Source organism: Pinus tabuliformis, chromosome 9 (genome assembly GCF_031772625.1).
Source record: "Pinus tabuliformis cultivar Carrire ecotype Pingquan chromosome 9, CPIR1, whole genome shotgun sequence".
Classification (NCBI taxonomy): domain Eukaryota; kingdom Viridiplantae; phylum Streptophyta; class Pinopsida; order Pinales; family Pinaceae; genus Pinus; species Pinus tabuliformis.
This window is the reverse complement of record NC_142307.1, coordinates 397,365,783-397,437,871: the sequence shown is the minus strand read 5'-3', so window position 1 is coordinate 397,437,871 and position 72,089 is coordinate 397,365,783.

Genomic DNA, 72,089 nt, shown 5'->3' with positions numbered 1-72,089 from the left:
GTCCTCATGAAAACGTTGTAATTGACATGCAAGGCTGTGAGAGAGTAGGCCGGAGAAGGGATCTCACGAAGAGGTCGACAACCATGATTAGCAACTAGATGGTCAAAGAACTGATCTAACTGATCTGCAGACATCTCATATAGGGCCTGATATCCAGGTGCAGGATGCCAAATAATTGGGCTGCGAAACCGATACCCCAACCAGAATGGTCCTGCTCGCAGAATCCGTTCCCCATAGAGACTCAATCGACTGGCAGCCAATTCAAAATTCTCAAAGTTAAAGGGTTCCCTGAGCTGGATGTTTGGGTTAGAGGTTCGGTAGCGAAACTTTGCAGCATGGAGAGCATGGTCTTTAATAGTCAGGAAATACTCCAGACCATTTCGGATCAAGTCTCCATGCGTGGGACCTAATATCTTCATGACACCTGGGATCCTCATCATACTCCTATGCTTTCTCCATAATGCTGCTGGGTCCCTAGGTTCAACCCGTACCCATAGGTCTAAACTATTTTCTTGCCTCTGGAAGATGTTGTAAGCTTTAAGCCATTTTAACTGATTCACCCCAAATGAGATAAAGGCTTGAAATTGTATATCGCCAACGAAAGGGCCAGGATTCAAATCAGTTTCCTGGTCTAAGACAAGATTGTGCAGGTAAAATTCACATAACAACCTTTGAAATTTAACTCCATAGTGCTTGCAGCAGTCTATAAAATCATTAACAGTGTTGATATGGATAGGTGCTCCCGCCCTAACAGCTTTTATTTTTAATTTCAAATAACGTTCAAACAAAAACAAAGAATAATTTTTAGCAGGGGCTCTACAAGTCAAAACATTAGTATACAAGGAACACAAGGTGTCCATCTTCTTAGCAACACTATCTAGTCGACGAGTTACCTTAGCAACCTTTTCCTGCTCCTTCTGCCATCCTTCAAAGGCCTGGCTCTCAGACTAACTGATGTTTCGAAGTTGCTGTTGGAGCTCTTCGTATCTTTCCTTGGGGACCGTCTGTTCTCGCAACTGCTCGGCCTCCTGCTGGGCTTCCTTCATCATTTTATGCAAGGTTCTGGTTTTCGGGTCTTTCTTCCACACAGCCGTAGAAGCTGGAAGTTTAACCTAGACCTTCTTATTACGTTGTTTGGAATTTTGGACCCGAATTACACCCGAGGGGGGTGCTTCTGTCTGAACCTCTTTGCTATCCGTTTCCTTTTTAATGCGAACAAAGGGTTGCTGCCGTCTTCCCACCACCAGAGCCTCTTGCTGTTCCATTGGAATGTCCATTCGTTCCTCCGGGCCAGATGGAACAACAGTTTCTATTGGAACAACACCCTGTTCCTCATTATCATTTGGAACAGTAGACTGTTCCTCAACAGTAGGTCTCCTGATGGGGTTTCGTCCATCAAAACGAACTCTAACCCTCGGGGTTCTTGCTGCCGTGGTCCTTTTCCTTTTCCTTGCAGTTTTTTGTATTCTCAGACTGGCTTTCAACATTCTAATTTGTTGCCGAAGTCTGGCTATCGTGCCCAGCATCCTCTGGTGCTTCTTCCTCAATTTTTCAATTTCCCTTGCCTCGGCAGAGGGTTTGGCCTTCAATCTTACTTCTTCTTCCTCTCCTGGAACATCTTCCGGCGACCTGGGGATAGATTGTCCCAAATTGATGTCTTCTGCTTCATTACCATAGCCAGGCAGGTTTTCTTCCCCTGCCTCTTCTTCATGTCTTTCCTCAGGTAATTCTTCTTCTGCGGGGCCATCAAGGACGCCTCCTGGACTGGATGCTTGGCCGTATCCTCCCATATTGGCCAGAACTGCTGCCAATTCCTCTTCTCCTAGAGGGTCTTGCAACAGGCTACCCATAGATTGTGAGTTTTCTTCTTCAATTCCTCCTTCTGGCTGGTTAGTTCCAGCCTCTGATTGCTCAGCATTTCCTTCGGGTAATTCACCTTCCACTTCCGAAGGTTCGTCCTCGATTTCAATTGGTTGGGCCGCAATTTTTTGAATCTTTTCCAACCTTCCCCGTATTCGAACCAATCGAGCTGACTTCCTGGGTCTTTCAGGCAGGTTGGGAGTGCCAACAGGTTCTCTAGGTTCCTCTGGTCGTTCCGGCGTATCGGAGGGTCGCTTCCGTTTCGAAACAGCATGCTTTTCTGCCGCCGACTTCTTACGTTTCTCTGATTGTTCCGGCGTGCTGGAGGACTGCTTTCGTTTTGAAACAGCATGCTTTTCTGCTGCTGGCTTCTTGTGTTTTTCTGAACGTTCCAGTGTGCTGGAGGTTCGTTCAGATTTTGGGGGTGGTAAAGCCAGTCCCTTTTTAACTGTTTCGACCAATTCCTCCCAGGTGTCTTGCTGTTGGGCAAGACTGTGGCTTATTATTAGCCGAATCAGTCCGTGGTGGCTAACAACCGTATCTGTGTGCTGAGCCTTCTTCAGGCTTCGGGCCGCATCATGTAATAACGAATTTAAAAGGGCAGGGAGATTTACAGAACATTTTCCCTTCAAAACAGCTAGAAGTTTTAAGTGACGAGCCCTTACCACATCTTTTCTCCCTTCGCAGGTGATATAGCTCTGCACTATCTTCGCCAGCTCGGTCCAGGGTTCCCCCAGTGTTGTCGGCAGAACTCCTTTCCCTTTGACTGTCAGACTTTGGCCTTCGCTTTGAAAAATTTCCATTACTTTCTGCAGTCTTTCCTTCTTCAGCTCCCATCTGGGTCCAACAGCTGGTAATCCTGAGGTTTCTGCAATAATGTCCTCCGTAACTTCTATCCGCTTTCCTCCGACTATAGAGTGGTTTTCCTGCAAATTTTGCAGGAATTCCAACGCTACAGCCTCATTCGATTCTTGCAGGTGGTTGAAGTAATTCAACCATCCTGCATTTTCCAGAATTTCGCGGGCAGCAGCGGACGCAGTCAGCTTGTGCGGTTCACTTCGGATTGTCTTCCCGCCCATAGCTTACTCTCAAAAAAAAAAAAAAAAACTTGGGAATGAAACAACAACTGTTCGCAGTATTTACCGAGCAGAGAGGATACTCGATGCTAATTTTAGGAAGGATTTTCGCAGAGCATTCAGCAAAGAGAAAGATCGTGGATGGTAGTCCGTAGAATGAGATCATCATACCGTTAAATCGTGTCATTATTTTTCCCGAATGGTGTGCAGCCACGTAACCATTGGAGTAATGAGGTCACCTCCCCCCCGCGATCTGATAGGCTGCCCCCAGCCGTCAAAGAGAGGAGCAGCAGCCAGTCGGGAGTCAAATCATAAAGTACAACAGGTAGAAATTATGCCATGTTGTAAAAGGACAATGAAGTACCGAAACCGAGGCAGAAAAATGGATCGCTTTTAAGATAAGCCAGTGTGATATAATGAGGAACCGAGGGGTTGGACGTCTGTCAACTGTACCAAGTCTCCAGTAGTCATTGTCAATTCCGTTGCCATGATTGGTGATAATGTTCATGCGATAATTATATCAGGGTGTGACATATGATACATGCAAAGGATATAAAAGACAAACAGACTTAATATCATACCTGTTGGTGTAAATATTACGACTCCAATGCCATTAACAGAGCTCTGCTGCCAATAGGTGTTCATAACCTTGGCAAAGTTGTTTATCTCACCCTCCGGAACCATTATCCTTTGTGTATCTACTGAAGAGTGCTTTGTCAAAATGCAGGCCATTATGCTGGCTTGGTGACCAGATAACCATAATGCCATTCACAAGGTAGGCACGAAACGTGGTCAGGCCGGCTCGTGATGAGACCTCCTGTTCCAAGGTTTGCTTGTTATTTTACCTTTGGACCATATCCCTGGTGTGGTGGCCGTAATGGGAATGCCACTTCGCTTCCATCCTTATGATCATGGTAGGCTGGCTCTGAATGAGACCCCCTATCCTGCATTTGACGATTTCATATCTTGTTTTTTTTTTTTTTTTTTCTTTTATTCTTCTTTTGCAGCACACTTCTCTTTTTCTTTGTTCAATTACAAATAAGGGTGGTTCCGCACTCCTTAAGAGCGGGGAATGGTGGAAGAAGTCTTACAATCCCAACAGATAGATATAAATCGTTTGCTCATATTCCTCAGTAATGATCAAGAAATTTTTTAGGGAGATCGACATGATAAAAACTACCAAACCACGGTTCAGGAATAAGATAATGACAGTGAAGACGAAAGTTAATGTCCCTCCTCTTGTCTTCTTATATATGCTGACTGTTAAAATAGTAGCGATTTATGATATGCAGGTTTCGGTATATCATGCTTTTATGTTCATTGCATAATGTCATTGCTATATCTAAAGGATTTAGGAGAGCATAATCGCAAAACGTCCAAATAGGAGCAGAAAGGTTCTGATGGTGTCTTCTCTGAGCGAAGCATGTGAATGACTCATCTTGCGGAAAAGAAATAGCGGAATTAACCAAATTCTGCATCTTGAAAAAAAAGAAATATGCGAGTGCTGTTCCTTTTCGCAAAGGAACAACAAAGCACAAAGAGTGTTGTTCCTTTTCGCAAAGGAACAGCAAAAATCCACACGTGCTGTTCCTTTTCGCAAAGGAACAGCAAAAATCCACACGTGCTGTTCCTTTTCGCAAAGGAACAGCAAAACAAAAAGTGCTGTTCCTTTTCGCAAAGGAACAACAAAGCCAAAAAAGTGCCGTTCCTTTTCGCAAAGGAACAACAAAACAAAAAGTGTTGTTCCTTTTCGCAAAGGAACAACAAAGCCAAAAAGTGCTGTTCCTTTTCGCAAAGGAACAACAAAAATTCCAAAACACAAACGTGCTGTTCCTTTTCGCAAAGGAACAGCAAAAATTCCAAAACACAAAAGTGTTGTTCCTTTTCGCAAAGGAACAACAAAGCAAAAAGTGCTGTTCCTTTTCGCAAAGGAACAGCAAAGCAAAAAGTGCTGTTCCTTTTCGCAAAGGAACAGCAAAGAAAAAAGTGCTGTTCCTTTTGAAAAGGAACAACAGAATCACACGAGTGCTGTTCCTTTTGAAAAGGAACAGCAAAATCAAACCAGTGCTGTGCAAAATAAGGTAACCAAAATACTACAAACAAAGATGAAAAGAACATATGTACAGGATGTTATGTACAAATTATGAAAAATGAATTGCTTAAGTTATAGGTGAGGAAGATTTCACTTCCTCTCCTAAGATCTCCAAATCAGTATCTTGCTGTAGCTGTTGACAAAAGGATTCCCGAGTAAGAGGTCTTCGATAGAGATGAACTCGGTGGCCATTTACTTTGAACGTATGTCCAGAACCGTCAATGGTGATCAGAGTGAGGGTCCCATTGTCGTGCACCTTCTGGATCTCATATGGTCCTAGCCAGCGAGTCTGGAGTTTCCCTGGGAAGTCTTGGAACCGAGAATCGTATAACAGAGCCCAGTCCCTTTCATGGAAGACTTTATTCTTTATAAGTGCATCATGCCACTTAGCTCGCTGCTGTTGGATTAATGCTGTGTTTTGTAATGCAGAGAGCCTAATCTCATCCAATTCGTTGATTTGTCGTAGTCGATTGATCTGTGCCTCATTCAGATCTAGGCCGACCTCTTGTGCAGTTCGTAGTGTTTGGATCTCAAATTCGATAGGAAAGATTGGTTGTTTCCCAAACACCAATTGATAAGGTGAATAGCCTGTCGTACTTCTCCATGTGGTTCTATAAGCCCACAGTGCTTCAGGTAGCTGAGCAGCCCAATCACGCATGTGTGATGCGATAGTCTTTGTTAAGATTGACTCAATTATCTTGTTACTGTTTTCTACTTGTCCATTTGCCTGCGGATGGTAGGGGGTAGTAATCTTATGTTGGATATGATAATTGTTAAATGTTGCAGCTAGTTTATTTCCAACAAATTGTGGTCCACCATCTGTAATTACTTCTCTCGGAAGTCCATAGAGTACAAACAAATGGAACAAAAATTGTATTACCGAATCTTCTGTAGCCCTAGCTAATGATTCAGCCTCAACCCATTTAGTAACATAGTCTGTTGCTACCAGGATGTATGTCCTCTGGTTTGATGGTGGATTAATGGGCCCGACGAAATCGAGAGCCCATCGTTCAAATGGCTCAATAACCACTTATGGTCTCAGAGGCATTTCATCAGCTTGACCAGGTTTTCCTGCTCGCTGGCAGCTGTCACAGGCCTGCACAAACTTTTTCGCGTCCTTAAAGATTGTAGGCCAATAGTACCCTGCTTGTAGTATTTTATGTGCTGTTCTCTTGTCGGCAAAGTGCCCCCCGCATGGTCCATTATGACAAGCCTTTAAGATGTCTAGGATCTCATCCTCTCGAATACACCTCCTGATTTGCATGTCTGCCCCTGTATGGAATAAATGGTCTCCAATCAACGAAAATCGAGTGCTTTTTTGAACAATTTGCTTTCGTTCCTGAGGGGTTAGGTGTTTTGGTAACTTACCCACTGCAAGGTAATTGGCGACGTCAGCATACCAGGGTGTTCGAATGGAAATGGCATACAGATGTTCATCAGGGAATTGATCTTCCACGACTGCTGCTTCGATTGATTTGGGTATTCTTGAGAGGAAGTCGGCTACAGGGTTCTCCTTGCCGGGTCAATCCTTAATTGTGATGTCGAACTCCTGCAACAGGATCAACCATCGAGTTACTCTAGCATTCGTGACAGGTTTGTTTGCTAGATATTTAATAGCAGAATGATCTGTATATAACACAACAGGATAACCTGTAATATAATGCCTAAATTTATTAACAGCATGAATTACAGCCAGGAATTCCTTTTCAGTAACAGTATAATTGAGTTGGGCAGAGAATAAATTTTTGCTAATATAGTAAATAGCGTATGGCTTCTTATCCTCTTCTTGTCCTAGGACTGCACCGATTGCTGTATCCGAGGCATCCGATGAGATCTGGAATGGCAAATTCCAATTTGGTCCTCGAAGGACTGGAGCTATTGACAACAACTTTTTCAATTCTTTAAAAGCCTGGTCACATTTATTTGTCCACAAAAAATCGACATTACCTATCAAAGAATATAGAGGTGCTGCAATTCGTGAATAATGTTCTATAAACCGTCTGTAATATCCAGAAAATCCAAGGAAACTACGTACCTCTGTTTGAGTAGTGGGGGTAGGGATGAGCAAAAGAATCTGAATTTTAGCAGGGTCTACCCGGATGCCAACTGCTGAAATGTAGTGCCCTAGAATGAGCCCTTCTGTCATCATCATGTAGCACTTCTCGTGGCTCAGGCAGAGTTTGGTAGCAATGCAGCGTTGTAGAACTTTTTCCAGGGTATCCAGAGCTGGATCAAATTCATCCCCATACGGTGTGAAGTCGTCCATATACACCTCAAGTCCATCGTTTATTAGATCTGCAAAAATACTGAGAATAGCCCTTTGAAATGTAGCAGGGGCGTTACATAGGCCGAAGGCTAATACTCGATAGGCAAACGTTCCCCAGGGGCACGTAAAGGTAGTTTTATCCTGGTCTTCAGGGGCAATTTGGATTTGGTTATATCCACTGAAGCCGTCCAAAAAGGAGAAAAATTTCTTCCCTGCTAACGTGTCCAATACTTGGTCTATAAATGGGAGGGGAAAGTGATCCTTTTGTGTAGCCTTGTTTAACTCCCTGTAATCCACGCAAATCCTCCATTTTCCATTTTTCTTGGGTACCACCACAAGGGGAGAGACCCATTTACTGTCAGAGATAGGGTAAATAAAGTTAACATCTAAGAGCTTCTGAAGTTCGTCTTTTACTATCTCTTTTAGGTGAGGGTTGAGTCTTCTTTGTGGCTGACGGACAGGTCTTGCATCTTTCTCTATATAGATGTGATGGGTGCATAATTGAGGATCAATCCCCTTCATGTCGGGGTAATCCCACGCAAATGCATCCTTGTATTTTTGTAACAGATTAACAAGCTTTATTTCTTGATCTGGTGTAAGATTGGCGTTAATATTCAGAGTTTTACCAGGTTCAATTTCCACTACTTTACTATTGGCAACAACAGTTACTGGTATTGTCTGATCATGTGGATCTTTTAAGGGATCTTCTTCTAGCTCACTGTCAAATGCTGCTTCTATCATAAAACACTGCATATGTGTTCTAGCTTCAATTTGACTAATAAAATTGTTAATGGCGTCGTCTTCTGTTTGATCTTTAAAGTCTAAAGCCTTCTGTATAGTTAATGGAGATCTGATGTTGTTAGCAAGATATGACACATGATAAGAGTTAGTTTTAATCATTGGCAGACTTGGCTGTGCTGGAGGATATAAAATTAAATTTTTAAAATCTGGTCCTTTAGCTATAGTCATGTTTCCCTGCCGGCAGCCAATGTAGGCATCGGTAGTAGCAAGCCAGGGTCTGCCTAGGATTAACGGATGTCCATCTAGTCGTGTTTTAGGATTAATTACCAGGAAATCTGTGGGATACTCCCAGGAATCTACAGAAACCATGACATCATTCAGAGTACCTTCTGGTCGAACTACAGATCGATCTGCCAATTCTAACAGAGTAGAGGTAGGTTCTACTGACGTGATGCCAAGCTTTTGGCAGGTGGAGGTTGTCAAAATGTTGATTGCAGCTCCCAGGTCAACTAGAGCGTTAGTCAGGGTTTGGCCATAGATTTGAACAGTTACAATTGGGTTCCCGGGATCTTCATATTTGATAGGTGTCTCTTTTCCTGATAATAGGTCGGATAAAGTACCAACTACTTGGACTCTAGGGTTAGTAGTTGTATTCCTCCTTGTTTTTTTGATGCATAATTCTTTTATGGTTTTTGCATATATAGGAATATCTTGTATGGATTGGAGGAATGGAATATTTATATACAAATTTTGTAATTCTCCCAAAATGTCAAAGTCTGGAGGTTGTATAGGTCGAGATATGACTAATCGTTCTGGGAAAGGAGGAGAGGATGTACTTGCTTGTTTATTGTTTTGCTCTTTGTTTTCATCCTTCTGTTGTGGGGGTTGTTCTATTGGTAACTGATTTTCAATATGAATTGTTTTGTCTCCCTCTGTTTCTATTATTCGTCCAGATCTTAACTGAAGATCGTTGCACTCCCTTAGGTCAGACTCAATCTCTGATGTGTCTATGATTTGGATGGATTGGACTGGCCTATTATTAGGATTGGGATTGGGTTGGGCTGGGAGTTGCGGTCTCAGATTAGACTAGGGATTTTGTTGTAAAGCTGGCAGAGTTGGTTGAGGGAGTGGGATTGATCCTGCTGGCTGATATGTCGATCTTGGCCAGCTTGTCTGCCAGGATGAGCTTTGCGAAGTGGAAGGGTTCCACTGCGGAGGATAGGAACTATTCTGCCAATATGGTGGAGGATAAGGGCAGTTTGGCCAACCAAATTGGGACATCCAAGGATTCGGAGTAGGAAACATTTGAGGTGACCAATTTGAAAACGGGGGTTGAGACTGGTTTTGCCACATGTTCTGTCGCTGAGTATTGAACTGCGGGGGTTGAAAAGAAGAGGAGGGGTCTGAAAACATACCTGATTTCCTAGGCTGCCATTGACGACGCTGGTTAATAAAATATGCTGGTTCTCACTCCTCTTCTGCTTCTTTGTATACTGCCTTCAAACCAGGAAGTGAAGGGCAGCTTTCGGTCAGGTGGTCCTTGGTGCAGATAGCACATATTTGGACTGTATCCAGCGGGCATTCCTTGTGACTGTGTTTCTTCCTGCATCGTGGGCAAAAAACTGCTAGATTCTGGTCCGCCTCGGCTTGCTTCTGTTTAGCCTGCACAATGTCAAGTTCTGTAGTTAATGTTCCCAGGATATCAGTTTTAAAATTTTGTAGCAAATTTCCAAGTTCCACCCGTGTTACTCCCTCTGTTAATGTTCTGTTATCTCTGGGGAAGCGATCATATTCCGCTGGTTTTATCCTCGTGCTGCCTCTTGAGCTCCTAATACACAGATCAATGATATCAGCAAAATTTTCCTGATAAATGTCTCCTTTCCCCATAATGTTTAACGTTTCGATCCATTGCTCTTTCATACCTCTAATTAATGCAGTTTTCAACACGTTATCAGGCAGAGGTAGCGATGCATAAGGGGATCTTTGCAAGCTATATTGGAAACGTTCCACATATTCTTCTAAGGTTTCGTTTGGTCTGGCTGACATTTGAAAGATCTCATCTTTTAGTTCTCTCGACCTACAGTAATCTTGATATTTCTTTAAAAATGATTCTTTCATTTGATCCCAATTGTTAATAACCCCACCACCTAAGCCCATAAACCATCTTAACGCAGCCCCTTTTAATGTAGAGGGGAACAATTTCAGTTTCTGGGGATCGGTGGTGTAATCGTATCCTCTACATAATACATCAAATTCAAACAAGAATGCGTCTGGATCTTCTGATGCAAGGCCATGAAATGTGGGAATATGCTGGAGAGGGATGGCTTTCATGGGTGCATTTGTTGCAGAATCTACTATCGGATATTGCAATGTGGAGGTCTGGGTGTTTGGTTGATTCTGCGCCATGGGATCGAATATATGCCAGTAATCTTCAGGAATTTCCAAGAGAGTGTTCCTTGGTTGAGGAGGGGTAGTCTTAACAGGGATTGTCTTGACACCACTCCCTTGATCAGGGATGATAATGGCCCCAACTGTCTGCGGTGAATGAATTCCTTCAACAAGGATTTTTACAGCGCTTCCCTTGTCCGGGCTATTTAAAGGCTGATTTAATTCAATAGGAGATCTAGGTTCCTCAATTTCCCCTGTTTCTCCTTCTCCTTCACAAATGTTACTTTGGGTCCCTTCGTGCAATGGTCCAGGAGTCAAATTTTCAATTTCTTGAAAATCCTGCTCCTGTGTTCGACTGTGCACCTCAGCAAAGGCTTCGGATGGTGATCCCGAGGCCTGAAGGGAACTAGTAGGCTGTTTAGAATTGACTTTCTTATAACCTACTGATGGCTGAGAGTCGGCTTTCTTATAGATTTCGTCTATGAAGGTCGTTCGTCCAAGGGTCACCGGCCCCTTAGCTTTGGATGGAGGCTTTTGATCTTTCTCTAACTTTTTCTGCTTAGTCATGCACTCCAATTAAACTGCTAAATCCTATTTAACCAACAATTCTACTAAGAGAGCGGACGGTGGAGCAGGGCTTTTACATGCTCCGTACGCAGGTTCTTACCTTCCGTTTTTAAAATCCAACTCCCTCCTAGCAGATTTGCGCACTACTCTATAAAGGACAAATGGCTATTACCCCTTCCCCGGCAACGGCGCCAAAATGTAGAGCGATAACTAGGGTCTCTCACACCACCAATTATTCCACATTATTAAGTCAATCCGGGATCGTTTTGTTCTTTCAAGGAGTAACTCAATCCGAGGCTGTTCTGTCCAAGTAATACTCGGTAGTATAGCGTTCTAATGACTTGAAAGGAAACAAACACTAAGTTGTAACTAAACCAATTCAGAAAATGAAATCACACAAGGCAGATGATCAATCAAGGGTACGGAACCAATAACCCTTCCCTTTAGAAACTGATCAAGAAAGAAAACCAAAGCATGGGCTTATAGGTCAGGGAGCTAGGCAGCATCTTGCTGGGCTCACGACAGCCTTAGGCCTGCTATCACGCGAAAGCAATAAAGGCAGATTAGCGAAAGTAAAATGGAACAGCAATTCTGAAATGGAACAGCAGTAATCAAATGGAACAACAGTAATGAAATGGAACAGCAGTAATGAAATGGAACAACAAACTATCATAAACAGGAAACGTCAATCATATAAATTGGAACAGCAACTCAAATGGAACAGCAAACTCAAATGGAACAACAAACTCCAAATGGAACAGCAAACTCCGATGTATGTACGCGTTCTATACTACTGTAGCGATCCGAGAGTAATGTATGATGTGACTATGTTTCTGAACAAAGTGATATTATCTTCAAGCCTCACAAATACTTATTTTATATGAATCCAATAATGATAACATTCATACCAATATCTTGCTGTAGAAATGGATGCAATTCGAATAGATTCAGTTTGTGTAATACAGAGACGTGAATTAAAGAACTTATTTAGATTCAGATATTAATTAAGAAGCATAGTCTATCATATAAAAGATATATCGGATTACTGAAACAAGAGAAATAAGCAAACCACACAAATCACCGTATGATACAACAGCAAGTGACCGTCGGAGCTGGGCCCTTGGCTACCAATGGTACACTGCTTAAAGTTACTTCAGATGCAGAAACGAAGTGAACACCAAGTCCTTTATATTGATTGCATTAACAAAAGTATACAAAATCAGATCTTACAAAACTTAATGATCAAAGTTGTTCTGAGTTTATAATTATAACAACAGTCGTCCCCCCACGCTCGATGGCGTGGTACCTTTATATAACAAAAATGACAGAGATGTCTAGATACAAAAGATAAGCTTAAAGCAGCGATCCCTCAGGATCGAAGATCCTGAGGGATTCGCTAATCGTTCAGTTCTCCTCTTTCCTTCTTGCGTTCTCCGTCACGGTATCCTGCGTTCTTTTCCTGGATTATTCGGCTCTAATTTTACTTGATCTTGTCCGCATCCGGTTCCCTGTCGACGGGACAACAGTTACTTTCCTTTCGCTTCTTGTTTTTACTCAATAATTCCCTATTTCCGCGTCCTTCTGCATAGAAAACATCAATTATTAGTGATTGAGCTTTGTTTGTCCATTTTCACACAATTTATCAAAACCCTTAGATTTTTTAGACTCATAATGCAGAAAAGGTTAGAAATAGTATTGAAAAACCACTAGATTGCTTGTCAAAAAGCATACCTTCCAGGTGCTCCACATATACCACAAGATATACAACTGTTTTGCCAACTTTCTTGACAAATAAAGTTGCATCATCAAGATCAAAATGTTTGAAGTTGAGTTTTAGAAGATGCTCAGTTAGTTTTTTATACCAGGCTCGTGGTGCTTGTTTGAGGCCATACAAGGACTTCACAAGTTTGCATACTTTATGTTCATGTCCTTTCACAGCAAATCCTTCAGGCTGGGACATAAAAAGATTTTCTTTTAGATCTCCATTCAAGAATGCAGTTTTTACATCCATTTGATGGACTTTCCAACCGTTCTGAGCAGCTAGTGAAAAGAGTGTCCGGATGGTGGCCCATTTTGCTGTGGGGGCAAAAGTTTCCTCATAATCGACCCCTTCCTTCTGTGCAAAACCTTTTGCCACAAGCCTAGCTTTGTGCTTGTCAAGTGAGCCGTCAGCTTTGTACTTGTTCTTGTAGACCCACTTGCAGCCAATTGGTTTGGTTCCAAATGGAGGATCAACCAGCTTCCAAGTGCCATTCTTTATGAGGGCATCATACTCCTTCTGCATCGCTTCTTTCCATTCATCATGAGAAGCAGCTTCTTTGAAGGAAGTTGGTTCAAAATCTGTAGACAAGTTCAATTCACAATCATAAGTAACATCCATATCAACAGGTGAATTAGAGTTATCAACATCACCTCCATCTTGTCGGTTTGTATTTCTGGTTCCTGTTTTTCCAATTTCATCAGGATGAACACTTTCAAGTGTCTTTTTCAACCACTTTGGGGGACCTTTATAAATTATGAGATGGTCCAGGCTTCTCTGTTGATTGAGTTGGGACTGAATCAAGATTGAGTCTCCCAATTCTATCAATTGCATCACTTAAAGGATCATCCGGTGTTGGAGTTTCATGCAAGGGAGATTGTTCTTCAGAAGAAGATTCCACATGTTGATCTAGTATAGGAATCCCCCCTTCAAGATGTGGAATCTGATTATCAAACTCTTGAAATGATTTTGTTTTTTTGAATCTATCCAAGTGATCAAGTTGCCGCTCAACAACACTGTCAGATTTGGATGATTCAAGAAAAATGACATCTCTAGATACACCAAACTTTTTATTTACTTCATCATAGAGACGGTATGCTTTAGAGGTGTTTGAATACCCCAGGAAGATACACTTACGACTTCTAGCACCAAGTTTGTTTCTATGTACCTTTGGTATTAAAGCATAACAGGTGGAACCAAAAATCCTGAGATGTTTTACCGAAGGAACATGTCCATACCACAATTCATAAGGAGTCTTGTTTCTTATAGCACTAGATGGACATCTATTCTTTATATATGCAGCACATAGAACAGCATCAGCCCAAAACATTATCTTTACATTTTTGAAGAAAAGCATGGATCGTACCATATTCAAAATTGTTCTATTCATTCTTTCTGCTACACCATTTTGTTGGGGATTATAAGGTACAATTGTTTGATGTTTGATCCCATGTTGGCGAAGATAGTTTTCAAATTCATTTGATGTATATTCTTTTCCATTATCAGTGCGAATAGACCCAATATGAGATTGTGCATCGTTTTCAATCCACTTATGAAAATTCTTGAATGTTTGAAAAGCATCAGATTTGTTCTTCAATAAATAAACCCAACACATTCTGGTGTAATCATCAATAAATGTCATGATATATTTATTTCCATTTGCAGAAGGAATAGGCATTGGACCACATAAATCTGAATGAATGAGTTCAAGCTTCCTATGTGCTCTTGAATGTGAATCATGAAAAGACTGTTTGCTATGCTTTCCTAGAATGTGAGCATCACATTGCTTATGTTTTCTAGGAATTGTAGGCAAACCAACAACACCATTTTTCTTCAACAAGCGGAGACTATCATAGTTTAAATGTCCAAATCTAGCATGCCATAATAAACTTGACGGAAGTGTACCTTCTTCATGATGAGAAATATATGAGAAATGTTGTGCATGAGCAGAGGTTCCTTGCAGTTTAAGAAGTCTTTCTTCTTCTATACCCCTCATGACAAGTGAGTGGTTAGATGCCTTTCTTACCTCAAGCTTGCCATCAAACATATGAATGGAGTGACCTTGCTGGCGGATGTGGACCAGGGACAACAAGTTTCTCTTGAGCTGTGGGAGATATAGAACATGATCCAGAGCAAAGTCTGGAAGACCAGGCAGTTTAAGCCTGATGTGCCAAGCCCTGATGGCTTGATTTTTGACTGATCTGCAAAGTATACTGCTCCATCAACATTGTCAGTGAAATCTTCAAAAAAATCTTTCCTATGAGTCATATGACAGGTTGTTCCTGAATCAAGCAACCAATCATTTTTCGAAGAAGCAAGTGAAGCATTAAACAAATCTTCATTTACTCCAATGTTACATTGTGCCTCAATATAGTGAGCGGATTCAGGTGCTTTACCTTTGTCTGTGTCATCAGTTTTACCTTTCTGCTGGTTTCTTCTCTGCTCAATTTTGTCCCATGGTAGCTTGCATGTAGAAGCATCATTTGATCCATTTCGTTTGCAGCGAATGCAATGCAGATCTGCTTTTTCTGCTTGAGAATGTCTGCCCCCCCTGCCTGTGAAGTATCTTCCTCTTCCTCTTCGTCCACCTCTTCCTCTTGTAGAATCTTGAGCAGGATGCTTTTCTTTATGAGCAAGGCAAACAGTCTCTTCAGAAGATTCAGGGGCTGTCTTCTTTCCAAAGTCTTTCTCTCTTTCAGCAAACTTTTTCACAAGAGAGTCGAAGGTTATATCTTTAAGATTTACATTTGCTTGTAATGACTCAAGATAATTGGAGTAGGTAGGATAGAGTGCTTTGAGAAAGGCAATAAGAGGGATATCCAGCTCAACCTTAGTGGATTTAATATCATGCATTATAGACTTTACTTCAGATGCAAGAGCAAGAGGATCATTATTTTTCAGTTCAAGAGTGAAGAGTTTAATCATGAGCTGAACAACTTCAAGTGCAGAATGTGAATCATAGAGTTCTTTCAGCTTTTGTAAAGCTTCAAAGGTAGTGGAATAAGATGAAATATGACGACTTACTTCTTCATTTACAGATGCCGCGATCAATGCATAGGCTTTGCTGTTCTTGTTTTCCCAAATGACAAGTTCTTTATCTGATGTAGGCTGCACAGGGTCTTTGTCTTCTTCTCCGACACACACTCCTTTCCACAACTCATTGTAGATGAGGGTGTGTTTTACAATCCGAGACCATTCAGAATAGTTCTCCTTTCCAGTGAGAACTATTCCGACCATAGAGATGATTGAATGCATTCTGTAAAAAATTACTTTTGCTAAAAAAAATCCTTACGTTACAGCCTTCAAATCCCTCTAATATTTGCTAAAAGCATCAACATTTCATTGTACATATCACTGCAATACTACTATGTTTTGAAAAATGCGCAATGGATCACTTCAATATATCACTTCATTCTATTAATATATCACTTCAATATATCAATATATTATGCAATTGAAAAAATGCGCAAGGGATCACTTCACTTCATTGTATTAATATATCACTTCAATATATCAATATATATTATGCAATACTACAAATGCTTTGGTATATAAGACATTCTGGAAACACCGCAATATTTTGAATGACATACAAACGCTTTGAATTATTTAAACTGTGTAATATCATGAAGTCAACAAACTGCTCAACGCTATACCAAAACTGCCATCATAAATATACATTGAAGTTAAAATCAACAACACAACACTATACTCTCAACTATCCCAGCAGCTTCGTGTCCACGAATGCATGAAAAAGACCCTCGGGATCCTTTCCGCTTCAAGTATAGAGCCACATGCAATATCTTATGCAGACCTCCCCAGCCTGAGGTGTGGCGACTTGGACATATTCAATATACATGCATTGGCTGTATCCATTCATTTGATTTATGTTTCTGTGTATATAACCCTCGACGATGTCGACACAGGGTCAGGTCATCACATGCAAAGCTGTTTGGTGAGGGTGTTACTGCGGTTCAACCATAGAGAGAGGAGCCGAGGCGCAGAGCGGACTTGCGAAAAGATTTGAATCGAAATGGCCAGAGCCAGGGCGGACTTGCGAAAATATTTGAATCGAAATGGCCAGAGCCAGGGAGGACTTGCGAAAAAATTTGAATCGAAATGGCCAGAGCCAGGGCGGACTTGCGAAAAGATTTGAATCGAAATGGCCAGAGCCAGGGCGGACTTGCGAAAAGAGTTGTTAAGCCAGCTCAAGGAGCTCAAGGCTGAGCTTGCCTTGCTCAGAGTTGCAAAGGTCACCGGAGGAGTGCCCAACAAACTCTCTGAAATCAAGGTCGTGAGGCTATCAATGGCTCTGATCTGAGGCTCAGGGGCATGACGAGATATGTCAACAGAGAACCAGATGAAAGAGGGGCAAAAAAAAATCTATTATGTCACCGGCGAGAGCAAGAAGGTGGTAGATGCTAATGCTATCGATGATTATGCCATAGGGAAGCTCAAGGAGTACGATACCATACGATGGGGGAATGTACCTGAGAACAACGAGCTGCAAGTCGGCGCCGTTTCCTTTGAAATCTCCTCAACGGAAGGATTTTGATTAATCTTCAGTATTTCCACAACGTCCTTAATGATCTGTTGCAGAGTCAGTGCGTCTGGTGTGGAGAGGCAGTGAATCAATGGAACGTAGGACAATTAATGACTTTTAATTGATGTGTAGAGAATTAATGACACTCAGGAAAGATGCAGCGCTCAGGGCAAAGAAGCGCTCAGGAATGAGCAGCGCTCAGGACAGAGGAGCACTCAGGACAGAGATAAGGGAGTTACAAGGAATCTGGGACCTGCGCTCTGATACCATGTCAGGCCAGGGTAACTCCAAAATGGGCAGAAGAAAACTGATTGATTATTTCATTAGATAACTATTGTTTATATACATAAAATGGACAGATCAGTTCATCTTCTTGATGACTGTTCATGTTCCTGTTTACCCAATCGTTGAAGATTAGGTTTGAACAATGCCTACCACATCAGATTGCTCATGCACTTCACCAGGGTCAGAATGATGAGTATCCCTTATTTTGTATGCAAAAACATAGAGAGGATGACAGTGATTGCAAAGAGAAAACCATATCCACAGCAACTCAATAGCATTTATCATTTTTCTGTCATCAAAATTATTGTTTTGCATCAGCTCACTCAGTTTGGAATTCCATGGGAAACTTTCATTGCCCATGAGTGCTTCAAGGGGCCTCAAATATTTTCATATCCCCAAGAGGAAGGTGAACCCTCTGGGCAACAAAAGGAGCCTAAAAATAAAACAGAGGAGGTTCCTGTGTTTGTCACATATGAGAGAGACACAAGGATGCTTTTTTCTGCTGCCAGGTGAGTACTATCTCCACTAGGGGTGGAAGGGGTCTCGTTTTCTTCACCAGACCACAGGAAAATGCTATCTTCACTAGGGGTGGAAGGGGCTTTGCCTTCTTCTCCAGCTATATAGGTTGGCCAGTAGTCAAAGAGCAGAGACAAAGGGAAGAAAAATATGCATGAGGAGATCCCTACTGAAGGGCAAGATAGAGAGTTTACTTTGATTGAGGAGGATGTCACTGACTTAGGCTCTCAAGGCTCAAGGATCAAGGGCATGATTATCAAAGAGAAGGAGGCTGAAATACAAGCCTTATCACTTAACCTTGAGAGGGCTAAATGGATCATTAACTATCTTGACCAGGAAAACAAACAATTGACAGATAAGCAAGCTATTATGGAGCTGTAGATGATTAGGGAAGATAGGCAAGAGGCAAAGAAAACAAAGATCAATATGACCTCCCTTGAGAAAGAAATTGAGAATGACCGAGAGACATGGTTGGAAAGGGTGAACATTCACCTTGATAAGTTGCTTGAGAAAGCCAACAAAGAGAAGAGAATGTTGTGCCATATGGCCTATCATTACTTAACTTAGAACAAGATTTGCAAAACAAGTGTAAAGACACTAAAAGCCAAGCTAAGAAGAATTTTGAGGAACAAGAAAGAGCATGATAAACTAAAAATCTTGGCTGAAGCTTCATTAGCTCAGCAAAGCACTTAATGAGGTTGTCTCTTACCAAATTTGAGGAAATTTTGGAATTTTTTTTTGTTATTTTTCATTTTTGAAAATAGAAACACATGAAATTCCGACTGCGCATTGAATTGGTGCATCCTATTAACAAATGGATTATAGATTTGGATTCATCATCAAAAAATAAGCAAACCCAGAAAGTTTCATCCATTTTGGAGAAGATCTTGGCTACCAAAAGGGCAAAAAATACTCAAAAAATGTCCTCTATGCCACTTTTTGGACCCACAGGAAGTAATCTTGGGAGAATTGATATTTTAAGGGGAAAATCAATTCCAAATCAGAAAATTAAAAGTGTTCCAACAACTATACAGGCAGATCTTTCCAACAAGCTATCTTGGGCCTGATTTGGATGCGTGGAAGGCCTCCAAAAGCTTCCCTAAAGCGGCACTGCGCATCGGTCTCAGGGCGTTGCGCATCAAGCAAATTTTTGTCAATTTTGCCTAAAAGTCAAATTTCACCTAGTTTCTTTAGCAGTTGACTTCTTCTTCTTGTCTTGGTAAATTTTGCATGGTAAATGATGTAATACGATGTAAATATTGATGGAAAATACTTGATTGGGTAGATACATCAAATCAAAAGTGGTTTTGAACTGAATGTATCAGTTTCCTTAGTTTTAGAGGCAAGTTGTTCCACTGCCTATTTTCTTGTTCCTAGTTTAGATGTTGTTGAAACAGCTCCTTGACTCATGGATTCGACCCCTGATGACTAGCATGATTTTTTTGATGCCTATATTATGTTTTCTCTTAGTCATTTGTAAAGGTTGGACTTTGGTAGAAGTGGTGGCACTCATTGAACATTTGTATCAGCAGTTTGGCAAGGAATAAAACCAGGTTTCACAGCTATTTTTGTGGGATTCTTGTGATAGTGAGTTTATGTATTGTTTCTTCTTTGTAATGAGTTTTTCTTATGTTTTATATGTATCCAAATCCATCTTTCTCTTCTAAAACTAAATGAATCAAGGTGAATGGACAAAATACACTGTTGTGCTTTGTCTTGGGAATGCATTTGGTTTTCAATGTTTTCAACTATTTGAAGAGGATTCATAGTTTCTTTATGCCCTCCTCAACTCCTCAGCTATCTTAATATACCATCTTAATCCATTTCTAGTACATAAACCCTTGTCTACCTCGCCCCACAGAACATGACTGTATCCCTGAGTTGATTTCTCGGACCCAATTTGCCTTCTCCAATTAATCCAGCAACCAAAACCTAAAACTCAAACCAGAAACCCTGAGCTACTATACCTAGCCTAAAATCTACATTAAATTTAGTCATCTCAAGCCCTAATTGCCAATATCCTAATTGATATTTACAAGGAGAGAGCCTCTCCCGACCTAGTATGGCTAGCTACCAGGTTAAGCATGGTTTGATGTTACCCTAGACCTGCCTTCCTTCAACCTGAGGTAGATCCAGGCCCTAACAGAGTTACTAGTCCTAGAATCCCTAGTTGGACAAATGCTCTCGAAATCCTTGGTGGGTTGAGTTACTAGTCCTTGAAGCGTTGGTTGGACAAACGCTCTCGAAACCCGAGAAATGTTGTGGGTTGACTTACTAGTCCTGGAAGCCTTTATTGGACAAACTCTCTGGAGCCTAGTGGTAGACGTGGGTTGAGTTACTAGTCCTAGGATTCAGGTTGGAACAAATGCTCTGGAGCCTTGGAAGGTTGGGATAGAGACTGATTTGATGATGGTTTTGTGATGTCTAACCGTGAGGTCGAATAACTGTTTGATGGGTTGAGGTGGATGGCCTGTGGAATCCTTGGGGGAGTTTTGATTGATGTGTTCTATGAGATCCCACATTCATGCTTAGAATATGGCATGGGGGTGAATGAATGAAGAGAGATTTGGCTTAACCGTTCTATGGTCGAGTGGAATGTGGAAGTCCCATCCCGGGTTTGGATTTTGCATCATTAATGAAAGGTGATATCTCTTAGTAATTATATGAGTATTATGATGGATTATATGTGGTGTATATGGCTATGATTTTATTTATATTTCTATCCCTATTATGCTAGTTATATGTATATTTAATGACAATAGCTATGGGTGGCTATCGTCATGTTCTTAATTGTTATTGAATGATAAATGTATCTATCACCTAATGGATGAAATGGTAGCTAATGTGATAAGGATACAATGCTTCATATCGAATCTTAGATAAGTATGAGACCCCTATGCTCAGATCTATTATTTACACATGTAGGTTGTATATTTACTAAGTGTTTGAAAAGTGCCTGTCATGGCTACTAGGAGTCCACTCAAGTTCTTGAACAAGTATTTTCTTTAGTAGTTTCATTTCCATGTTACTTTACTGATTTGAAGAGATGGATATGTTATGGCAATGTCTTGGGCTCTGAGCCTGAAAAGTGTCTTAAATCCCGGGGTCGCTGGCACAACACTGACAACTTTGGTCCATAGTCACTAGCAAGCAAGCTTGTGAGAGCGACTTTAGGTTTTTGGTCACTCCCTTGGCCATAGCATGAGAGTGACTATGGCCCAAGAGACCTAAAATAGCAGTGGGATCCAAGGATAGGCTGTTTGAGTAGTTGACTTGTCTTTTGAGGGTTCTGTTGATGATGTTGAATGTTTGTATGGTGTGTTTCTGTGGGTTCCACTTCCTTAATGTGACTTAGGAGGTCAAATCATATCATAGTGGCCTCTCATCTCACACTTACTAAGTTTTTGAAAAAATGCCTTTCATGGTTAGTAGGGGTCCAGTCAAGGTATTCAACAAGTATTTTCTTTAGTACTTTCAGTTCCATGATACTTTAATGATTTGAAGATATGGATTAGTTCTAGGCAATGTCCTAGCCTCTAAGCCTGAAAGTAGCTTAAATCTAGGGGTTGTTAGCACAACGTTGATAATTTTGGTCCATAACCATTGGAAGGAAGGCCTGTGAGAGTGACTTTAGGTTGTTGATCACTCCCTTTCCCATAGCATGAGAGTGATTATGGCCCAAGAGACCTAAAACAACAATGGGACCTAGAGACACGATGTCTGAGTGGCTGACTTGTCTTCTGAGGCTTTTGTTGATGATGTTGAATGTCTGTATGGCGTGTTTCTGTCAGTTCAACTTCCTTAATGTGACTTAGGAGGTCTAATCATATCATAGTGGCCTCTCATTGCATGTTTACCTTGGTTGGCTGGTTGCTTGGCTAGATGTGGTAGGAGGAGTTTATAGAGTGGTATCAAATCATGGTTCAACTCTTGGACTGAATGGGTTGAATGTGTGTTAGTCATGAATGCATGTAAGTTGCATGTGTGTCTCCTACACTTGCACTTCATGTTATTTTTGAATTTTCATGGTGGTATCATTGTTGTAGTGATGTCGCCATGTGGAGGTTGAAGGTGTTGTCAGCGAGTATGTCTTCATGTGTGGATGGTTGAGTATGCATTGTTATACATGTCAGTGTTCACATGTTATCAAATGCATGTGATATGGTTGTTGTTTTCATGTATGAGGTCATGGTTTGTGTAGTTGACATGGTCATGCATTGGTGACTTGACTCTAGCAAGAATGGTGTGTATATGGTTTTGTACACATGTGTTATATGTATATATGTAGTTGTTATGCATGTATGTTCTTGGTTATAGTTACACATGAATAGTAGGTCAAATATGCCTTTTGAAGTTACCATATGCAATTTAGGTCATCATGATGTTATTGGTTTCTATGATGCTAATGTGTTGGCTGAGATAGAGTAGGATATACAGATCATCATAATGGACTTGCAGTATTAGACTTTGGGGTAAGAGAAGATCATCATAGAGGTATTGTATGTTTTGCATGCATGTATGTAATTTAAGGATTGTTATATACATTAGGTTTATGTGCATGTCTTTTAATGTTATGGTTATGTACATTATAGATGATAATTGATTAAGTATATTTATATGCACATGTGTCAGGTAGAATGATGGTAACTTGTGGCTGTATATAACCTAAATTGATGATTAGGTTATATGTTGTTGATGAGCCAGATATATAGCTTATTGTTGTTATATGTTATTAACTTGATGATTAGGGTTACTTCATTGAGATCTCGATGTTGTAATTTGGATTAGTCATATGCGTGATGGGTATGTTCATTGCATTGAAGATCTTGATGTTATATATATTTTGCTAACCTAGTTTGACCTATGCAGTTGGTTATGGTTGTGATATTTAGGTATGAGATGAAATATTTGTGATATTGTGTCATACTAATCTAGATTGATCGTACATATGTGATTGTTAGGAATGAATGATAAATGATTATGAGCTTATGATGCGAACATGTTAGTCAGTTACTATTATGGATATCATGATTTATGTTGGAGTTGCTATGTTGTGAAGTTGTATCATGCTAACCTAGCTTTATATTGTAGACAAGATAGCCTCCCCTGATATACCATAAGGTATGAGTTTTCTTATGTCGTATATTTGGTGATTGGTTGTTTGATTATGATGTTTATTTGTTGTTTGAGTGTTTGGTGCCTAGTTTATTTATTTAACATGGTATGTTTGCAAGCTGGTTGAATGTTTGACGAATTTCATAATATGAGTATATGTTCCTATGATCTTGCTTTAAGATGGTTTTACTAACACATACGTGTTGAGACAGTTGATATGTACTTGAGTGTAGTAGGTGATAGTTGTAGCATTAGGTCTAATGACTAAGAGTTTACTACAGGGAAAATTTTAGGGGCTAATATTCGCAGGTGGGCTAATTTTCTATACTTTTTCCAAAAAAATGATTCATCAATTTCCATGTTTTCTAAAAATGTTTTGCCCATGTTTAATAGTGGAAATTTGTTTTACCTTAAAAATCATCAATATATTATATAGACTAATATAATATAATCCTAAATTAGATATTTTTACAAAAATATCATCAAACATTTTACAATTTGTCAATAAGAGACTAGTAAGATTTGCCAAGGTTTCTAAACTTTAAGATAAAATCCCATCCTTAAAATTTTCCCTAGTTGACTATGGATAATGACATTATTGTTTGTAAAAGTTGATCTAAAATTGATAGATATGATTGTATTGATATTTGGAACATATGGTTGACATGTGTGAGTAGTTGTAGTAAACATGCTTGGTATTAGCATGACGAGATAATAATTGATGTGTTTATATAACTAACAGTTGGGTGACGTGACAATATATAGTAGGACACAGTTGCAACAGGGTAAAGGTAAAAGAAAGGAACCGGGTAAGAATTCCTTTGGCTATGTTTGGAAACCCTAATTCCAAACAAACAAGTGCTTTGCATACATGGAGTCTCCTTAAGCTTGATTTTGTTTGACATTATGTGGATATGTGTTATATTCATGAAAATGTACTTGACAGGTTTATTTGCTAGTCTTTAGTTACAGGCAGATTTGTCAAAGGATTGGAGTCCCTTGAGAGATGGCGTGGATGTCTTCAGTTGCAAGGCAGCAAGCTTGGCATGACAAGGTAAGGTAATTGGTATATTATTATATTTATTTATGCACTGACATATGTGTTAATGGCAACATGATGCAAGGAGTTGCATGGAAAGAGAGATTTCCATGAAATCTTGAAGGCTCAGGTCGAGCTTTCCTTGGGAACCATGGGGATTGAGTCATGGTGTGTATTATTAGTTTTGCACTTTTGGTCTTTTATGAATATTTGAGCTTGATTGTGGTTTTGTTTATGTCTAGTGCAAGGCCTTGCCACTTTGTTGTGGTTCCATATTGTTATTGACTTTCATGGTCTTCTTTTTGTTTGTTTCTTGTCTTTCCTTCTATTTTTTTTATTCTTGGGAATTGTTTGGGAAAGAGGAAAGTTAATGGATCTCGAGGAGAGTTTTGTGGTTCTCAACAAGGTAATGTAGGATTCATATGAAGCTATGTGCATGAGTAAGCGAAATGAAAGGTAAGACTATGACAATCGGTTGGACTGGTTGAGTCCATTGTGGTAAATGGATGGTGGTAGTACAAACATGAGAATGGTAACCAAACATGGTAAAGTAAAGGGATCTGAGGTGTCAAATTCCTTGGCTATGTGGGGAACTATTGTTCCCAATGCTGTGCATATTGTGAACAAATAGGCCTAGACCTTATTTGATTGGGTAATTATGTTATGATCATGAATCATGCTTATTTTATGCTAATGTTTATATGTACATATGTATGCATGTATCACGTTGACTCGCGAAATAATTATTATTTTAGGATGTATGTATGTGTACATGTAACTATGTCATTGTCTAACAAGGTCATCATGAATCATTCTTGTGGAGGAATGATTGCTTACGCAAGAAAATGACATGAAGAGGTTCCTGGTCTCTGAGGAATCAAGTAGGAAGAGTAGTTATGAAAAAAATATGAGGTCACTATCATGTGAATATGAATTTAAATTGTATGATTGTTGATGAGCATCATTATTGCAGCAAGAATGTTGCAACTCCTGGGGCTACCAACTTTACATAATCAACCCGGGGTTCGTACAAACTTGGAGGTGACAGTGTTGTATACACAAGTAGATGCGATGGGTCCACTCTTTGTCACTACTAAGCTGACAATAGACCAAACCAATCTTCTATTTATTCAAAAGAAGCTTGATTACCAATGAGAAAAAAAGGGAAATTTGCACTAAATGAAATCTCGTTTACTGTAGTAAGAAAAAGGATGAAATCAAATGATTAAACACACCATTCATCTAACTAACTACTAAGAGGATTTGCTTCAAAAGAATTCTAAGTTAACATATGTGTAATCCTACTATCCTAGGCATGCAATTTGAAACATCCAAACATTCTACTGTTGTGCATGTAAATGAACAAAATAACTCTTTTTTCCCTTTTTGTCTTTTTTGTGTGAAAGTGTGAATGCTAACTTCTCTTGGTGATGTGGCAGGTGGATTAGGGATGATGGTGAATGGTCATATGGCTTGGGAGGCAAGTAGGGGTCTTCTCCTATCTTCCTAGGTGTTTTTTCCACAATTCAGCCTCAAAACAGGCCACTACAGGTCAACCTACAGGATGTCCTAATGCCTCCTACAGGATCTGGCCACGATCAAGAGGAAGGATTTGGAAGGTGGTGTAGGGCTTAGGGAAGGTGAATGGTGGGTTAAATGAGGAAAGAGAGTGGCTAGGACTCCTTCAGAGCTCAAAACAGAGTTTGCAAGATGGTTGAATTTGCTCAACAAGATTGGAGGAATATTCTTAAGGAATGATGAATTTGGTGAAGGACTTTGTGGAAAAAGTGATAACCGAGGATGGATGAGGTTAGGATGGGGTTTCTGGTCATGAAATCTCTTTGTACTACTGAAACTCTTGCACTGCATCAATCACTAACATTTATCCATAAATCGTGTTGAATAAGAAAGATTTTCAATTAACTAAAGAAACAAAATTTCATGGGTTGATGCCTATTTCATGCATGGGAAAAATTGCAAAATAATGTGAAAGCTTTGTGAGATCTAATGCAAGGTTGAAGACATCAGAAATGACAATTAAATCCTATTCTTGAAAACTAGTAAAATGTTGGCCTAAATAACAGAAAACCCTAAATTCCATGAGAAATCAGAATTCTGTCTTTTTGGGGCTGCATAAGAGTTCTTTCCTCAAACCATGGTCCCTGAAGGGAGGAGTGAGGCCAAATCCACCTACTAATAGATTTTTGATATTCCTTTATCTTTCTAATCTACTGCTAAAGCAATGCACAAATGGAAGCAAACTAATCAAATCCACAACTACTTGCAATGAAATAATGCTAAAGGCAATTCAACCATTAATCTATGAAATCAACTAAGCATACAAATATAAGAAGAGGAGCTTTTGTTGCTAGGTTTTGGCCTAACCCAATAGCTTCAGCGCTCTGAGTCAACTCAGTGCTAGATCAAGGAAATGCTCATTCTCATTATCATAATAGAAAATTACATAACAATTCCATCCACAAGTATTCAGCTCGAAACTGCCTAGTACTTTTACATCAAAAATTTGAATCCTAATGAGGTTCTAGGCCTCCTTATTTATAATACTGAAGTATCCAACAACTTCCTTAAATCTAGGGAGGCTCGTCTCCCAAAAGCGAGATGAACTAGCTCTTTAAATGTCACTGGATTCACTACCTTTTGATCTTCATGGCTCGGCTGCTTGCAACTTCGAGTTAGTGCGATTTGATGGAGTAATATTCGAATGAGTGAGGAGTAAATGAGGAGGATCCATCTCCTACAATCTCTCCTCCTTGCCTCATTCAAGTTTCTGCCCTTAATTAGCCAAAATTTCCATGATTTTCTCTCAAAAACCTGCAAACAATGCACATTAGTCCAATAGGCATAACATCTCACTTTTACTCATCTCATTAAGAAAAATCTAATAAAAATGTGTAAGGAATTATGAGAAGAGTTGACTTAAATAAGCATGGAGGTGTATTAAGGTTCATATAGTTACCCAATGATGAGGCTCATCATCACCCCCCTATTGAAAGTGTTGCTCATCCTTTGAGCAACTCAATCTATATCCATGTCCTTCATTGCTCTAGTGGCCTCCATGACATCCCATGCTTCTGTTGTAGTTTCCTCTTCCTGTGCATAGAATCCTTCCTTCCTCTCTATATCCTCCCATTACTTTCTTTATTCCTCTTCCTTCCTTCCTTCCTTCCAACATTCCTAAGAGCAATGGTGGACTAAGTCTCAAGCCAATCCAATTGACTTTGAGTCTTTGGAGAGCTTGCTTGTACATGGGTGTTCTGTTTAGTGCTTCTCTCATTCTCTGAGGAGAATGGTACTCTCTGATTTTTAGGCTGTAGGGAAAAGTGTTCCATCTCCTTTGGAAAGCTTGCATGTTGTCATCCCCTAACAACCTGAACATGTCCTCAAAGTGTGTGATTGCTTGCTCTTGGGCAGCAAGGTACCTAGGTGCAAGCTTAGGGTCATTTGCAATCAGTTGTGGGTGTTGATGACAGCCATTGGATTTGATTGCTCAACTCTTATCATGAGGGGTTATGTCTCTTCTCTTTCCATTACTTTATTCATCTCTACATCTCTTACCTCCTCATAATTCATCCATGATGCCAAGGCCATCAATTGCAAGTCCCTTAGTTTTGAATTTGGATCCTACACATTCAGATATGTCAAGGCCAAGTTCTGTAGGTAAAACTCAGACATTTTATCTCTATCCTCCAAGGTACTTTAATCACAGAGATCAATGAATTGTCTATAATCTTGGAAGCACATAGTGCCTCTCTGTGCTAAAGTCTTAATTTGGAACTGCAACCACTATTCCTTAAGATACGATGCATAAGACTTTGTTGGCATCTTGCACTGGATTGCCTCTAAGGATAAACTGGCCATAGATGCCAATTGACTTTATCTCTCTTGTAACTGTCCCCTTAGCCATGCATTCTCTACTTCCAACTAAGCTTTCATCATAGCCTCTCTGTCCCTTATGCTTCTAAGTTCTCTACCCATCTCCTTTACTTTCTCCTCCATGTGGACTATATCCTCCACACCTTTAGATTTGGCAATTTGCATCCACCTACGTGTTCTTGCCCTTTCTCTTTCAAGCTGAAATATTAAGGGGATGGAAAATTTATGTGGAATCACCCTACCCCCTTCAATGAACTTGTAGTAAGAGTCAATTTTGGGTTGAGGACTAGGTTCCCCCAGTTTTGGATCTTCCTTGTTTGTTTCTTGCTGAATGATCCCTTCTTGGTCCATTTTCTCAGTTTCCTGTAGGTTTAGCAGAGTTTCCTGTAGGATGGCCTCTACTTCCTATAGGTACTTATGTGTCTCCTATAGGATACCTTTTCCTTTGGATGAGGTAGATCTGGTGATAGGCCTCCTAGCATAAGTGATGGGAGATTTGGGAGAGGCTTATCCTAATGATCCTTCTCTTTGATTTTTCACAAGACGAGCTATCTTTTCTTGCTTCTTTGGTGAGTATTCAATGACAATAGTAACTTTGGTGGGGGTTTGAGGTTTTCCTTGCCTGATCCTTGTAATTTTTCTTGTCCTAAAGTACAATGGGGTTTTTCTCTATCTCTTCCCTTTTTCCTTGATAGTTGTACTTAGGGTAGTGAGGGCAGCTGCTACCTCTTTCTCAGTGGGTTCTCAAGATAGCCTTGGTGATTCTTCCCCCATTTTGTCTTGAACTATAGACCTCTATTCTTCCTTGCCCTTTGTTTCCTCTTTTCCATTCTCCTTCTCGTCCTTGTCTTTCTCTTCTTCTTGTCCCTCCAGTTCCTCAATCTGTTCATCAATTTCTTCTTTTGCATCTTCTTTTGTCCCTTCATCGCTTTCCTCCTCCTTTTCTTCCTCTTCTTCCTCCTCTTCTTCCTCCTTTGTTTCCTCTTCATCCCTCTCACTAGCAGTGGGGCTTTTGTCATATTCCAAAGTTTTTATTTCTCCCTCTGTCTGCATGTCTCTGAAAGTTGTCCATGTAATAGGGAGTCTTAGGTTTTGGAGGGCATTTTCTAGGATACGTTTAATTAACCCATGATGGGCTAGTTGTTGATATTTTACTTCCTACACCTTGATGCTCATATCTATCATTGATTTAAGAAGAAAGTAACGTATTATTAGTCTATTTTGAGGGGGTGTGTCTACTCCAAACCTCAGTTCTTGGAGAAGCCTGAAATGGTGTCGATATACCACACGGTATCTTCCTTCACATGATATATACTTAATGAGGTTGTAGCTAATTTGATTCCAAGGGTATGATAGGCTTTATCTTCTGACCCCATTTTTTTCTTCCATTGCCTCCTTTCCTTCCAGAAAGAATTTCTTCTTTGCAAGTTGGTTGTTACCCTTATCTTCGTTTCTCCAAGGCAACCCTAAAGGAAGTGTGGAAATTCTGCCTATGACTTCAGGGGTCATTTGTACTGAGAGGCCTTTCACCACAGCAGTGGCATGGGTCCTAGTTAGTGGTATGAGTGAGAGATCAAATTCTTTGGCCACCTCATCATTGTATCCCCTCATTTTTTCAAAGAAACCCATCAAATTGTGCCTTGTGAAGATCTCTACTATAGGAGGGTGCTGATGAATTCTCACTATGTTTGTGGGTTCCCTCTTATTAAATCCCCCTGTCATGTTTCCTCTGATGATTATGGAGGCTTATATAGGTCTAATTTCAAATTCTAATTGGTGAGGGATTTTAAATGACAACTTTGTGTATAATTCCCCTAGACTGTAATTTTCTTAATCAAATGGAAGGTTTTTTCTATATTTTTAACTTGGAAAATGTGGGAAGGTATAGCTCCTACCTCCTTGTTACTACCTGATGAAGCCAACCTTTGGTTCTTCCTTTCTAAAAATGCCCACTGCCAATATTGTAGATGACTGCTCTATATCCTGTAGGTTCTCCTATAGGATCCCATAGGTTTTCCTGTAGGATCATGTAGGTGCTCATGTGCTGAAAAACTACTCATTGTGTAGACACTGCTTCAAGATCCAAGAGCAACCTTACTTTGATGTATCCTCAAGATTGCAAATGCCTCTTATGCATGGGAATCAATGTTTTATTTCCTCATATGGGTGATTGTGTGGGGTGATATGCTAGTGAACGAAGTACAAGCACCCACTTTTGGATCGTTGGTCCCACTACCACTTCATCATTTCTCCTTACCTCATAATCATCTCTCACTTTGGTCATCAGTAACTTACCCATTTTTGGCCTCATCTCCTCTTTCTCCTGATTTGACTGTTGCCATGTGTGTAGTGAACTGATTATATTCTCCTCATTGATTGGCTGAAGGTGGCCAAGTTAACTAGCCATCTTTGCTTATAAAACCAACTCTTTCAAAAATCTACATTTTTTGTCATATATGCTAAGGAGAGAGTTTAAGAGAGATGAAATAGTTGTGGTAAGATGCCTTGATGCTGCTTGTTGGAGAGTGATGTCCTTGTTGTGTATTTGTTGCATGTGTTTTTCTTTTTCTATTGTCCTCCTTTGATGTTTTTTCTTTGATGTGCAAGTACTGGATGGTGATGTTGATGATCCTGCTACTACTGCTAAGCCCTAGAGGAGCTTCCTTGACATTGGGATCTCCATGCTGAAGATGACTGCAACCTATGAAATTTTGTTTTGTGGGATAGGCTGCTACAGGATTTCCTACAAGAAACCTATAGGATGTCCTGTAGCTACCTCTCCCCTAAATTTTTATTCATTCCTTCACTTCTAGAGCATGAGGATTGTTTTCATGGGTAGAGAAGGGGTCTAGTGATTGGTAGGTGAGAGGTATAGCCTTCAAGTGTTGTCCCCTTGTCCTCTATTCTTATCCTCTTTTATTTGTTTTTTTTTCCTGAAAACTGTAATCTTTTTGAAACTAACTTATTGGATGAATGTAAGGGTAATCATGGTGGTGATGAGGTGGCAAAGTAATTTTTTTATTATTTTGACACAAGCAGGTCACCCCCTTGCTCTAGGGTCAGTTTCCTTGGGATTCCCAAGCCATTGTAATTCCTATAGGATCATCCCGTAGGTTGTCAAGGAATTGTGTAAGTTTAGAGGGAATCCTGTAGAAAACACAGAACCCGTGCAAACTGAGCTAGATGAGTTCACAAATGGAGGGAATGATGGGATGATGAAGAATATGGAATGGAGGAATGAAAACATGAACTGTATAGGTCCTTTTTCTCCTCTCTTATTGCTCTGATCCTCCTCCTGCCGACCCACAAACAACATTTTAAAAGTTTTTCTTTTCTTTCTTTATATATAGATATAGATATATCTATATATATTTTGAAAACAACTAGTCTACTTACGAGTGGATTTCATCCTAACTACTTGCCCTGGGTGCATCAAAAGAGGTTTTCACCTAGAGATCTTTTTATCTCCTTTTTTTTTGACACCATTGGGCCACCTCAAGAGGTTTTCAACCCAACAGTGGGACTTAGGTTCCTCATGGAAGTTTTCACCTGAGTTTTCTTGTTTTTTGTTTTTGTTTTTGTTTTTATTTTTGTTTTTGTTTTTTTTTGTTTTTGTTTTTTTTGTTTTTGTTTTTGTTTTTTTTTTTTTTTTTTTTTTTTTTTTTTTTGTTTTTGTTTTTTTATTTAATTTAATTAATTTATTTTTCTTTTATTTATTTATTTTTTCAATGACTTGATGGGGTAGAAGCTGAGACTTGCTCCACTACCATTACTGTCTTGCTGATGCCATTAATGAATTCTTTCTTTGACAAGGGATTCTTATAGACCTTTAATCTGTGCCCATTAACAAGTAAAGGAATAACCTCTGCATCAATGGTTCTCATCTGCACTGAACCATTATCATGACATTTCTCTATGACATAAGGCCCTAACCATCTAGTCCTTAACTTTCCTTTAAAATCCTTGTATCTAGAATCATACAACAAAGCCCAATCACCTTCTTGAAATTGTTTGTACTTTACGTTATTGTCATGCCAGATCTTCCTTTGAACTTGAGTCACCTCTGTGTGCAAGAGGGCCTTCATTCTAAACTCATCTAACCCATTTAGCTGGAGAAATATTTCTTGTTCCGCCCGGGTGAGATCTAGATCTAGCTTTGCTGCCATTCTTAATGTGTTGTATTCAAATTCAATGGATAATAGGTTCTTCTTCCCATTGAACAATTCGTAAGGAGTGAACCTAGTGGTGGTCTTCTAGGTGGTATTGTAGGCCCAAGTAACCTCAACTAATATATCTTCCCAGTCCTTTCTATTGCTGATAATCACTTTCGTCAGAATGCCCTCCATCATTTTGTTGGTCACCTCCAATTGCCCATTAGATTGCGGGTGGTAAGGAGTGGATGTTCTATGCTTGACCTTGTGCTGGCTTAACAAATTTTCAATCATGTGAGATGTAAACTGGCTGCCTTGATCAATGACCAGTTCTCTAGGGTACCAAAACTTATAAAATACATTCTCCCTTAAGAAATCAACCACTTTCTCCTCCATTGCTACTTTTATGGCCTTAGCTTCATCCCACTTGGTTAAATAATCAGTGCACACAATGATGTATTGATTTTGCCCGGATGGAGGGTCAATGGGTCCAATGAAATCCATGCCCCACTTGTCAAATGGCTCGAAAGTCACTTGAGGTTACAGAGGAATTTCATCCCTTGGGGTAGGTTTTCCCATACTTTGGCACTAATCACACTTACTAGCATACCTCCTCACATCTTGGTGAAGAGTGGGCCAATAATAACCAGCTTGTAGCACCTTGAATGTTGTCCTCTTGGCTGCAAAGTGACCTCCACAAGGCCCATCATGATAGATCAGAAGGATGTCAAGGACTTCCTCCTCCCTGATACATATTCTCATAATTTGATTCGGGCCCAGTTTGAAGAGGTTTCCCCCAATCCAAGTGAATGTGGTGCTCTTCCTCACAATCTTACTTTTCTCTTTGGAGGACAAGTTTGGTGGAAACTGTGCATACACCAAGTATTTTTCTATGTCAGCAAACCATTGAGAGAGAACTGAAATGGCAAATAAGTGTTCATCTGGTAACTGATCATCAACCATTCCTTCCTCCCCTATAGGAAAAGTTAATCTAGATAAAAAATCTGCAACAACATTCTCCTTGCCAGGATTATCAATAATAGTTAGATCAAATTGTTGTAATAAAAGTAACCATCTAATAATCTAGGCATTCACATCAGGTTTATTCATCAAGTATTTAATTGCAACATGATCAATATGTACAAATGTTTGGTAGCCTATAATGTAATGCCCAAATTTTTTCAATGATTGCACAACAGCTAGGAGCTCCTTCTCAGTCACTATATAGTTCAGTTTGGCCTTTGATAGATTCTTACTGATGAAGTAAATGGCATAAGGTAACTTGTCATCTATTTGGCCTAGAACTGCTCCTATGGTTTTGTGAGAGGCATCAGCATGTATATAGAAAGGAAAGGCCCAATTTGGGCCTCGTAGAATAGGTGAAGTGGTCAACTTGTCCTTCAAGGTGTCCAGGGCACTTGACATATTTTTGACCATAAAAATTCAGAGTCTTTGGCCAATAAACCAAATAAAGGAGAAGCTAACTTGCTGAAGTCTTTTATAAATCTCCGATAGTATCCAACTAAACTTAGAAAACTTTTGACATCCATCTGTTTTGCCGGAGGTGGTGTTAGGGTCCTATAATTTATAGGATCTCAAGGTGATTGAGTATCTCATATTATTCATAGATTTCAATATTCAATTGTTTTCACAAAAAAAAAATGAAAAGAGGGTATATAAAAAAAAAGAGAGAAGAAGAACAAAGAAAAAAAAAAAAAAAAACCAAATATTGGTCAATTCATACAGTCTAAGCATGATTAAACAAATTTCAATTTCTATTGATAGAGTAGAAAATAAATATCTGCCAAACAGTTTAAGCTTGGAAAATCAGTAGCTAGGTAGAAATAAAATTGGTTCAACTGTTCAATCTGGACCAATGGGAGAGATAAGTGATAGAGTAGGTTAGAAAAAAAAAAAAGAGAAAGTGAAAGGGGGTTTGCAAGTCCAAATGCACCCTGCAAATCCAAAAGAAAAAATGTTAGATTAGAAAAATAAGGGTAGGTAGGTTGAAAAGTTACAAAGGGGAAAAATACATGAAAAGTCATTTTTATAAGTTTAATGACATAGTCATGTTTTTTTCCTAATGTCGAGAAAAGAAATTAAGGAGGGAAAGGGGTCTCATGTCCTTATTCCTAACTTCATTTTATACTCCTATACTCCACCCCCTATAAATTCTCCTAACCCTCCACTCACTTACTCATCACATTGAATATTACCCTCCCCTCACCTCTCATCTAATCTCTGCACCCACCATATGATCTGATGACCCATATGACTTTCTAGCCCCCCCCCACCCTCTTAACGTTAATGTCGGGGGCGGGGGTGGTGGGTGTCCAAGATTAGTAAATTCAAGTCACATATGTGTCACAATATCGAGATTTCGTACCCCTCCCCATGCATTCCACTTGTTTCTCCAAGGGCCCCTCGAAAAGTGGTTTTTGCCTTCACTAAACCACCTTCCCTGTTGTGACCATTCACGAAGCCCACCGCCTCACAACACTTGTCCCATCCACCTATCACCTTCATTCTCGTGCTATGTCATTGCGCATTCAATTGGCTAGATCGTTAGCCAATGGACTCGTGCCACTTCAAGCCAATCCAACAGAAACACTCCTAAAAATACAAGTGCACCATTTCCAACCCATTTATAAATTTTAACGAGCTCTCTCTACTTATAGGCGCAATTCAAGATTCATCCAGGCATACATAGAGAAAGTAGTGAGCACACTGACACAGCAATACAATTGCAGAAGGCTCCATTTTTTTGCATTGATCAAACTTTCCCCTTCTCGAATCCCACTTATGTTCATTCGTTTTCTTTCTCCCTCTCTGAATTCCCATTTCTTCTCATCCCTTTCTGTTGCAGTTTAACTACAAATTCAACATAGTTCAGGTTAATTTTTTTTTGCAGAAGACAGCCATGCCGCCAAAGAGGAAAGAACAAGAGGTATTCAACCCAATGGTGCACCCACCAGTGGACTTGGACCACATTCCACTAGTAGACAGAGACTTCAAAAATACATGAGACACTCTTAGAGTTTGATCTATTTGACATCAACTATTGGTGGGAGGATAAATTTGTTGATGAAGTGGATGACATAGGGCTCCAGGACACCAATTTAACTTTCTATATCTTTCCAAAAATCCATAGCTTCCCATAACTAATAAGAAAATGCCACTCGTTCTATAACCCACAACAAAGGGCAGTGATAGCCCCAGCAAGAGACATATTGTTTACCATTGATGCCTAATCTATTATGCAAATGATGCATGCCCCTATCATTGAAGGAACCACCCCTTTTTCCCATAAGATTCTCAGTGAAATGTATGAGAGGCTAGACTTTACCAAAAGATCCAAAACCTTATAACTCTTCATGACTAACCCCACTGCCTAGCAAGAATCCTCCTTATTCCTCCTCTGCCTTCCCTGATAGGACCAGACATATAATCATTGTACTTTCATATTTGCTAGGATATTATTCAGATCAATGGCTTAATGAAGCTATTATAGGTTTCTTGTCCATCTTATTAGAATAATCAAAGCCCTCTATCCTATTCAATTTCAGTAAATTCTTGGCAGATGCCATCAATTAGAAGATTGTAAATTTCATCACAGAGGAAGTGTTTCAGTACTCCTCAGTACTAGTATATATGTTTGTTTATTTTCAGGCAAAAATATTTTAGTTTACAATGAGCAAGTTAAATGAAGAAGGTGAACCCCAATCTGTTATTTTCTGGACAACATTAGTGATGAAGGATCAAAAGGATTTCACCTACAAAGAATTTGTAGAAATGTTTGTTCACCCAACTATGAGCCTCCTCAGTGGGATTACAGAACCCAAAATCAATGAATAAATTAAAAGGATCATATAGTTGACAGACCAAGCAAGAACAGGATATTGGTACTTGTAGCAAAAGTATATAGAATTAAGAATGTATGGATGTGAGTTGGCCCCATACAGGCTGCCAAAGTTCCTCCCCATGGGGATCTTTGCACTTGAATATATCAAGCAGATGATCAATGCAGATTAAATACATTTTGTAGTAGCAAAGAAGAAGTCAAAATTTAGGATCAAATCCCAAATTGGTCCTTTCATTTGCAATAGCAGGGCATGTTGGGCGTGGGATCCCCTAAGGGAAGTTTTGGGGCTAAAAGCCCATGTTTGAGTAAAATTTTGTAATAAAATGGTAAAGTCTCCACATTTTATGGTCGCGGAGTGCAAATGTTTCATAAAGGGTAGTCCGCCCTTAGTTTTGTAAAGTAAAGATGGTTGTAAGAGTTCTACCCATGGTCTGCGGACCATGGGATTGTATAAAAAGAGTTAAGATCTAAGTAGTTTTAGAGATGTACAATGATGAAGAATGTAAGAGATTCGCAGCTCTGAAGTAAGAAGTCTAAGTCTTGGGTTGTAGCGTATGTAGAGGCTCTGCAATTGAGTGTGCAGAGGCCTAGGGTAGAAGTCCGCAGCTGAGTGCGCGGACCCCTGCAGCTGTGTGCGCAAGGAAAACAGAGTTTGTAAACAATTGGAAGATATCAATAAAGAGAAACATTTGACAATTCCTATTTCTTTGTTTTGTTATTGCATCTTGATATGTTATGTATGAATTTCCCTTATTATGCTTATGTGATGTGCAAATGAATGCAATTACGTTGAATAATTGAATGCAATTATGATTATCTGTTTACGCGGTTTTAATTATAATTGTTTGATAAGATAAGCAAGTCACTTAGAGTAATTGGGGAATTTGCACGACATGCCACCATAGTCACATGAAAGTACCTAAGCAGCAGGCTAGGGTTGCACGAAGGTCGATCCTACCCTTTCGTGGAGGTATTAAATATCAGAATAAAGGGCTCATCTTGCAAGCCCTAGAACAAAGTGACCTGCACGAAGGTAGAGATAGAGGGAACCAAACGACCTCACAACCATCTCAGGGTGTATAAACTTAGTTCCATCATCCCCCATACTACTTCGGGTGAGACTTCGGTCCTCGCTCCGCGGGCTGCTGCCGAAAGGGCTAGTAGTGTAGGGATTTGTTTGGCTAATTAATGCTGAACTTGGGTCAAGCCCCTCAAGCCAACAAATGGTTCCGTTGCTGGGACAAGAACTTGCATAAGAGATGTGTGATGTCATATCACTAGAATCTAACTAAGAAGGAGATTGGAGACTGGTTGGATAAAAAGATCCACGAATTTGCGGCGCAGGAGAACAAAAACTCGCGATTAAAAAAGGAATAGTGGTTGGATAGATACATGTATACAGAGAGCCATATATCTTTTTCTTCTCCTTCCCTATTGATCTATATGAGTGGATCACAAAGCTAGCAGATAGCTAAGGAAGGTGGAAACTTGACGGTCCTATTGTTTGGACCCCTAAGCTAATACAGAAATTGGAAGCATTTGAGGACAAGATCACCAGTTCCGTCGATCATTGGCTCGATCGCATCATAGGAGGATTTGTGGCTGAGTTCGCAGTCGACACCTCAGTCAGCTACAGTGAGGTGGAGCGACGTTTTTTCAAAGGACTGCTAGGTAAGTATGCAAAATATTTGAATACATGAATTAAAATGCTATTGTGCAAAAAATGGGTTATGCAGCTAGCTTTATGTTCAGAACTACTCGAAGCGGAAAAAATTAAAGGAATGAAGGAAAAAAGGGTCTGGAGTACAGTCCATTGATTTCACTTCCATGGGGTGATGAGGAATAGATAGCGCAGGTTTCTTCGCGAAGTTCCATTCAATTAATAAGACAAGGATTCCCACGAATACCACCTCCACCCACACAACCTTCGACCTCACCACCATCGTCTCCAACTTCACCCATACCACCTCCACCTCCACCATAGTTCAATATGGAAAATACAGTGAAGTTTCCTTTGTTCAAAGGCTTGGTAAATGAGGACTCGGACCAATTCTGGTTCATTGTGAGGGTTGTATGGGAAGCTGAAGGTGTTACATATGATCATATAAGGAAGGCAACACTAGTTAGTGCTTTGCAAGATCGTGCGCTAACCTAGCATATTAAGTACTCTAATGATAACCTGAATGCTGGAGTGGCAGACATCCAGACAACACTAATTAGAGAATTCAGTAGGCCTAAATCTGAGGCATAGTCGATTTTGGGATTCAAAGAAATTGCGATGCAACCAGGCAAGACGCCTTGGGAGCTAGATCAGAGGCTGAAGTGTACAATCCGTGAAGCCAACATGAATTTGATAGACGGAAAACATCATGAGTGGTTTGTGGCTTTGCTACTACCACACTTAAGGGTTGCGTTGCCGTAGCAGAAGATAACAACTCAGGCAAAGGCCTTGGAGATTTCCATGAGACTACATGAGACTCTGATTGATCCAAAATAGATTTTGGATAGACTCCTAAGTCTAAGTGTTCCCCACAGAGGAAAATGAAAGTCCAATGAAGTTCCTGGAAATAGCCCCATTGCAAAGATATTTTCCTTCTAAATCTATTGCAACTTGAATGGGCTATAATGGACTTAGGATGCAGAAGTTATCGTAGAAAGAAGATGCCCTATTTCTTTGGAAAAAGAGGCAAAATCCCCTAAAATTGCCAAAAAACCCTTATAAAGGGAAATTGCATCGAAAAAAGGCAAAAGACTGGACTTAAGAAGAGGCGGAAGAAACCTTGATCCGTTGATCCGATGTATCAGATCGGAAGCAGACCCATATGTGATATTGGGACCCTAGATCTAGAGATTGCAGTCATGCGATATGTCGATCTTTGATGCTTGGATCGGAGAATTGGAATTCAGATTTTCTGTGTATTAATGTTTTTCGGTGTAAAACCCGAAATACAAATGAAAACACCCGAAGACGATAAAATGGACCCGAAGGGGGATTCTAAGCTCGATTGCATAGAAATTGAGTTCTGTAAAGGCGGGTTTCGGTTGGGCCTCAAGCGGTAAATGGTTTTGGGCTGGCTCTGCCCGATCCCACACATTGGTCGACATGTGGTTGGCCGAGGAGAGAGGAAAACCGCTTTTTCAGGCAGGTAACCTCTGTACTCCTAAGTCACCCAAAAATGCATGATGACCGTTGGATCAAAGGTCCCGTAGATCAACGGTGGAGAGTGCAATAGTGGCCAAAGGTGGACCCAATGTGATATTAAGGTGGATACTATAACATTTGAAGTTTGATATGGGGAAAATTGTCAGGATTTTCTTTGTATTTGGGATTTTTCGTAATAAACCCAAATACAAAGGAACCCACGCCTATGCGACTTGTAATAGCGATTTAAAGGCAGACCCGATGGAATATAGGGCAGATTTAATGATATTTCAGGTTCGATAAACGGTAGATTGGCGGATTTTCCCGTGTTTTAGTGTATTTCTCTGTGTAAACAGAGAATGACTATTCTGAGGATTTCAAAGGCACCAATGGTCCTTCCATTACAAAACATGTGGCCACCATCCTTGAAGGTGTTTAACAATGATTGCTAATGCTCAGAGGGGGATTTGAGTAGATGGAGGCCAAGAGCCAGAGAGCCCAGAAGAAGAAAATGAGCAGACAACGCTGTTTAGATTAAAAGCCACAGAATGACAGAGACAGGAAAGGAGGTGCTGAGACAGGAGTGCAGAAAGATAAGCCAAAGCAGGAAGCAGAGGCAAATAGAGTAGAGAGAATGAAGATCCAGAGCTAGAGCCATAGCCAAGAGCCAGAGCTAGAGCGGAGAGCCAACAGCCGAGAGCTTCAAGAGCTAGGGATAAAATGGTGTCTAAACCCATTATTTCTGTGTAAATCAGTGGATTTGAGCCAAGAGCTTGTAAAAAGGACTTTTCCATAATTCCAAAGAGCCTAGTTGAGTTGACTAGAGCTCACAGAGACATAGCCCAAGAGTTTTGGGTGAACTCCTAAGTAAATTGTTTTCTTATGTGTTTGTTTTACTGCTGCATTATTTACTGTTATATGTATTTATATATCAGTTTAAGCACATCAGCCTATAGCATATAAACAGTTCTAAAATAGACATAAGCATACACCTATATTGTCAAGCACTTAGTAATTCCACATTTGGTTAATCATAAAGACTTGGGAATACTTTAAAGCTTTGGAAGTGGGAGAGGTTCTTGTAAGTTAGACAAGAAGCCGAAGATCCCCATTTTGAGATCAGGTGGTATCAAAGCTTGAGATTGGTTAACATCACCTTCAAAGAAGGTTACATCAGAATGCTTGATTGACAAGAAAATATTGCTTGTCTGAAAGGTGTTTGGGCATTCAAGGATTGATTGTCTGATTAATGTATTCTTGTTTGCAGACTGATTATTGTTTGAGTTTGCATAGGTGAAGGGAAAGCTATTGATAGCTCAGTCTAGGAAGGACAAGAAGGAAGAAGGGCTGAAGACATTCTTCTATCCCAAAGGACCTCAAAGCAATACTTGAAGCACAAGGGTTTTGTTGCAAAAGGTTGCTTAAATAAGTTCATTATTAATCTTGTTTGATGTTCTTCTGTTCATTGGCATAATGAAAACTTCTACAAGTATATCCTCAGATTCCCCCTCCATCACAAGACTCTTTAATGGAGACATGAAGCAAGACTTGTTCATCGTGATGGAAAAGGTGAGAGAAATGTATGAGGATGGAAGGAAGAGAAGCATACTTAGAGAGCAGTTGAATTCCATGAAGGAAGAGAAGCAGTTGCTTTCTGACAAATTGAAGGAAATGGAGAGGCAACTTCATATTGCAAATATGAACCTAAAAAGGATGCATGAGTTGGAGACACAACCCTTTGTTCCCCAAGAAGCCTTAATCGAATATCAGCTTGAAGAAGAGGTAAACCATTCCAGTTTGTCTTCAAATTCTTCTAAGAATTCTTATATTGGTTCTTTTGAAAAACATACTTGAGGCATAGGTTCCAAGCTAATGTCCAAGATGTGCTATGAAGGAAATGGCTTGGGAAAGCATGCACAAGGTATTTTTGAACCAATAATGGTTGAGGAAAGGCCTAAGTATTTGGGTCTTGGCTATGGATAGTCTTATGGAAAGAGTTCGAAAGCTACCATGAAGGTCATTGAAATAACTCCACGAAGGAGTTGCATTGCAGAGTGTGAAAATTGTATTCAGGAAGAATGCGATAGCTTGAAACATCAATTGTAGGATGCAAGTGTTCAGAGGCACAAACTTGAACCAGAGAGTTGGGGATACTCTGACAACCTTGAAGAGATTGATGGTGTTCCAAAGGGAGCCACTTCTTCATTCAATTCACCTCCTCATGAAGGCAATAAATGTGAAAGAGGCAAGTATAAATCTGGTTCTAATCATTTTCCTTTTGATTGTGCAAAGCATGATAAATTTCGACATAGATATGGGAAAATTATTGCTTGTTCCTTTTGTGGTTTGGATAACCATAATGTTTCTAGATGTTGGAAGAGAATGGCCACATATAGAAAACTTTTGAAGGAAAGGAAGCAAGAAGCCAAAGGTCCATTGGACAAGGCAAATTGTTATGAAACCAGCTCAAGAAAAGATAGAAAAGATAGATCAACGCCTTAGAATTTAGCCTCTTCGAGGGGGCAACCTCCTTTACATTACATAAATGAACAATTATTGGATGATACAAATGAAAAGACCTCCTTTCTTATATAGGAGTCTAAGGGGTCATAACATAATCAGAGCCGACATAACAATAATAATGTAAGGGCACAATAATAATAATAGCGGGCTTCTATGGGGCACAATAGTAACAATATGGGAACTACATGGGTACAACAATATAATAAGTGGGTTATACTAATAACAATAAGGGGTTACACTAGTAGTATAGGGGCCTAACATGCCCCTCTCCTTCAAAAAGCGTTGTCCTCAATGCTTGAGTAGTTCTTGATGCTTATGTATAAAATTCTTGTCCTCCCATGTGGAATCTTCAGCGGGTAAGTTCTTCCACTTGATGAGATACTCTGAAATTGATCGATTTCGTAGCTGTCGGGTTCTTGTTTCTATGACTGCTCCAGGTTCCAATATGATTTTTCCTTCCTTTTCAATATCTGGCAATATTGTTTAAATTGGGATCTTTTGCAACTTTTGAATAAGTGGCCATAATTCTTTGTCCTTCTTCCATTCATCCCTTGCTTCGTTTATCCAATTTGGTTGGATAATAGAAATAGCACAAAACAATGCTTCCACATCCTCATCCTTGAAGAGTCTTCCCATTCGGTAAGGTCGCCATTTTTTAAGTGCATGTAGTATTTCCAACATTTCCTTCTCATAAATAGCTTGCTTTATATGTAGCAGTAAAAATACGCAATCACCTACATCAAAACATTTTTGACTATGATGTTGATCTACCTGTTGTTTCATTTGATTTTGCACCGAAGTGGCGTTATCCTTTAAAAGTTGGAGAACTTGTTGTTGATGCTCGATGTGATCTTTCACTGCTTGAACCTTTTTCTTCTTGATATGTCCTTCTATCTTTAGAGTTTGAGGAGTGGTAATTTCTTCCAATCCTTTACAAGATACGGTCAGATTTATTTCTTGATGCTCGATGTGGTCTTTCACTTCTTGAACATTTTTCTTCTTGATATGTCCTTCTATCTTGATAGTTTGAGGAGTGGTAATTCCGACCAGTGAATTACAAGATATGGTAGGATTCATTTCTTCTTTCTTGATGTGATCTTTCACTTCTTGCACCTTTTTCTTCTTGATATGTCCTTCTATCTTGAGAGTTTGAGGAGTGGTCATTCTTGCCAATAGTTTACAAGATATGTTCTGATTCATTTCTTCTTTCTCTAGGGTCGGGTCCTGGCATATATCCTCTTCTTTTGATGTTTCTTGATCCTTTTCTTCCTCCTCTTCATACTCAATGTAAAATAATTTCTTCTCAGCACACTTATGACCTTTAGTGCATTTTCTATCACAATTGTAACAAAGCCCTTTTTCTCTTTTTTCTTCCAATTGTTGTGGTGTAACCCTTGTAGGTTGTGGAAGGATAGGAGAAACAACACGTCCATCTTTAAAGTTGTGAGGGGTAGACTTCCTTGTTTCCATAATTTTACTTTCAAATATGTCACAAAGCCCTTTTACTCTTTTCAATTGTTGTGGTGTTGCTCTAAAGAAGGTGTTTCTCTTTGTATCCTCATAATGTGCTATCATTTCCTTCGTGAGAATTGACCACGTAACAAGTTGTTTACGAGAAAAAAGCCCTTTATACCATAAAAATTGATCCGGTTCTAAATATGAAGATGCAATACATACCTTTTGTAACAGTGGTACATCATGTAGATCAAAATATTGCTCCATCTAAAGTATCCAATTTACCGGATCCTTGCCATCAAACTTCCTCATCTTTCTTTTTCTTGATTTTAGGACCTCGATCTTGAAATGACTGTAACTTTGTACTTGCGGATATTTAAGTTCTGAAATTGCTACCTATAGTAGCCCTCTGTGTCCTCTTTCCAATGCCACCAGTCTAATCCAAATTGGATTCTCCAAAAAAGAGTTATGCACAATCTCCCAAGATGACCTGATTATAGACCTTTCCAGAAGAGCGAACGTGTATGAAGTTCCACGTGTCAATGTTTCAACCTTTGGATCTGAAACATGCATACAAGAAACTATAGTCTGTCCTATTTCTATAACTTCTTATGAAATTTCAATCCGATCCCCAGAGAGAAAGTTATGACGAGTTTCCCCAGGTCACCTGTTTTGAATGTAATTCAGGAGTCTGCAAAAAGACCAACTTCCTCAGATCATATCTCCGCAAATATCGCGCTAAAAGTTCTGAAATTTGGACCCAAGGTTTAGCGCGATTTCTTCTCAAATGGGTTTTTTTGAGACTTCTGAAATGTCACAGAAAAAAAGTTATAGCGAAAATTCCACGATGACCTGTTTGGAGCAGCGAAACCCTAGAATCAAAAGCTCTGATACCAAATGTTATGAAACCAGCTCAAGAAAAGATAGAAAAGATAGATCAACGCCTTAGAATTTGGCCTCTTCGAGGGGGAAACCTCCTTTACATTACATAAATGAACAATTATTGGATGATACAAATGAAAAGACCTCCTTTCTTATATAGGATTCTAAGGGGTCATAACATAATCAGAGCCGACATAACAATAATAATGTAAGGGCACAATAATAACAATAGCGGGCTTCTATGGGGCACAATAGTAACAATATGGGAACTGCATGGGTACAACAATATAATAAGTTGGTTATACTAATAACAATAAGGGGTTACACTAGTAGTATAGGGGCCTAACACAAATCATGCTGTCAAAGAATGCACATGCAATGCACTTACTGCCATAAGAAAGGACATATTGGTGCAAAATATTGGACTTTGAATCCAACAATGCTTCCACAAAAGTTGAAGAAAATAGAAAGAGAAGATGGCAGAAATAGAAAGGAAGATTCCATGGATGATGTGTCTTAGGATGATTCACATGATGATGCCGATGTGCAGACAAAGGTAGTACCTTTGAAAGGGATTGGTAAGAAACGATTAGAGTTCTTATCCGATTAACATTGCATGTCTATTGATGCATCTGTTTGCATTTCTTGCTATAACATTATATTTCATTTCAGCTTCGAAATTATAGTGTGCTTAAGTGAAATTTGAAGGATGAAATGCATGCATGAGCACGAGATGCATGAACATAGGGATGTTGATGATTTCCTTGTTTTTGAACATGTATGTGTAATTAACTTGTAGGGTTGATTACTTTGACATGCATGGGATGCCATGTTGACTTGGGAGAAGTTAACTTGGTCTCCATGCTGGAGATAATGATGAAGTGTTTCATCTTTTGAAACAGAGTCCTAATGGACTTTTTCTACATGTTTGACTTGAAGGGTCATTTGTTTAAAGGCACATTTTGTGGGCTTGTTATCTAGTCCATCATTTGTATGCAGATGTAAGACATGGAGGTGTTCACAAGATCTGAAATATGTTTCTTTTGTTGAAGCAGGAGTTTAAGCCATCCAGTTGATGTTTGTATTTCTATTGTTGTTAACAGTTGTTGTTGACAACTTGTCAAACGGGTACAAACGAAAGTTTTGTGGAGCAGATGTACTTCATAATATTTTGAGCCACCTTGGATCAATGATCAAGGTAGAAAAGTTCAAACTACCTTTTATGACCATTTGAACAAAATTTTTGCATGAAGGCAAGAAGGATGATAGTTCTTCCCAGGAGAACCAACACATCTAGAAAGGAAAGTGGTCAGAGACTTTGGTTTAGAGGCACTATGCAAGGCAAGTATGTGGAGGTTGAAAGAAGAGGGTGATGTTACTCTCATTTACTGTTTAGATTAGTATGTCAGTCTTTTGGAGACCAAAAGTTCTTTAGTGGGAAGGCCTGATCCAAAATGGGTTTTGGATAGACCCCTAAGTCTAAGTGTTCCCCACAGAGGAAAATAAAAGTCCAAGGAAGTTCCTGGAAATAGCCCCATTGTAGAGATCTTTTTCTTCTGAATCTAATGCAACTTGAATGGGATAAAATGGACTTAGGATGCAGAAGTTATCGCAAAAAGAAGATGCCCTATTTCTTTGGAAAAAGAGGCAAAATCCCCTAAAATTGGCAAAAAAACCCTTATAAAGGGAAATCACATTGGAAAAAGGAAAAAGAACGGACTTAAGAGGAGGCGGAAGAAACCCCGATCCGGCGATCTGATGTATCGGATCGGAGGTAGATCCATATGCGATATCGAGACCCTGGATCTGACGATTGCGATCATGCGATACATCGATCGCCAATGATCAAATTGGCAAACCAATGTCGGCGATGCACAAAACCCCTGGGCCATATGCGACGCGATAGGAAATAGTGATCATGACAGGAAATCTTAGTCGTCGAATTGCGAGAGGAACAGATGACCAAAATTAAATCATCGATTGGTGATTGTCGGACTCGACGGATTTCATAAGCGAAATTCATAAATTTTGAAATTTGGAAATTCAGATTTTCTGTGTATTAATGTTTTTCGGTGTAAAACTTGAAATACAAAGGAAAACGCTCGAAGGCAATAAAATGGACCTGAAGGGGAATTCTAAGCCCTATTGCATAGAAATTGAGTTCCATAATGGCGGGTTTCAGGTGGGCCTCAAGCGGTAAATGGTTTTGGGCCAGCTCCACCCGATCCCACACACTAGTCAACAGGTGGCTAGCAGAGGAGAGAGGAAAACCGCCTTTTCGGGCGGGTAGCATATGTACTCCTAAGCTGCCCAAAAATGCATGATGATCATTGGATCGGAGGTCCCGTAGATTAATGGTGGAGAGCGGGATAATGGCTAAAGGCGGACCTGATGCGATATTAGGGTGGATACTATAACATTTGAAGTCTGATATGGGGAAAATTGTCGAGATTTTCTTCATATTTGGGATTTTTCATAATAAACCCAAATACAAATGAACCTGTGCCTATGCGACTTGTGATAGCGATTTAAAGGTGGACCCGATGGAATATAAGGCAGATTTAATGATATTTCAGATCCGATAAATGGCAGATTGGCGGATTTCCCATGTTTTAGTGTATTTCTCTATGTAAATAGAGAATGACTATTCTAAGGATTTTAAAGGTGCAAATGGTCCTTCCATTAAAGAATAGGTGGCCACCATCCTTGAAGGTGTTTAGCAATGATTTCTAACTCTCAAAGGGGGATTTGAGCGAATGGAGGTCGGGAGCCAGAGAGCCTAGAAGAGGAAAACAAACAGACAACGCTTATTGGCTTAAAAGCCACAAAATGATAGAGACAGGAAAGGCGGTGCTGAGACAAGAGCACAGAAAGCTAAGACAAAGCAGGAAGCAGAGGCAAAGAGAGTAGAGAGAACGAAGACCCAGAGCCATAGCCAAGAGCTAGAGCTAGAGCCAAGAGCTAGAGATAGAGCCAAGAGCTAGAGCCAAAGCTGAGAGCCAGAGCGGAGAGCCAGCAGCCGAGAGCCTCAAGAGCCAGGGATAAAATGGTGTCTAAACCCATTGTTTCAATGTAAAACAGTGGAGTTGAGCCAAGAGCTTGTAAAAAGGACTTTTCCATAATCCTAGAGAGCCTAATTGAGTTGACTAGAGCTCATAGAGATGTAGCCCAAGAGTTTTGGGTGAACTCCTATGTAAATTGCCATCTTATGTGTTTGTTTTATTGCTACATTATTTAATGTTATATGTATTTATATATATGTTTAAGCACATCAGCCTACGACATATAAACAGTTCTAAAACAGGCATAAGCATACACCTATATTATTGAGCACTTAGTAATTCCGCATTTAGTTAATCATAAAGGCTTGGGAATACTTTAAAGCTTTGGAAGTGGGAGAGGTTCTTGTAAGTTAGACAAGAAGCCTAAGAGCCCCATTTTCAGATCACCGATGCAAGATCCAAACTTGGGGGTTCAACAGATCCATGCACAGCTAAAAAATCTATGCCTTGAGATGTAAAGTCTGAAGCAGGACATGACGGTTCAACCAGAGGTGCGCGAGGAGGTATGGTGCTCAAAATGCAAGAGTTAGGGGCATGATAAGGACCATTGCCCGGTCTTTGTGAACTATATTGCAGGGGGCGACTGATGCCTTTAAGGCCAAAAGCTCAAGCAGGACCTAGCACGGGGCCTGCATTATGGTGCGCTATTTGTCAGGTAGCAGGAAAAAATGCCACAGATAACTGTCATTTTTTATAGAAGTTTGTACAGGCATTGCAACAGCTTTTCTGTAACTTTTGTAGGGCGGTAGGGCATGATGAGTGTAATTGAGGGAGTTATGAATTGATGATGGATCAAACTCCCACCTATAGGGTTCAGGCCAAAACGCGGCCCCCTAACCAGAGCGCAAGGATGGCACAGACATGATTTCAGGGGCGCGGACGAGGTCGAGGCAGATGAGGACCTGACAGAGGTTGAGGACAGCTGATCTGCTACAATTGTGGAGGATCAGGACACTATGCCGGCGATTGCACTAATCCAACATGTCCGTTGTGTAAGCATTGCATGTTGTTTGATCATGAAATGGAAGAATGTCCTATGCTGATAGTGAGGATACATGACAAAGGGGCACTACAACCTCTGCCAACTTAGAACCTACAGATGATGAGGTGTGAGCCGCGTGAAGAGGATCCAAACATAAATATAGTGCTCAGGATTGGAATTGTGACAGGAGATGACAAGGGGAAACAACCAGAAGACAGTATATGGGTTCACAAATGTCTGACAAAGGACGCTGAGTTCGATTTGGAGTGTACACGTGAAACCTTCATGGAAGCTAAGAAGAGCTTCGCTGAGGCCTCCACCTCAGGCAGCAACGATAAGCCTGAGCGGGAGATGGGCCCCTCTATGCTCACAACTTTCCTAGAATCCTGTATGAAGTTACTGCACGATAGTAAGGTTGTGAAATGGTTACAAGAGCTCATCCATAGATGCACTGGAATCACACCAAGTGAGATGCGTGTAGTACGAAATATTGGCAAGCATAAAACAAGAATGAGATGGGATATGAGACCGACCGCGCAGATAGGAGAGTATGAAATGGATCAGGTTATTTTGGACCTGGGGTCAGATGCAAACGTCCTACCAAAGCAGACTTGGGAACGGATGGGGAGACCCACGCTGCAATCGTCTCTGATTCAGCTAAGGATGGGAAATCAGCATAAGATCATCCCCATGGGATGGCTACAAGGAGTGGCCGTGGATATTGAAGATGAAATCGTGCTAGCTGATTTTGAAGTGATAGAGATAGTGGATGACAACAATACCTATCCTGCACTCCTAGGAATTGACTGGGCCAATGATATGAATGGGGTAATCAATCTAAAGAAGTGAAAGATGATCTTTGAGAAGAAATCGCTACGTGTAATAGTACCCCTAGATCCTGCTAAGGGATTGTGCTATACTGAACTAGTCCGCGATTATGAGAGTGATGACAATCTGCATTGTATCTATAAGATAACAACATGAGATCAAGATTGGGTGAATCCCACCACGAATGGACGAACTACATGGGATCATGAGAGTTCTTACACTTCAAACTCTGATGAAGAGATAGAACACTAGCAGAATCGATTACATGAAGTAACTATGCTGAATTGAAACACGATGAACTGATCGCTGCATTGTGTGTCCTCAGAGGTAAGAAATCTGCCTATTTATGATGGCCTGAATGAGGTAGATATATTTTTGGATGCATTTGAAAGGGAGGTACCAGAAAAGCAATGCTTCTAGGCATTGGACTGGGCACTATGTGCTACACCCACAAGATGGTGGAGTATGCATAAGGGAAGATTTGATGATTGGCGCGAATGTAGGAGGATGATGAGAACACGATTCGAGAGGCCTAATATGCGAATGATAGACAAGTATGATGGGCAGGATGATATGCGCGTGCATTTGGCCAAATGGACCCAGGCTTATGGAGAAAATCCCCAACTTGAATGGGTGCACTTACTCTACCACACCCTGGATATTGTCTCGATGAGCTGGTATGTAGAAACCTAGCTTCGTCATGGGACAGGTGAATGGGATATCCTGTGTGAGGGATTCATGATCACATTCAGTTTTGAGGACAAGTTTGACAGTATTGATGAAGCGCTACAAGAGGTGAAAGTAGCAATCTTTAGGACACCACGAGATCCTTTAGACCTGATTCAGCCTGAATGGGCTACTCAGCTGAGTCACGCATTAGAATGTTATAATGTAACTGTTGAAGAAGAGGACGCGGATTCGTGGAAGATTAACATTCTGGAAACCGAGGGTCACCGCAAAGTTGAAGGATCGTAGATTGAGAACACCCATATAACCATGTTGTTGAAAATAAAACAAGTAAACATTAGTATGGAGGTAGAATCCAAATTTGAGAAGATTGGAGACTACTGGGACGTCGCGATAGTGGATAAGGTCACTGAATTGCTTTGTGAATACCAAGATTTATTCCCTACCAAGTTCACAAATCTGAAGGGGATAATCAGGGACCTAGGTATGATGAAGATCACATTAAAGCCTGATGCAAAGCCAGTTAAGCAAAGACCTTATCATCTCAATCCGAAATATAAGGAGAAGGTCTGCTTAGAGCTAGATAAGATGCTCGTGGCAGGCATCATTGAGCCTATGGAAGAATATGACTGGGTAAGTCTAATGGTGGTACAGGAAAAGAAGCAGAAGGAAGAAATAAGGATATGTGTGGATATTAGAAAGATGAATGACACTTGTGTACATGATCCTTTCCCGACTCCATTCAGTGATTAAGTGTTGGACAATGTAGGTGGCCAGGAAGCATATTCCTTCGCTGATGAGTTCTATGGGTACCACCAGATCAAAATCGCACAGGAGGACAGGAGAAAGACAACCTTCGCAAGTGAGTGGGGTTGTTTTCAATACACTGTAATTCTGTTTGGATTGAAGAATGTGCCTGTGATATTCTCGTGCGTAATTGTGGCTACATTCAAGGAATTTATTCATAAGTTCCTGAAGGTATATTTTGATGACTAGATTGTGCTTGGGCTAGTTAAACGCCATGTAGCAAGCTTGGGCCTGATGCTGGATACCTATCGAAGATACTAGATCACACTAAATCTCAAGAAGTGTATGTTTTGTGTTCCTTTTGGGAACCTATTGGGGCATGTGGTTTGCAGACAGGGACTGATGGTAGACCCTGCGAAGATCGTAGTGATACTGAACTTGGAAGTGCCGAGGGGTGTGAAATAGCTGAGCGCTACCCTGGGACATACAAGATATTACAGAAATTTTATCAAAGGCTACGTTCAAATCACCGCGCCTATGGAAAAATTGTTGAAGAAGGATGTCACATTCTGCTGGAACAATGATTCTAAGAAGAGCTAGATATATTGAAAGAAAAGATGGTCACCACACTGATTCTAGTCTTCCCGAATTGGAATAAGGAGTTTCATGTACATGTCGATGCATCATGTATAGTGCTGGGAGCAGTACTGACATAGGCTGGCGAAGAAGGCTTGGACCATCCTATCGCATTCGCAAGCCAAAGATTATCCAAAGTGGAGAAGGACTATTCCACCATTGAACGCAAAGGGTTAGCTATGGTGTATGCACTCTAGAAGTTTAGGCACTACTTGCTGGGAGGCCATTTTAAGATATATACAGATCACTCTGTGCTGAAGTACTTGGTCAATAAGCCTGTGTTGGGGGGGGAGAATCTGTAGATGGCTCTTATTGTTCCAGGAGTATGATTTCGAAGTTATTGTGAAGCCTTAACAAGTGAACATGGGACCAGACCATCTATCGCATATCGAAATAGGGGAAGAGCCCACTAATTTGGAGGAGGGATTACCTGACGTGCAGCTATTTGCAGTGTGCATCGCGAATGGTCATTTTGAGGATATAATACATTTACTAACGACAAGTTCGGCACCAGAAGGATACACTGTCTAACAGAAGAAGGAATTAGTGGTATGCGCAACAGATTTCTATGTCATTGTTGGGCATCTGTATAAGATGTGGACTGATGAGATATTATGACGGTATGTACCTGAGTTCAAAAGAAGAAGTATCCTCACGGATGCTCATGGGCGCGTTGTGGGAGGACATTATGTAGGGAGAGCAACCATGTAGAAGATTCTACGCACAGGGTTATGGTGGCCAACCCTCCATTAGGACTCAAAAGTGTATCATAGGGTGTGCGATGTCTGTCAAAGGATTAGTAGGCCATTGCAAAGGGATGAGATGCCTTTGAATCCTTAGATGAAGTTGCAACCATTTTAGAAATGGGCAATAGACATTGTGAGCTCCATCCAGCCCCAAGGAAAGATGAGAGCGAGGTACATTATCACCCAAAGGAGTATTTGACTCGTTGGGCAGAGGCATACCCTATGAAGGATTGCACGAGTGTGAATACCGCGAATTTCCTATTTGAGAATGTACTGATGTGATTTGGTTTTCCAAAGATCTTGATAAGTGATTGTGGTACGCACTTCCTGAATGAGACGATCAGTGCACTGATGGAGGAATTTCAAGTATACTACCAGAAGAGCACACCTTATCACCCATAGGCTAACGGGACGATGGAAGAATTCAACAAAGTGCTCGAAAATGTGCTAACCAAGTTTTCCAATTCTCAATGAAGTGATTGGGACCTACACATACCTACAGTATTATGGGCTTATTGAGCGACATGCAAGAAGCTGACTTGACAAACCTCCTTTAGGCTCGTTTATGGGGTTGAAGTGGTAATGCCTATGGAATATATCATGCCTAGTCTGTGCATAGCAGCGCTCATAGGTATGATAGATCACAAAGCCCTAGAGGAGAGGCTCGCACAGCTGGATGAACTCAAGGAAGAAAGATTTTTAGCTCGATTTCACCAACAGGTCCAAAAGCAGCGCGAAAAGGCATGGCATGATCGACATATTAAGCTGTGTACATTTAAGGTAAATGACCTGGTTTTTTTATATGATAGTAAGTTTGATAAATTTCTAGGAAAATTTAGAATGCATTGGTTAGGTCCCTATGTCATTAAGGAAATTACCAATGGAGGAGCAATACAACTGGTCAAATTAAATGGAGAACCCTTCTCGGGAAAGGTGAAAGGTAGTCGATTGAAGCCATACACTGGCAGTCCACTCATGTGACTAAATGAAGGTAGCACAGTCTTAGCACTCCAGGTAATTGAAAGGAGGTGTGGGACTATAAAATACACTACCTAGGTTGGGGAGCTACTCAATTCGAGGATGGTGTGAAGCAAGGAAGTGTCACTAGGTCAGTAATAGCGCGGAGGGAGCTGTGCTACCCAGGGAGAAATCATGCAGGTAGGCTGGAAAGTGACCATTACAGTCATTATTCATGAAAATATGGTAGAAGTGAGGCCAAATGGAGTGGGTGGCCAACATTTAAGATGAAATTTATGGCTCAGATCCTTGAAAATCTGCCACCAATCCAGCGTTAATGAACCGAATTTGGGGGGAAAGGTCAGATTTTGAATTCAAAATTCTCTATAAATTACAAGTCTTTGTCTCGTGAAAAACACTTGGCATTTTGAGAATTGAGTTGTTGAGCTCTCAGACATCCATGAACTGAGAATTCTTCAAGACTTTCAAAGAGACTCCCGAGTTTGCAAACTTGCTAGAGATGACACAAGCACTGTTAGAGAGCGTTATGTCAACACCCGAAGAAGTTATAAACATCGAGCAAGTGGTAGAGGAGCCGACACAGGAAATGGAAATAGAAGCAGAAGTAGCTGCTCCTGAAGTGGCCGAAGTATTGGAAGAGGTCCTTAAGTCACCAAGAATGCCAAGACTGAAGCCAACCCCAACTAAGGAAACTAGAAAGAAAAGAAGGGCAAGCAGCCTTCCATACCAGTGCATGCATCGCTAAAGTGAAACCCACCAAAACCCACTGCACAGGAGAAGAGAAAGGCCATAAACTTAGAACCAGAGGAGGAGGACATTGAAGACATCCCGATGGAAAATGAGGATGTGGGAACCGAAGTGGAGGAGGTTGAAGCCCAGGGTGTGGACCCTATTATATGGTTGCCGGAGTATGTCCCTCCATGCAAGCCTAAGTCCAAGGTCCCAAAGGACATTGATGAGAGTGAGACTCCCTTGCAAACCCCTCTGATACCAGATAAAATTGCTTTTGATAGTCCATGTTTGGCATGGGTGTCAATATTGAAGCTTGAAGACTGGGACTTGGCGAAGCACGAGAAGTTCCCACATCTGGCAACCTAGCAGCTGATGTGTCGCATCATAGATACAAATACGGGAATGGCAACATTGGAGCCGTAGAGGTGGATAAAGGGGGTAGATAAGGCAGGATTGTTTAACCTACTTTGGGTGCCACACTACAACCGCACCTCGGTGACAGTTTTGGTCATCAAGCAGCTATTGTGCTTGGTGCATGATGCGTGTCTGTGGCTAGAGGAGTTGATACCCATCACAGACAATTTAATTCATCGAATAATACGCCTTCCATATATAGGTGAGAATCCGGCAATGATCTTTGGCGGTAAGGGTGGCGAGCAGGCACTCACAATGTCAATGAAGGAGAAATTTAATCTGAAGAATAAGTTGCATGGGTACACTATCTCCAGCATCTGTGACCTTGCTGTGAAGGTAGAAACGCAGATCCTTGCAGGGAAGGTGATGCAGAATTGCCACGCCAATGAGGTATCGATGCCTATCATCGCACTCGCACAGTAGTGCGCAAAAGGAGTCCAATTTAACTTGTCAGACTACCTTCCCGGAGAGTTCCTGGTGAACTGTCATGAAGCACAAGAGCTCAGCAAGATGTTCCACTACACGTGGCTCTTGTTGTCAATTGTGCTGGTAGTGTGAGAGTTACTAGAGGATAGCCAGTTCCCTTCGATCACACCAGACCTCCCTGAAGCAGTGAAATATGCTTTGCTATGGGTGACCAAGGATGCACAACGAGTTCAGGACAACAAGATCTTTTGGATCTTGATGGAGAAGAATATTAGGATGGCCATTAAGCAGAAGCCATGATTGTCACCCATGGTGTATGCTAACATGTAGATCTATGCCAAGTTCAAAGCCAATTTCCATCAAGTCTCCATTAGGGCATGGAAGGACCCTACACAGAAGTGGTACGACTTACCGTATCTGGCCATGGATGATGCCATTTATGCGGTGCTTGATCAATGGCCAACAGAGTGGCGCACTACCATAGACTTGGCAGTGGCTAGAAGCAAGTCCACTGTGTAGAAGAACGAGGAGGAGGCCAAGCTGAAGATGGCATAGCTAGTCGAGAAAAGGAAAAAGGAGGCCACTGAGAAGGCTGAGGAGGAACAATTACGAAAGTAGGCAGGAAAATAGACATGTGGCACAAAGCAGGGCTCTCACAAAGGCATGAGTTTTCCTTCACCTGAGACCGAAGAGGAAGACATAGAACAACATAGTGCGGACCCTTAGGAGACTTCTGCCCGCATTAAGCACCCAAGAGAGCCGGAGAAGTGTTACAGATCCATTTGGGCACATCAAATCCCAACATTCAGATCAGTGATTTAAGACTCATCAAACCCTAAAATTAGTTGTTTCATGCCCTAAACAAGTCAACCCTTTGAATGCATCCTTCCCAGAAAGTTTCATGACTTGAAGACATCCAGAGATTGCCTCTAGAGGGACCAGCACAGGTAAGCCCTTATGAAGGTGCGCTGTAGAATAGCTAAGTCCACTGCTAGGGTGCTCTGCAGATCACTTAGGCTTCCTTTCACTTGTGCTGGGCGAGAATGAGCGAAATTCACATAGGGTTTGGGAATATTCTTATCTTGTGGAGTCATCTAGAAGTTTCCATGTCTTATCAACTCCTATGAGCTCGAAAATGGATGAGGAATGAGTTAAGGATCATACTATCCTCTCATCCTTTCCTCCATGGAACTAATTCTAAGTATGGAAGGCCATTCAATGGCACAATTAATGACAAAACCTCCTTCATCTTGCTATAAATTGACCACTCATCTAAGTGATCAAGGGCTGGATTATGTTGAATTGTAAGGAGATAATGTTGCTACGAGACTTGCCCTTGGAGCAAATGATGTGATGCCACAAGCTTGTCTTGCTTTTGATGTGATGTGGATGGGATCCAAGCTGGAGGAATGACTTTGAATTAGACACTGATGGTTGTAATTCCTTCTTCTATCTAATAAAGTGTTTGAACCTTTTTCCATATTTGTGTTCTTTCATAATTCTTATATGTATCAATTACTTCTGATTCCTTTCATTTATATTCGATGGATCGTATGCTTTGATCAGTTTTCGTCTTCTGTTGTGTTGACATGGTACTTTTCAAGCGGTTTAAGTACGGGAAGGAGCAACGAAATAGATACAAGGGAGACGATAGGAAATCGAAACTGTAGGTAGGCCTTCTATCCTCTCTTCTTATCTATTTCTTATAGGGAAAGTCTAAAACACTTTAAACTGTTTTTCTAGGCACAACTACTTGTCTAGTGAATTGGTATTTATTCGTAGATGCTCAATTCTCCAAAACAAATTGGCGACTCTGTTGGGGAACTTAACTTTTCTAGTAGCTTATTCACCTCCTAAGACATCCTTGTAGACTTTATTTGTGTTCATAGATTGTAATTCAACTGTTTACATTGAAAAATTGGTCAAAAATTGAGGTTATATGACTCTTGAGTGGCCTCTCAGAAATCAACGCAGGCTTGGTCAGGGGACAATGCTATGTAGAGCACCTTTGAGTGAGATACAGTTCTCTGCAATGCAGTTAGACCCTCTTTGACCTGCACCAATCAACCTTAGGTCAAATTCCCACCTTTGGAATGTTGTTTTGCAATTTTTCTCTGTTTGTTTGCTTGCTGATTGATTAATGAATGTCATGTCTTAGAGAACCAATTTTATGTCCTTTGCCAGCCCTACTTTGATTTAATTTATTAATGTTTCTTTAATGTTTTCTTTCTCATTATCAGTCTTGAGTCAAAGTTAGAATACAGTTGATTAATCTTGATTTGAAAGAAAGTGTCGTAAAGTCTTCTCTTCCTTCAAATTAGAATTGTTGTAAAAGTCTTCATTTTTATGAAAGATTGATTGATTTTATGTGCATATTTTCTTTTTGTTCATCATAACATTAAGGGATTCGAAAAGAAAAAATTGCATCATTCATATTGTATTTTTGAATGCTTGAAAGGAATACCTAAGGAAATTGCATTAGTTATGCTCTTTGCTTTTTGTCAAAAATCTGATTGCTTTATCCCTACTAGCTAAGGATTTTCATTGTTAAATTGAATGGAAAGAATGCTTATCATATTAGTTGAATTTTAGGAATTACAAACATACATCACGTGATGAACCTTGAAAGGAAAATTATAAATAATATCAAATTAAAATTTATTTGAATTTACCTAATGGAGCATTGTCACCAAACAAAAAGCATTTAGCGGTCTAGGCTGGAGACGTGTTCTGGCATCATAAAACAACACAACTATCACTAACTTGTTTGCAATACATCCCGAGTGTGATACCTCATTTCACGTATGTGAGTATATTGCAGCTCGTCCACATACCTTTGGGTATATAGGGCGGTGTTAAAGTACATAAAGTATATGGGAGTGCTCCCACTGTGCGATTTTGCATTAGATAACGCTTATACGGATTGGGCCTCCACGTAATTTTGGGTATATATTGGAGGACAACACTAGGTTGCTATCCATCCTTAGGTAACTGAGTCAGCTGCCTTGTACACTGTGATACACCGAACACAGCATTCGGGGAGATTGCCTACACGTACTTCTTGGTTCGCCAGGAGGTATTATGCAGTTCACAGTTGCTTGGTAAACCTTTTGCCTCGATTATCCCTCTTTTGTTTTGTTATGTTACTTTGATTAAAATAAAATTAATTGACCGTAGATAACATCCTCCATGCTCACTCCTAGTTGATATTAGGTTGAAACATATGGCGACAAATTCGAAGTCCACCGATCAAGGAATTCCTTTTGATGGGAATCCTAGTCCCTTTCCTCATTATGGAAATATTGGTGCTCCATATATGTCTACATTGTCCCTTCAGGATTTACCATTGGTTTTCTAGTATGGTTGTTTTCAACCTCCTTGGTTCAAAATATCGTGATTTCTTCACAATCGAGTACACCTCCAAATAGAAAAAATCAACCTCCAGTTGATCCTAAAGTTGACCCTTTGCCTTCTTCCTCAGTTTTTTCTTCCTCCCCTTCTTCCTTTTCGCCTGGTGAAATTATTGGTGCTAGTAACCAGGTGGCTAAGAAGAAGAAGAAGAAGAAGCAAATTCAGCAGAGGGGCAACCAATAAACCATTACTTTGAATGCAACATCTGATGAGAAACCATCTATCAAGCCTCACAAAGTTCAATATCCATGTAAACTTTGTGTGGGAGACCATCTTCTTTGAAATTGTCCTGATATTCCTCAGATCTTAGAAGAATGGTCTTCTCATTCACATTATCCTATGTCATCAACTTCTGGAGATCATGCTGGTGACACACCATCAACTAGTGATAGTAAAGTTGATGGAACCAAGAGTAAAGTTAAGTTTCCTTGTAGGTTATGTAAAGGGAATCACCCCATTCACCTTTGTCCCTATCTGGATGAACCCAAAAACGTGTTGGATAACTGTCTTGCTTCACCGCAACAACTTACATCTGGTTACATGAGACTCTCCCTTAATCCTTCACTAATTGATGAATTGACTGACCAAAATCAACCGTCGATCAAAGTCACTCTCCCTAAAAGTGAATCCTATGAGTCTATACCCGACCCAAATCAATAAGTCGAGGTAACAGTTGACTCGATTTCACCTTCAGTAAATCATACATTTCCCGAAGAGAGTGAGTATGATACCACTCAAGTTATTTTTTTTTCTTCAAATTCCAATGAGCTTGGGGGCAATCCTACTATTACATCAAGACAGGAGGAAAATCCTCCCGCTCTCGTAACTCAAGGGGTTAATTCTCCCATTTCTACGGTACCCCCTCCAAGTAGTCTAGTCACTTCCTTTGATTGGAATCGACTGGCAGGATTCCATCTTCCTTCTTATGTGCCTTTCCAGATCATAGTATAGGTTTGTAATATGATTGTATCTGGCACTATTATAGATGAAGGTGCATCAGTGAGTATCCTTTCCTCAATTGCTTGGCAAGCACTTGGTTCGCCACCACTTGTGCCTATTACCCAAAATTTGTTGGCTTTTAACAGAGGAACCAATCAACCATTAGGGATCCTCCCTCAGTTACCTATTACTTTGGGAGGAAAAATTATTTATCTGAATGTGATGGTAGTCCCAGGCCCTTTAGATTACAATTTACTTCTTGGGCGCGACTATGTTTATGACATGGGAGCTATTGTTTCAACAATCTTTCGAGTGATTTGTTTCTCGCATGAAGGCAGAATTGTCACCGTTGACCAGCTTTCAATTCCCTATCCAAATATGGCTTCTAGTCAACCATCTTCCCTAAGTGGTCCTTTTGTACCAATGGTATCATCCCTGCCATGGGTTAATTATGTAGCAACCCATTGCATACCTACATCAATTGACAATCAATTCAGTGATGTTGTACATCATGTACAAGGGGCATTGGAACCAGATCTCTCCTTCATGATCTCTTATGAGTTGTGAACTAGGTTCATGAGGATAGTTCCTTGTCTTGTGTCAACCTCATTAAAAAATGAAACAAGGAATATGAGGATAGTTCTTTTACTGTGTTAACCTCATTATAAAATGAAATAGCTCCCATGAGGATAGTTATTTTACTATGTCAACCTCCTTAACAAATGAAACAAGCCCAAGAGGACAGTTCCTTGTCTTGTGTCAACCTCATTAAAAAAGGAAACAAGGAGTATGAGGATAGTTCCTAGTCTTGTGTCAACCTCGTTAAAAAATGAAACCAAGGATATGAAAATATTTCCTTGTCTTGTGTCGACCTCGTTGAAAAATTGAAACAAGGAGAATGAGCATAGTTCCTTGTCCTGTGTCAAGCTCATTAAAAAATGAAACAAGGAATCTGAGCAGAGTTCCTTGTCTTGTGTCAAGCTCATTAAAAAAATGAAACAAGATCCCCTAGAGAAAAGTTCCAATTCGAGTCTTTGATTAGATCTCGTAAAATCCCTGTCGAGTCTTTCACTTGATCTCTTAAACGAACCTTCATTCCATCCACCTGATAGCCATGAGTAGTCTACTTAGGTGAATGTAATGAAGCTTGGGGGGCATGCACCTAGTGGTAAAGTTAAGTTTCCCTGTAGGTTATGTGAAGGGAATCACCTCATTCACCTTTGTCCCTACCTGGACGAAGCCAAAAAGGTGTTGGATAACCGTCTTGCTTCACTGCAGCAACTTCCATCTGGTTACAAGTTATTCTCCTTTTCATCATGCTGGGGGCATGTAAACCAATCTCAAGCATAGTTCTTTGTTTCAAACTTTTGTAAAAATGAAACTGAATTCAAGCATAGTTTTTTGTTTCAAGCTTGTGTAAACATGAAACTAAATCTAAGCATAGTTCCCTATGGTTCAAGCCTGTCTAAAAATGAACCCATTTCCATTTTTAACCCTTGTGATTTCCATTCTAATAGCCTCTTTCATCAGATGAGCCTTGGTTTTTCTCCTTCCATTGTCAATATTTTCTTAGCTGATCATATGCTTTCACTTGGTTGTTTTAACCTTTTTGAGGAATAGTTGCAATAAGTGGTCTTATTAGCTAGCCTCTTCACATAAATCAACATGTTTTGAGAAGTTCCAACATCACCAAAACCAGTTGCTACCCTAGACACCACTCGTTCCTAAAAGTGGAGTCCTATTTAAGATATTTTCAGACTCTCTAAATATGAAAATATTGTCGAGCGCTTGTCCTTTCTGGCTCATTAACGGATTAGAAACGATATCTCTCTTATATTATTTTACGTTTTTTTGGGCTTAAGAGATTAATTTACGAAAAAGAGCTTGTGGAGTTTTCTTTTTGTCCTTTTTCAAACTATCTAAACATGAAAAGGACCGAGTTATATTTATCATTAAACTCGTTAAAAACATCAAATAGTGACAAACTTGTCCATCTAGACAAGACTGAGTTTCACCTTCACTAGACTCATTAAAACATTAAATAGCGATGGATTCGCCCGAAGGGTGAAATTATACAACAAGAATATGTTATCCTCCTCAAGCTTGATAAAAATAAAGAGATATTGGTCAGCAATGACTGGGGAAAATGGAAAAAGGGGAAAACCACTTTATGGTAACAGGTCACTCTTGAACATGACACTTTCACTCCATCACCGTGACTATCTGGGTTGGGTTATTAGCTTGATGGTTATCATACTATTGCTCTATCATACATTTTGTTTTGGGTCAATGCTACCAATTCATTTTAGTGTCACTGACATGTTCAAGAGAAGTCATCCAGTCAAAATCCATCTTTTGCAATACCAGAAACCTTCATTTTCATGACTGCCATTCTTGAACCTTGTGTTGTTAGTCAAATTCCATCTCTAAAATCATTACACTAGTTTCGTGTCATTGATGTGGGATACATCAAGGCCCTCCTGCGACGAATTTCTTCTTGTTGACATCAACTCATTATCCAAGAAGTTAACTTAAAAACACCCATTCAGTACCTTGAGGCTTGCATGCATCAATGGCAGGTTTCTCACTTTTGGCAATAGGCATAAATCAATGGCCTTAGACCAAAATATTGTGTATGGTGTTCGACATCAAATCATCCATTCACACCATGCAGAATGTATTGCAATACCTTGAGGATCATTATCATTATCGGTGACTTCTCTCGCATCTGTTAACAACCTAAATCATCGGCTGGTAATCAAATGGTGTCTTCCCATGTTCGACTTCAAATCACATATTCACATGGTTAGACTCGTACTTGGGTGAACGGTTGAATGAGATTGATGATCCTAGATCTAGTTTCATCCATCTGGGTTGCGATATCAGGAGTACTAAATCATATGCACAATGGCTTTACATTGATAGTCATTCTGATCATGGGTCTATATCTGTAGATGACTATTTATGTACATGTAATGAATGTTTATAAGTTGAGCATGGGTATGCCTTCCCTCAGATATTCATGTAAAATAAAATATCATGATATATGTATTGTAATTGATGCAGGTCACCTTCCACCTCGTTACCTCCTCATCACGTTGTAAAGAATTTCATTCGACATTGGCATTTTTCTGACTTCATGCTTTAGGGGGCAACTGTTACAGATCCATTTGGGCACATCAAATCCCAACATTTAGATCAATGATTTAGGACTCATCAAACCCTAAAATCAGTTGTTTCATGCCCTAAGCAATTCAACCCTTTGAATGCCTCCTTCCGAGACAGTTTCATGACTTCAAGACATCCAGAGATTGCCTCTAGAGGGACCAGTGTAGGTAAGACCTTATGAAGGTGCGTTGTAGAGAAACTAAGTCCACTACGAGGGTGCTCTGTAGAGAACTTAGGATTCGTTTCACCTGCGCTGGGTGAGAATGAACAAAATTCACATAGTATTTGGGAATATTCTTATCTTGTGGAGTCATCTAGAAGTTTTCATGTCTTATCAACTCCTATGAGCTCGAAAATGGATGAGGAATGAGTTAAGGATCATCCTATCCTCTCATTCCTTCCTCCGTGGAACTAATACTAAGTATGGAATGCCATTCAATTTCGCCATTAATGACAAAACCTCCTTCATCTTCCTATAAATTGACCACTCATCTAAGTGAGTAGGGGCTAGATTATGTTGAAAGGATATAATGCTGCTATGAGACTTGACTTTGGGGAAAATTATGTGATGCCACAAGCTTGTTGTTGAGCAGTAAAAAGGGTCTTTTTAACCTCCATTTACCTTACATTAATTATCAATCCAAGTACGATGTTTTATCTCAAGAGTGTACTCAATCTGAGGCGGTCACTTATTCAAGAGTAATGCTAGCAGTATAGTGCTTTACAAAATTAAATAAATGTTGAAAACAAACTCTATTTGTAAAGGAAAGAAACTTAAATGCTTTATAACTAAATCATTCACTTAAGAAACTACAGTAATCATCAGTCAAGGATGCAGTAATGATAACTCTTTCCTTTGTAAACTGATGCAGATGAAAAATCAATCAAGGACAAGATCCCCCAATCTGGGAACTAGACAGTGGTAGTCAATGTTCGCTACAGTTGTATATCTCTCTGTTCACACCAAAGAAAATACTTGAAATGACAATTCAATTAACAAAAAATGAATAGAAACTAATCTATTTGAAAATATCAATAGAAAATATTAATCTACAGGAATGAATTAAGCAGAAATCTTAATTGAAAGGAATTGAACAGTAACCTTTAACTAATAAATGAATTGAACAACAATCTAAGGAAGGAACAACAAACCTAAGTAATTCTACAAAATATTGAACAACAAACCTAATCAAATGTAAACACACAGCGACTATGGAATCAGTAATCTTATTCTAACATAAAGAGTATTAACCACAGTTATAAAGGAATGGCAATTGCAGTTGTAATGGAACAGTAATCGAATGAACATCAATCACATTTGTGGGTAATCATAGCTAAATGAACATCAATATCAATATGTAAATGAACAGCAATGTCAATCTATAAATGAACAACAATGTTTGTATTAGACTATGCGATATTGTTTCAGAATGGACAACATAACATTTTTAGTTGCAAATAATAATCTTACTATTCAATTACTAATTAGAAAAAACAGTGCGAGTTAATGAAATGTTTAGGAACGGAAGATTACTGAATAAAGCAAGTAAAGGAAATCAAACCACACACGAGTGTAATTGGAAAATAATTATATAGAAAGCAAGTGATCCACTAGGGCCAGGCCCTTAGCCACTACAGACGCACTGCTGCGGTTACTCCAGGATCAGATGATGGAATAGCAACGAAATTTATGTATTAATCATAAAAACAGAGTTAAAACTATCACTCTTTAAAGAGAGTTGATGATCAAAGTTCAGATTGCAACAACAAATTCTATAAATCAACAATAATCTGTCCCTTGGTCTAGCATCGCTATCCCTTTTTATAATGGCCTGGTGGAAACACCAAAAATACAGATAAGCCTTGAGGTAGTGATCTCTCAGGATCAAATGATCCTGAGGGATTCGCCATATATTTGATCTTCAGTTATATTTTCATCCTCTTGCGCTGATACCGTGTTTCTCCTTCCTTTTCCTTGTCCATGCACTCCGATCTCGATTTCCTCGTCTGGATGTGGTTTCCTGTTAAAGGGACAATAGTTGGTTTTGCCTTGTATTTTCCTCCCGAGTGGTGATTTTCCATTTTCTTCACTTTCTACATAGAAAAAGACAATAATTAATCATTTTACATCAATCACAATTCCCCTTAATTATATCATAATCCTTTATCATATGACCATCTTAGAATGTAAATAAGTTATGATTTAAAGGAAAAGATAGAGAAATAAGTGGTAATTACATACCTTTTCCAATGCTCAACACACCCCCTGCTTACCCTTTTTCATGCCCTCATGAAAACATTATAATTGACATGCAAGGCAATTAGGGAACATGCTGGAGAAGGATTTTCAATCAATGGTCTAAAATGATGATTTCTAGCTAAGACCTCAAAAATATGCCCTGTCTAACCTTTAGGCAATTCATATAAGGTTCTATACCCTGGCACAGGATACCAGATGATTGGACTTTGAAACCTACAACCTAACCAAGATAGGCCTTCTCTCAAGATGAGGTCACCATAGGTGACCAAGCGATCAATAGGTAGCTTAAAATTTTCATAATTGAATGGCTATCTTTTTTTGATATTTCGATTGGAAGTCTGGTATCAGAATTTGGCTGCTGCTATGGCAAGGTCTTTGATGGTTAGGAAGTATTCTACCTCTTGTTGGATGACTTCTGTGTGAATAGGTCCCAATTTCTAGATCACACCCTTCGTTTTCATTAATATTCTATGCTTATTCCATAGTTGCAATGGGTTTCTAGGTTCACCCCTTACCCATAGATCTAACCCGTTCTCCTGTCTCTGGAAGGTATTGTAGGCTTTAAGCCACTTTATCTGGTTAATAGCAAAAGAGATAAATTCCTGAAGCTAGATATCACCCACAAAAGTGCTAGGGTTCTTTTCCGTTTCACCGTCCAACACAAGTTTATGCAAATAAAACTCGCATAACAATCGTTGGACTTTCACCTCGTAATGCTTACAATAGTTTATGAAATCATCAATGGTTTTTATCTCTATAGGTGCCCCTGCCTTGACAGCCTTAATTTTCAATTGTAAATACCTTTCCATCAAAAACAAAGCATAGTTTTTGGTAGGTGCCCTACATGCTAGAACATTAGTATACAGAGAACATAAGGTATCCATTTGATTCATAACTGTGTCTAGTCTATTGGTTACCTTTTTAACTTTTTCCTCTGCCCTTTGCCATCCATTGAAGGCCTCGCTCTCCGATGCATTGATGTTCTTTACCTGCTGTTGTAACTTCTGATATTTCTCTTGAGGAACAATTTCCTTTGTGATCTTTTCTATCGTTTGTTGGGCCTGTGCCAGATCTTTTTGAAGTTTCACTATCCTCGGGTCATTATCCATCATGACATTTTTGGGCTGGAGATCTACCTAGATCTCCTTATTTCAACATCTGGTTTTTATAGTCTGTGTTTCCTTATCACGAACTATCCAGTTGGTCACGATGTTAGAGGAAAATGCCTCTATCTGGACTTCCTTATCACACGCTGGTGTGTTTTCTATTTGTGCTTTTGCATTTGTAACAACCACATGTTGTTCCTTGCAGTCCTGAATAATAATGGGTTTGACTTGAGTCCTTTTGATATTTTTTTTATGGGATTTCACCTTGGTGGATGCATCTTTTTCTCCAGGGGTTATTTTTAAGTTTTTCCCCATTTTTAGGACCCTTATTTGTAACTTGTCGAAGTTGTTTAATTACATTAAGCAGTCTCTGTTGTTCCTTTTGCAACTCTTTGATTTCATTTGTTTTCTTAGAAGGAACAACTGTTTCTTTTCTTGGGCATGGGCTTTGTTCTTCAGGGATTGTACCCTCTCTTTGGCCAATTTCCATGTTTTCTACTTGGAGCACTTCTTTAGTGTTCTCATCCTGTTGATTAGGTTTTTCAGGGGTGAAAACCCTAGGTTGATCTACTGTCTCCAAAGCAGCTTATTCTTCTACTTCTTCTTCATCACGCATTTCTTCGGGTGTACTCTGACTGTGAGCAGAATGTTCCTGAAATTGTCATTCTTCTTCCTCCTCATCACTCATCTGCACAGATGCACTCTTATCATGAGCAGAGTGTTCCTAGGATTGTTCTTCTTCTTCCTTCTCATGACACATCTCCTTAGATGCACTCTTATCATGAGTAGAGTGTTCCTGTGGCTCTTCTTCGGTATTGGGGTTGAGTGGGCTATGGGGTTGGAAATATTCACCCATATTGGCCAAAATTTGGGCCAATTCATCTTCTTGCAGAGGGTTTTATAATGGGCTTTTGCTAGGTTGCTCTGCTTCCTCCACTTCTTCCTGACCAGATTGCTTAGTTTCCTCCTCTGGTTCCTCTTCTTCATCTTCTTCTAATTCTTCTTCATTTTCCCATCCTTCAAGTTGTGGGGGTTGCTCGTCCTCTGAGTCGTGTATTTCTACAAGTTGGCTACTATTTCCTTGGGAGTTTCCCAACATTCCTCTACTTCTCCTTAATCTGACAGATTGTCTTCGTTTCTGTGGTCTAATTAATGTGCTAGCAATGTGTTTTTGTTTTGGGGCTGGTAAAGCCAGTCCCCCATCTATCGAGAAAACCAATTCTTCCCAACTACTCTGCTGTTGGGTAAGACTGTAATTGATATCAGCCGAATTAAACCATGATGGCTTACTACTGATTCTACATGGCGAGATTTTCTTATACTTCGGGCAACGCCATAATACAGCTAACAGTTTGAGATGGTGTGGTCTTACCACGTCTTTTCTGCCATTGCAAGTGATGTAGCTTTGGAAAATTCTGGCCAATTTTGCCTAAGACTCTCCCAAGGTTGCTGGTAGGACTCCTTTTCCTTTGACAGTAAGGTTCTGTCCTTCATCCCGGAAGATGGTTATAACGTCTTGCAGTCTCATCTTTTTCAGGGTCCATACTGGTCCAACGGCTAGCAGTCCTGAAACTTCAGCAATTATCTCATCTGTTACTGCTATTTGTCTCCCTCACACCATGGAATGGTCTTCCTGTAGATTCTGCACAAATTCAATTGCCACAGTCTCATTAGACTAATGTAGACAGTTAAGGTAGGTAATCCATCCAGCCCTTATTAAGATTTTGCGTATAGCGTCAGAGACCATTAACACCAGCGGTTTGCTGCGAATTGATCTGCCTCCCATTTTGTTCAAGCTTAGCACACTGTAAAGAAAACACAGAGATGACAATGGAACAACAAGTTGTTCAAACTTTAGCTCACTGTTAAAAAACACAGAGGTGATGATGGAACAACAAGTTGTTCAAACTTTAGCTTACTGTTAATTTTTACAGAGCCAAAACACAAAAATGGCATTGGAACAACAAGCCATGCATATTGGGAAATACAATACCATTAGACTTGCTATTCCCGAGTTTTGATGGAGTCATAATACCTCCAAATAATGAGTTGACACATATGCTAGTGAATTATGGAGATCACCCGCGCCCCCCTGAAATGTGATAGGCCGTCCTCAGCCGTCAAATAAAGGAGCAGCATGTTGAACTGCAATCGTACAGTAGAATAAAGGAACGGCATATAGATCCATGACATGTTTACAAAAATGAGCAGATTACTGAAATCGAGGCTTATGATGGAAATCGCTAATAAATATGGAAATGCCATGATATGATGCGAAAAATAGAGGATAGGACAGTTGACGTAAGTAAAAGTTCTTATGCAGTCATTATCCACTTTAACCATTATGATTTATTTATAAATGATTTTCATGTATCAAAGGTTCAAAAAGGTTATATAACATAATATCATTTGAAATCACTATAAAGATATAAGAAGAAGGGTTTATAATGACTATTGGTGTATGAAAAATATGACTTCAATACCATCAGCAGAGCTCTATTGCCCACAAGTGTCCATAACCTTGACAGAGTTGCTTATTTCACCCTTGGAACCATAATCCTTTGTGTATGCCTAGGAAAGTACCGTGCGATGTCAGAATGAAGGCCATTATGTTGGCTTGGTAACCAGATGAATCACAATTCCATTCACCAGGAAGGAGTGAAAGGAGGGTAGGCTAGCTCATGATGAGACCTCCTGTTCCAAGGACTTTTTATTTTTCTGATGTGCCTCTTGGATCATATCCCTAGTGTGGTGGCCATAGTGGGAATGCCACTTCACTTTCTTCCTTATGATCATGGTAGGCTGGCTCTTGATGAGACCCCCTATCCTTCATCTGACAAATCATGTTAGTAATCATATAGATATGTATCTTTTCTTTTTTCTTCTTTTCTTTTATATAGCACTTTCCTATTTATATACAGAGGGTGGCTCAACACTCCTTAAGAGTAGGGATGGTGGAAGAAGTCTGAACATCTCAATAGAGGAAAATATGCCCTTATTCTTATTCAATAATAATGATCAAAGAGAATTATGGGGATTTAGAAATAACCATCATGATAAAAATAATCAATCAAATTGGTTGAAAATAAAGATAGCAAAGTGATATAAATAGTTGTGTCCTTTCCTCTTTTCTCTTATCAATTCAAAGCAATTTCTTTAAAGATAATGATTTTTTTTGGTTTGCTGATTTTAGTATCCTCTAGATTTTGTATTCTTGCATAAATGTATAGTTGTGTCTTAAATGACCATCATTCACAAAAATCTTCTAAATTATGAAACACACATACACACAAAAAGAAAAACAATGCACTCAAAAAGTGTTTTTCCTTAGATGGAAAAGAAACTAAAGCAAGTGCAAACAAAAATGCAGAAATGTTGTTCCTTCGAAAAGGAACAACAAGAAACGAAAGTGTTGTTCCTTCGGAAACGAACAATTGGAAACGAAAGTGTTGTTCCTTTGGAAAGGAACAGTAGAAAACGAAAGTGTTGTTCCTTTGGAAAGGAACAACAAAAAATGAAAGTGTTGTTCCTTGGAAAGAAACAACGAAAATGCAGAGATGTTGTTCCTTCGGAAAGGAACAACAAAAACGAAAAGTGTTGTTCCTTCGGAAAGGAACAACAAAAATGCGGAAGTGAAAGTGTTGTTCCTTCATAAAGGAACAACAAAAAGGCGGAAATGTTGTTCCTTCGAAAAGGAACAACAAAATGCAAAAGTGTTGTTCCTTCGGAAAGGAATAGCAAAATGGCGGAAATGTTGTTCCTTCGGAAAGGAACAACAAAATGCAAAAGTGTTGTTCCTTCGGAAAGGAATAGAAAAACAGAAAAAATGTTATTCCTTCGGAAAGAAACAACAAAATGCAAAAGTGTTGTTCCTTCAAAAAAGAACAACAAAATGGCAAAAATGTCGTTCCTTCAGAAAGAAACAACAAAATGCAAAAGTGTTGTTCCCTCGGAAAGGAACAACAAAAAAGCGGAAATGCTGTTCCTTCGGAAAGGAACAACAAAATGTAAAAGTGTTGTTCCTTCGACAAGGAACAGAAAAAAAAGTGAAAATGTTGTTCCTTCGGAAAGGAACAGCAAAATGCAATAAGTGTTGTTCCTTCGAAAAGGAGCAGCAAAAAGGCAGAAATGTTGTTCCTTCAGAAAGGAACAGAAAAATGTAAAAAGAAATACAAAAATGCAAAAATCTGTACAGAAAGTAATTTATACAAGCAAAAAAGAAGAATTTATGTACAAAATTTAAGAATAATGAAATTACTTAGTGAACCAAAGCCGAGGAAGAATTCTTTTCCTCAGCAAGAATCTGCATATCAGAATATTCTCGGAGTTGCTGGTAAAAGGATTCCCGAGTAAGCAGTTTATGGTACAGTTGCACTCGGTGGCCATTTGCTTTAAAGGTATGTCCAAATCTGTCAATAGTAGTCAAAGTGATGGTGCCATTGCCATGCACTTTCTGGATTTCATATGGTCTAAGCTAGCGATTCTGAATTTTTCGTGGAAAATCTGAAACCTGGAATCGTATAGGAGTGCCCAATCTCCTTCGTGGAAGATTTTCTTTTTGATCAGGGCATCATGCCATTTTGCTCTCTGTTGTTGAATTAATGCAATGTGTTGAAGAGCCGAGAGCCTAATTTCATCTAGCTCATTAATTTGTTGTAATCTATTAGTCCGAGCCTCATTTAAATCCAAACCGACCTCCTATGCTATTCTTAACGTTTGTATTTCGAACTCTATTAGAAAGATGGGTTCCTTTCCAAATATTAGTTGATATGGTGAATAACCGGTGGTGTTTCTCCACATTGTTCGATATGCCCACAAGGCTTCCAGCAATCTTGAAGCCCAATCATGCCTGTGTGATGCAATGGTTTTTGTTAATATTGCCTCTATCACTTTATTCGTTCTCTCTACTCGACCATTTACCTGTGGGTGATACGGAGTGGTAATTTTGTGCTGAATGTGATAATTTTTTAACGTTGCAGTGATTTTATTACCTGCAAACTATGGTCCTCCATCCGTGATTATGTCTCTTGGGAGGCCATATTGCACAAATATTTGGAACATGAAATGAATCACTCAGACCTCTGTAGCTCTTGGAAGTGCCTCTGCTTCAACCCATTTGGTCACATACTCTGTTGCCACTAGAATATATGTTTTCTGATTTGATGATGGGTTGTTTGGACCAATAAAATCGAGCGCCCAATGCTCAAATGGTTCAATTACTAGCTTTGGGTTTAAAGTCATTTTGTCAAACTGTCCAGGCTGTCTTGCTCTTTGGCAACTGCCACAAGCTTGAAAAAATTTCTTCACGTCTTTAAAGATTGTGGGCCAGTAATATCATGTTTACAGAAACTTGTGATCAGTCCTTCGATTTGTGAAATGTCCACCACACGGTCCGTCATGATAGGCTTTTAGAATGTCAAACATTTCGTCTTCACGAACACATCTTCTAATGTGCATATCTGTCCCTGTATGAAATAGGTAGCCCCCAATCCAAGAAAATCGGGTACTACGTTGCACAATCTATTTTCGTTCATTGGGGGTCAGATGCTTTGGTAATTTTCCTACTTTTAAATAACTTGCAACATCAGCACACTAGGGTGTCTTGATAGTAACAACAAATAAATGTTCATTTGGGAATTGATCTTCGACTGTTGCTGCATCCACTGGCTTTGGCATACGTGAGAGAAAATCAGCTACATGATTCTCTTTCCCAAGTCGATCTTTTATTGTGATGTTAAATTCCTACAATAAAATCAACCATATTGTTGCTCTACCATTTGTAATAGGTTTATTTGCTAAATATTTTATAGAGTGATCTGTATATAAAACAACAGGATATCTAGTGATATAATGCCTAAATTTATTTATAGCATGTATTACAACTAAAAATTATTTTTCAGTAACAATATAGTTTAGCTCAACAGGAGACAAATTCTTGCTAATATAATAGATTGCATATGGTTTTTTGTCTTCTTCCTGCCCAAGGACTGCTCCAATAGCTCTGTCTGAAGCATCTGATGAAATTTGAAATGGCAGGTCCCAATTTGGGCCTCTGAGCACTAGGGCTATTTACACAAGCTTTTTCAGATCCTCAAAAGCATGGTCGCATTTATCTATCCAAACAAAATCAACATTCCCTGTTATTGTGTATAGAGGTGTATCTATTTGAGAAAAATGTTCTATGAATCTCCTATAGTAACCTGAAAATCCAAGAAAATTGCATACCTTTATTTGTGTGGTAGGAGTAGGTATTAACAAAATTATTTGAATTTTGGCCGGATCTACCTATATTCTAGCTGCTGAGATATAATGACCTAGAATGAGTCCTTCAGTCATCATCATATAGCGCTTTTCATGGCTCAAGTGGAGCCTGGTGGCGGTACATAATTGCAACACCTTTTCCAATGTTTCTAGTGCTGGACCGAAATCATCTTTGTATGGTGTGAAATCATCCATGTATACTTCGAGCCCTTCATTTATTAAATCTGAAAAGATGTTGAGGATGGCCCTCTGAAAAGTGGCAGGGGCATTGCATAGGCCAAATGGTAGGACTCTGTAGGAAAATGTTCCCCACGGACAGGTAAAAGTAGTTTTGTCCTGGTCTTCAGGGGAAATCTGAATCTGATTGTATCCACTGAAACCATCCAAGAAAGAAAAGAATTCTTTTCTTGCTAATGCATCTAATACCTGATCAATGAATGGAAGGGGAAAGTGGTATTTCTGGGTTGCTTTGTTTAATTCTCTGTAATCTACACAAATCCTCCACTTTCCATTCTTCTTTGGCACCACTACTAGCGGCGAGACCCACTTG